Source organism: Macaca mulatta, chromosome X, assembly GCF_049350105.2.
Source record: "Macaca mulatta isolate MMU2019108-1 chromosome X, T2T-MMU8v2.0, whole genome shotgun sequence".
In the NCBI taxonomy this organism is placed as follows: Eukaryota; Metazoa; Chordata; class Mammalia; order Primates; family Cercopithecidae; genus Macaca; species Macaca mulatta.
Window position 1 is genome coordinate 12,932,817 of NC_133426.1, and position 72,089 is coordinate 13,004,905.

The 72,089-nt window shown below is 40.8% G+C and overlaps 2 protein-coding genes and 1 long non-coding RNA gene across 5 annotated transcripts; 1 reads left to right on the forward strand and 2 right to left on the reverse strand.

Annotated features, from left to right (window-relative positions):
* Positions 1–4,509: 4,509 nt before the first annotated feature.
* On the reverse strand, positions 4,510–5,580 carry LOC114674839 (ataxin-3-like protein). 3 transcript variants are annotated; one of them, XM_028842051.2, is made up of 2 exons: positions 5,341–5,580; positions 4,510–5,076 (listed from the first exon to the last, which is right to left on the reverse strand). In XM_028842051.2, the coding sequence occupies exons 1-2, from the start codon at positions 5,572–5,574 to the stop codon at positions 4,510–4,512; spliced, it is 801 nt and encodes a 266-aa protein (XP_028697884.2). In that variant the 5' UTR covers positions 5,575–5,580. The 3 variants fall into 3 exon arrangements, with proteins under 3 accessions (XP_028697884.2, XP_077844620.1, XP_077844621.1); XM_077988494.1 differs by having other exon boundaries at positions 4,510–5,187; XM_077988495.1 differs by having other exon boundaries at positions 4,510–5,387; positions 5,553–5,574.
* A 17,966-nt stretch (positions 5,581–23,546) lies between these two features.
* Positions 23,547–25,316, reverse strand: LOC711119 (ataxin-3-like protein). Its single transcript, XM_077988485.1, has one exon. The coding sequence runs from the start codon at positions 25,195–25,197 to the stop codon at positions 24,133–24,135; it is 1,065 nt and encodes a 354-aa protein (XP_077844611.1). The 5' UTR covers positions 25,198–25,316; the 3' UTR covers positions 23,547–24,132.
* Positions 25,317–31,163: 5,847 nt separating this feature from the next.
* On the forward strand, positions 31,164–51,752 carry LOC106995161 (uncharacterized). The gene is made up of 8 exons (XR_013412720.1): positions 31,164–33,907; positions 34,011–35,119; positions 35,230–36,923; positions 37,316–37,379; positions 38,210–38,291; positions 39,292–39,356; positions 39,774–39,892; positions 49,461–51,752. It is a non-coding gene; the product is annotated as an uncharacterized LOC106995161 (long non-coding RNA).
* The last annotated feature ends 20,337 nt before the right edge of the window (positions 51,753–72,089 follow it).

A 72,089-nucleotide genomic window follows, 5' to 3' on the forward strand; every position in this document is an offset into this window, starting at 1 on the left:
TCAGGGTCGACCTGGGATTACTGCAAGTATCCAAGTCAAGTGGGTGTGTCCTGTAAAGATGGAAATAATCAAGATTCTTTGCAGGAGTGCTGGCAGCAAACCCCATGTCCCTCTACACATACTTCTTCGTGCCTCTTTCAGGTTCCTACCATGACATCACAATAAATCTGACACAAGACCTTAATGGGAAGTTCGGCTGCTCTGCACGTCAGTGCTGATGAGGACCAAAAGCATCACACGGGCCACGCGAGGTTCAGTTGTCTAGATAAGTGATGATGGTGTCAGGCCTCCCTGTCGTTCCCATGATTTCACTTCAGGTGTCCCAGTTGGGATTGATAAGGGTACCTGGCACCCTAGAAACTGTGAGTTTTTTCTCTGCGTATTTCAGAGACAGTGCCTAACCATGTGAGCACGGCGGGACTGCAAATACCAGGTAATGATCCAGCATTCCCAGCCACAGCAGTGACTGTGGACATTTTACAGGTGTTCTGTAGAGAGAAATGCTATCTTCTGGAGCCACGACCCTGAGCCAGATGGGCCCCACCAGCATCCTGGTAAGAGTCATTGAATGATGGATGTGAGCATCATGATTTGCAGGTGTCCTGGTACGGCATCTTGTGTGTTTCTGAGGCATATGTCTGTATATGTTTTTCAGGTTCCCTGGAGGAAATCCTGACAAAAAGGAATCACCATCAGGGGACATGTCTGCTGTCTGGTTAGTGATGGTGTTCGCAGTAAACTCACCACAGACCAGGCGATCTCCACCTATCTAGGTAAGTGAGGTTCCTTTGCCTGAACAGTTTACCATGTGATGGGTTAATGGCCGTTATGGAAAGGAAGAGTAGTGACTCCCCGTTCTCCTCATCATGTGACCTTATTGATAACTGTCCTAGAGAGAATGTAAGATGTATGTGCTGTGTGAGTGCGGATTGATTGGCACATACCCAGGGAACCCACGTGGCACTGTGCATCACAGGAGTTTCTTCGGTGGAGTTACAGGGAAGCCAACCAGGGAAAGTGGCGTGTCCTACAATGGCCTAGACCTTGGAGGGCCTACAAGCATCCTGGTAGATTTTTGGCTCTTACAGTGATGATAGTGAGCAGGTGGCTTGCAGGGTTCTGGTATTAAAAGCAGTGTCCATAGACACATTGGTCACATACGTGATTTCAGATCAGGCAGGCAGAAGTCAGAGCATGAGGACAGCCTTAAGGTCTCTCCACGAGATTCACGGATTATTGTATTTGGTAGGAATTGAGGTATGAGATGATCATGGCTCTTATCATTGCAGTGACTGTGGTATTTTCAAGGAATCCAAGAAACAGATGATGGACGTGTTCATAACCATGATAGTGCCCATGGGATTTTGTAGCTATAGAATGAAAAGATAACAGTGGCCATATCCATGGTAATGTCTGTGGGATTTTATAAATATCCAGGTAAGAAATAAGTGTTTCTACTTAAGAAGTGAACATGGGATACTGAAGTTATAAAGGTAAGAAATGGTAAACCTGATTGTGTGGGTGACCGTGGTATTTTCTACACATCCAGATAAGGCTGGATGGTGACCCTAATTTGAGTATCAAAATTGGATTTTGTGAGGTAGGCACCTAGGAGCTGATGATATCCCTTCCCATGTGAGTGAACATGGCATTTTGTGGTATTCTGGATGTGGTGGCAAACCTAACCCCAAAATGACCATGAGGTTTGTCAGGGTCCTAGTAAAGAGAAGATGGTCCCCTTAACCATGAAAGTTATGATGTCATTTTGTCAGTCAGTAATTAAGAGATGATGGTGACCCTGCCACTCCAATGAATAAGGAATTTTGCAAGTCACCAGGTAAGAGATGATGGTGTCTCTAAAAATGTGGTGACTGTCGGATTTTGAGGATATCCAATCAAGGAATAATGTGTTACTAGAAATGATAGTACCAAGGTACTCAGCAGTTAGCCACGAAAGAAATGATGTGTCCCTAGCGATGGCATTTAATCTGAGTAATTTGTAGGTCCCCATGTATGGTAGGTTTTTCCAAATCTGGTAGAACACATGGCCTTCTGTAGGTATCCACATGAGAGATGACATGTCACAAAGTGTAAGTACTGCCACTACTGTAGCCAGGGTATTTTATAAGTATCCAGCTAAGAGGTCTGGCTTTATCTATGTGTTGCATGTTAGACTATCATGTTGTCTATTTTTTTCTTTTTTTTGAGATAGTGTCTGGCTGAGGTAAGTGCTGATGCAGGCCTAAACCACAACCCTCACCGTGGGACTGTCACAGAGACCCAGTTCAGTAGTGGTGTGTCCCTACACATCTTCCCACTGTGATTTCTTTCACAGGTACTCAGGTGACAAGTGACTGAGTCCTTACCATTCCCAGATAGGCCAGGTTTTCCCATTTTCTGTTTCAACAAAAGTGTATGCTGAAATCCGTGAGTGTTGAGGGATTGCAGGGAGCCAGGTGTTTATCACTGTATTCCCTGCCCCCGTGCTGCCCCTAGGATGTCTACAGGTGTGCAGTCGGGAAACGGTGGTTTTCTGCTATCACGGTCGACATGAGATTACTACAAGTATCCAGGTCAAGTGGGTATGTCCCGAAAAGATGGAAATCATCAAGGTTCTTTGTAGGAGTGCTGTGGAAAACCCTGTGTCCTTCTACACATGTGTCTTCTACACATCTGATTTTGCAAGCTGCCAGAGAAGATACGATGGTGTCTCTAAAAATGTGGTGACCACGAGTTTTTGCAGATAACCAATTAAGTTATTTGCAAAACTAGAAATGGTAGTCCCAAGGCATTTTACAGTTACCCAGGAAATAAATGATGTGTCCTTAGTAAAGGCATTTAATTTGGGTAATTTGTAGGTCTCCATGTCTGGTAGGTATTTCTATATCTGGTCAATCTCATAGTATTCTGTAGGTATCCACATGAGAGATGATGTGTCACAAGTTGTAACCAAGTGCCAAGGTATTTTACAAGTATCTCACTTAAAGCTCCGGTGAATATAAGTTTTTGAAGATACCCAGTGGGGAATGATGTTGGCCTAAGCCGTGGTAATGCCCACTGGTAGTGCCCATATCTTGGTAATAGGTGGTGTGTGTCTGATTATGGTTGTCCCTATGGCTTTTTTTTTTTTTTTTTCAAATTCCAGCAATATAATGAAGACAATCTTAACCACTCTTATGAACAGAAGATTTAGCAGGAATTGAGGAAAGAAATAATGTAGGCTTCAACCAAATGGACGTGATTAGATTTTAGGGATTCTAAATAAGTGATCATGGTGTCCCTAACAATGGGATTTTGCAGGTTGTAGTCAACAGGTGATGATGAATTTAACAGTAGGCGCAAACATGGGAATTATTGATACCTAGATAAGACATGATGTGGTCCTTAAACATATTACAGACCATATTATTTTTTAGATATCTACATAAACAATATGTCCTGAAATCTTGATGTAACCATTTTTTTTTTTTCACATTTAAAAAGTTGCTCATTCTCAAATATTTGTGCAGGGCTGATTTCAGGGTATAGGAATGCACCAGCAGCCGGCCCGATGGCTCACGCCTTAATCCCTGTACTTTGGGAGGCCGAGGCAGACAGATCACTTGAGGTCAGGAGTTCGAGACCAGCCTGGCCAACATAGTGAAACGCTGTCTCTATTAAAAATACACAACTTAGCCAGGCGTCCTGGCACATGCCCATAGTCCCAGCTACATGAGAGGCTGAGGCATGAGAATTGCTAGAACCCAGAAGGCAGATGTTGCAGTGAGCCAAGGTTGGGCCACTGCAGTCCAGACTGGGCGACAGAGCAGTTCTTTACCCCCCGCCCCCCATCCCCCCCACAAAAAGTAAGGCACCAGAGTCATGAAATAATGATCTTACCACAGAGGGCGTAAAAAACGAAACCTCGGAAAATATTACCATATTTGAAAAGACTTGTGGAAAATAATTAAGGACCAGGTAGCAGAAATTGTGATCAGAAGAAATAACATAAGAATATACTTAAGTGCACAGTACATAGTTGGAAGGCAAACTGTTTATCCTTCTAAAACCATTACTGTGATCAACACAGACAAGAGACACTTTCCTGAAAGGTTAAATTGGTTCATGAGAAATAAAAGCAACCAAAATGAGCCACATTATCTACAATAGAAGAGACCATATGGAAAAAGTTCTATGGCAAGAGCTAACTAGTTAGTATACAAAAAGATTCACGAAAAATGCCTCAACTTTAGACACGTTAGATATTGCACACTAAAAAAAAAAAAAAAAAAACCAAAAAAAACCAAAGGAACATTTTGAAAGCTATTTTAAATTTAATTAATTGCTGAATGTCTCCTTGGCTACTAGTTGAACAATCATTATTTAGTCCCACATATCTCTCACCATTTTGTTTGCAGACCATCTAAAAGCCTTATTTCCTCATCTATTTGACAGATGACCAAAATGGGTCCTACAATATGATCACACAGGATAATCTTGGAAAGTATGACTAAATTATTTTTAACGGCATTATTTTTCTCCTTTGATTTTCAGATTCTTTCTCATAATTTCTAAAACAGTGTCGACAGCGGCCTGTATCATGTCTTCATTGACGTCATCACTGAGATCACTCTCAATTGCTCTCGAACTTGTTGTTGGCCTTTCGTGTAGATATGAACTGTGACCTGGCGGATCTGACTGTTGTTGCTGCTGCTTCTGTTCCTGCTGATGCTTTTCAAAATAGTCTTTTATTTTCTTTGGCTCTTCCGAAGCAGGAGTTCCACATGATGTCTTTGGAAGATCTTGCGATGTGTTTCTGGAACTACCTTGCATACTTAGTTCAATAGCCCTGCGGAGATCTTCATCTTCTTTATTGGTTTCTTGGCGGCTTAGTTCCAGGGCCCTCTGAAAATCCTGCTCTTCTTGGTCTGATGTTCCAGACTCATCACTATCTTCTGACACTTTTTCAAGAATTGTTTTGTAGACTCTGTGGTCTTTTTCTTTGGCTAATTTTTTTCCATTAAGTTTTGGTCTATCCATCTCTTCAACACTGATGATTTGCAGCAGTTGGTCAGCTTCACAGTCTGGCAGATCCCCCTTAACAACAAATACAGAATATGCTTCCTGTTGCAGTTGAGTCAAGAAATTTGCAAGGCATGTATCTGATATTAATTCTGGACCCGCCAAGAGAGAATTCAAGTTAAACCAGTGTTTTCCGAATTTTCTAATAGTAAACCAGTGTTGTTTATAATTACATATAAAAGATCTTTCATTTATAGGATCAATCCCGAGCTTCTGATATTCAGGATTATTGAAATGGATGACCTCTAAACCCCAGAACTTCAAGGCATTGCATATTACCTGGATGGAGAAGAAGCCGCTATCATCCATGTTTTCTGAAGGCTGCTGTAAAAATGCGCGATAGTCTTCACTAGTGACTCCTCCTTCTGCCATTCTCATCCTCTCTTCTTCATCTAGCTGATGTGCAATTGAAGCTAATTCCACAGGACTGAAATATTCTCCTTGCAGCAGATTATTCAGGCAGTGCTGAGCACAAAGGAAGCCTTCTTGTTTTTCATGAAAGATGAAATCCATGTTGATTCTAACCGTGAGTTTTTGTATATATGCGGGAACATGTTATATGCCCAGCTATGGCAGTTATCTGGGCAGTTTGTAGATAGCCATGAAATAGGTGTTAGGTTTTCAAACCTTATGAAGACCATGGGTTTCTGTAGGTATTTAAGTAAGAGATGATATGTCACAAAGCACTATTGTGACCAAGGTGGTTTTGCCAGTATCTAGTCAAGACCTGATGGTAAACCTAAAGTGAATATGGTGTTTTGGAGTCATCCCATAGGGGATAATGGTGACTTGAACCATGGCAGTGCCCATTGATTTTCAGATGTCCTATAAAATATAATGTCTCTTTAATTATGGTTGTCAGCATGGTTTTAGTAAGTGAATAAAGGTGAAATTTACCACAGTAGTAAACAGAAGATTTGGCAGGTAACTGGGAAAGAAATAACATGGGCTTTAACCAAACGGGTATCATGGGATTTTGGAAGTCTCTGGGTAAGTTATGATGTCACTGACCACAGTAATAGCCATGGAATTTTGAAGGTTCCACTCAATAGATGACAATAAAACTCATGGTAGCAATGAAGATGGGACTTTGCTGGTATCCTAGTTAGAGATGATGTGGGCCTTAAAAACATTAGTGACCAAATGATCTTCAGACATCTAGAAAACTGATGAAGATGTCCTGAACTCTTTTCATATCCATGTGTTTTTATAGGTGTTCAGATAAGAAATGTGTGTGCCCAACAAAAGTAGTAACCATTAGATTTTACTGTTTTCTAGTTCAGAGACAATCTCTCTCAAACTTAGTAGTGACAAAGATATAGCAGGCATCCAGGTAGGATATCACAGAGTTCCTTACCACAGTAGTAACTATAGGATTTTTGCAGGTGTCCAGTGAATAGACAGTGTGTGAAACTACTGTGTTGACCTTGGACTTCTCTAAGTGTCCAAGTACACTTAGTGATGCCCTAATGATCTTAGTGAGTGTATGCATGGAATGAGCAGGGGGCCAGATGGAAGGACATGCATCCTGACCAGGGTTACCATCATATGTTTTCTCAGCAGGTAGTCAAGAGATAATGGTGTCTCTAACTACAGCATTGGCCTCAGAACCTTAGGATTCAGGTAGAGTTCATGGTTCCCCTAACAATACTAGTCACCGTGGGATTTTTTGAGGTCCATGTAGAAGATGTATCCCTAACCACCACTGCTGCCATATGGTTTTGCAGGCTCCTATCAAGAGATAATGGTGAAACTCATATTGGTCATTTTTGTAGGCTTTCATGGAATCTAGCTAAGTGATTATGTGGACCTTAAACATACTACAGACCATCTGCTCTTCAGACATCTCGGTAAGTGATGATGATATCCTCAACGTGTGTTAGTATCGTGTGTTTTGCAGGTATTCGGGTAAAAAAAAAAAAAGATACTGGCTCTACCAATAAGTATTGGAATCCATGAGACTTAGCTTAACCAGTTTTCTGGTTTAGAGATATTGTGTGTTTAACCTTAGGAGTGAATGAAGAATTTTCAGGTATCTGGCAAGTCATCATAACTTTCGTCAAAACAGTAATGACCATGAGATTTTTGTCGATGCCCAGACAATAAATGATGGTGCCTGTACCAATGTGTTGATCTTCAGGTTCTGCCATTATCCAGGTAGCATTAATGAGTTTGTAAAGATGGAAGTGACAAAAGTTAATTTGCAGATGTTCTGCTAGAAAAAGTTGCATTCTTAAACACATCTGGCGCAATGTGTTTTTTCAGGTTTCAATCTAAAGATCAAGGTAACCCTAACAATGGGATTAACATGAAGCTTTGCTGGTATCCAGGCAACTGATGATGTCGGTCTTATCACACAGAAGACATTCAGACCTTCAGAAATTTACATAAGTGATGATGATACCTCTAACATTTGTGTTACCGTGTTTTTTGTTTTTTTTGCAGATATTCAGGCAAGAAATTGTAATGTTCCCATAATTCCCATTTAAGAATACACCCTTACTGCTTACTAGTTCAGAGATAATGTTTTGAAATCTGGCTAAGACTGAGGGATTTGTAAGTTTCCAAGTCAATTTTCATAGTGTTTCTCATCTCAGTATTGACCATGGTATTTTACATGTACCTAGTCAAGTGATTATGACATATCCATGGTTTTGACCTTGATATTCTGCAAGTATCAAGGTAAAGTTGATGGTTCTCCTACTGCTAGTGATTCTCATGAGATGTTGCATGGTCTAGGTGGGAAAAGGCATATCTCTAACCATGGCTGCCTTCATGGATGATGCTGAAACTAACAATGATAGTGAACATGGACTTAGCTAAAGAGAGGGAAAGGATGGTGTGAACCTTTACACATTAGAGAGCTTCAGATTTCAGTTATCTAGGTAAGTGTTGATGGTGCCTGTAATACTGTGGTTACAAGAATGTTGTTTTTATAAACAGGCATTCAGGTAAGGGCAGTGCTAATATAAAGGTGAGAAGTGATGTGGCATTTATACACTAGAGACCCGAATTTCAGGTATCTAGGAAACTGATGGTGATCATACCTGTAATAGTTACCTGGTTTGGTACAGGTTTGCAGGGAAGAAATGAACTGGCTCCACTAGTAAGAGTAAGCATGCGATTTTTTGTATTCTCGTTTAGTGCTAATTTGTACTTAACCCTAGTAGCAGTCGAGAAACCTACAGGTATCCAGGTAAGATATCACACTATCACCCCACTAGTGACCATGGGATTTTGGCATATATTTCTTCAAAGGAGAGAGGTGTCTTTATTAGGGTTTAACTTCACACCTTTGGAACTATCCAGGTAGCATTGATGAGTCACAAAAAGAAGTGATCAAGGGTATTTGCAGGTGTCCAGGTAGTATAAGAGGTGTATTAAACACATTTTTCACAATACGCTTTTCAGGCTCCTTTCATAAGATTATAGTGAGCTTAACAATGGCCATTAATGGTGGACAGGTATAATGAGATGTATATCAAATATAACATTTTTCATAATGTGTTTTTCAGGATTCTGTCAGAAGATTATGGTGAGCCCAATAATGGTAGTTGATGTGGGACACTGCTGGAATATAGGTAACTGATGTGGTAAGTTTAAGTCCCAGCACGTCTACTTGATTTTCTTGTATCTAGGTAAGTGATTAATGATGTCCCAAATACTCATTACTGTGTTTGTTTCTTTTTTCTTTATGTATTCAGTGATGAAAAGTTCTTACTAGTAATAGAATCCTTGAGTTCTTTCTTTTCACATTTTAGGGGAAATTTGTATAACTTTGTGAGTATTGAGGGATTGTCACAGTAATTCTCATTGTGTTTCCCACTACATTCATAATCATGGAATCTTTGCAGTTATCCAATCAAGAAATTATGATCTTTTCTAAAATGGTGTTTACCTTGGTGTACTACAAATATTCAAGTAGAGTTGATGCATCCAGTAATATTGGAAGTAACTAAGGTTAGTTGACAGCATCGTCATAGAAAATAAATTGTGTCCTTTAACATGTATTTTCTAAAGTATTTTTCGGGTTCCTGTCAAGAGAGCACGGGAAACCTAAAGATGGTGGTTAACATGGGACATTGCTGGTGTCCAGGTAAGTGATGATGTGAGCCATAGTGGTGGTGTTGGCCTGAAGGGGTGGCCTACCCCTCCACACCTTTGGTCGTTTCTCTTTAGGTGGAAGGAGAGACTTGAGAAAAGAAATGAGACACAGAGACAAAGTATAGAGAAAGAAAAAAGTGGGCCCAGGGGACTGGCGCTCAGCATACAGAGGACCCACGCCAGCACAGGTCTCTTGAGTTCCTTTAGTATTTATTGATAATTATCTTTACCGTCTTAAAGATAAGGGAGTGGCAGGACAATAGGATCATTGAAGGGAGAAAATTAGCAGTAAGACATATGGATAAAGATCTCTGTGACATGAATAATTTCAAAGGAAAACGCTGTGCCTTGATATGCATATGCAAACATCTCCATAAACCTCTTAGCAGCATTATGCCAGCAAGTCCCGCCAGCAAGTCCCACCAGCAAGTCCCACCTTATGCCGTAAGGCAGTTTTTTCCTATCTCAGTGAACAGAGCATACAATCGGGTTTTTACACCGAGATGTTCCATTGCCCAGGGACTGGCAGGATTTTTAACCAGCAAGCTGCCTTCAGGCACTTGTTTAACAAAGACACATCCTGCACAGCCCAAAATCCATTAAACCTTGAGTCACCACAGCACCTGTCTCTTGCAAGGATTAGGTTGGGGGTAGGGTCACAGATTAACAGCATCTCAAATACAGAACCAAATGGAGTCTCTTATGTCTACTTCTTTCTATATAGACACAGTAACAGGCTAATCTCTCTTTCTTTTCCCCACATTGGCCTCTACTCACTGTTGTCAGTTTTTGGATTTTTTAAAGTATTCAGGTACGAAATAATCTCCTTACTATTACTATTAACTATGTTAAGTTTGTTTTATATATTAATGTAAACTTATGTTTAGCCTAGTGAGTGTTGGATTTGCAGGTATCTACGTAATTCTTATGTCTTGCTTCTCAGATGTAACCCCGGAACTTCTGGAAGTGTGCAGCGAACAGAATGTGTTTTCACTAACAGTAGTGCAGACCATAGAATGCTACAAGTAATCAGAGTTGTTGGGTCCTGCCATGGAGGAAGCCACCAACTTTACCATAGACGTTTAGGTGCAAAAAATTGTGTGCATAGGAACATTTGTAACAATTTGTTCTTCAGGTTTCAGTCCAAAGAACATGATGAATCTCAAAATGGTCATTCACAGGGATTCACCTGGTGCCCAGATAAGTGCTAATGTGAGCCTAAACCACAGCACAGGCCATCTGATCTTAGGCCATCTGATCTTCATGTATATAGGTAATGATGGTGTCACATTTTTTTGACTATGTGTTTATTGCAACTATTCAGCTAAGCACGAGATAGCCCTTAACAATTTGAGGAATCATGAATTTTCACTTTTTTCTTCTGTAGAGAATGTACAGTGACGAAGAACTGCACATATCTAGATAACTATCGTGGTGTTCCTCCTCCAGTAGTATCCATGGGAATTTTGAGAGTGTGGTCGGGAAACGATGTTCTTATCTGACAACGGCACTTCCTTGGAGTACTTCAGATATTCAGGTAGTTAATGGTTTCTGCATGATGGCAGTGATCAAGGTTATTTTCAGGCATCCTGATAAAAAGGTTGTGTTCTTTGACACATATCTCAAATTATGCTCTTAGGTGCCTATCCAGAGATCACAATGGACCTAAAAATGTTTATTAACAGGAGAGATTGCTGGTGTCCAGGTAAGTGATGATATGACATTGACTCGTGAGAGACCTTTTGGTTTTCAGATACCTGAGTAAATGATATCCTTAAGATACATATACTAACATTTATTTGGCATGTGTGCAGTTAGAGAATTAGTCTCTATCAATACTAGTAAATATGAGATTGTCCGGCATTCTTATTTAGACATAATGCATATTTATCACTCAGAGCAATAGATGAATATGCAAGTATCCAGGTAATTTATGGTCTTATCTGTCACCAGGTTATTGGTCCTTTTGCAGGTATGCCTTCAAGAAAGGAAGGATTTTCTTACCATAGTTTGAACTTGGAATTGAGCAGGCATCCAGGTAGCATGGATGGGTCCTGAAATGATACAAGTGACCAAAGGACTTTGCAGGTGTCCAAGTATCTGAAGATATTTACCAAACGCATTTTCCACAATATCAAATGCATTTTCCACAATGTGTTTTTCTGATCCAAGTCAAGGCATCGTAGTGAGTCTGTGAAAGGTAATCAGGGAGTCTGTAAAAGGTGGGACATTGCTGGCATCAAGACAAGAGCTGGTGTGGGACAAAAGCACAGCACAGCACATCTGATCATCATGTGCATAAGTAAGTGATGACAGTGCCCCAAGCACCTCTTTATCGCCCTTTCCATGATTTTTTTGCAGGGGTTCAGGAAAGAAATCATAGAACCTGTATCAATTCTAGAAACCATGAGTCTTCGCTTTTCATGTATTAGGGAAAATGTATGGCAAACCCTCTGAGTTTGAGGGATTGCATGTATCCAGGCAATGATCATGGTGATTTTCACTACAGTGGAAACCACGTGATTTTATAGGTTTCCTCTCAAGAAATGATGGTTTGATATGACAACAGTGTTGTCCTTGCAATACTGCAAATGTCCAGGTAGAGTTGATTTGTCTCATACGGATGGAACTCTGCAAGGTTATTTGCAAGTGTCCTTCTGGAAAGCATTACATCCTTCAACACATATTCACATTGTGTTTCAGGTTCCTGTGAAGTAAATGTTACGAAACTAAAAGTGGATGTCAGTAAAGACATTTCTGGTCTACGTAAGTGATGATGCACACCCTAACCCATCATGAGTCATCTGATTTTTTTATATCTAGGTAAGTTTTACCATTTGATTTTTGGTACGTATTCAGGCAAAACATGATAGTATTTTGTTAATTCTAGCAGGCATGTTATCACAGAGTTTGTATTTCACAGAAAATTTACATTTAACCAGGTGAGTGGTCAATGATTTCCATGTGTCCTTGAAAATATCTTGTAGCTCCCCATCAGAGTAGCAACCATGGGATATTATCAGCTGTGCAGTTATCACCACCCATGATGGTGTCTCTAACAAAGATGTGTTGACCTTGAATTAAAGCAAGTGTCTAGGTAGAGTTGATGTGTATTCCAAAATAATGGAAGCATTACAAGGTTGTAGGCAAGTACCCGGGGAGAACAAGTTGTGACCTGAAGCACATTTGTCTTATATGATTTTTCAGGTTCTTGTCAAAACTATGAGGTGAGTCACATAATGCTCAGTAATGAAACATTGCTTGTAAACAGGTAGTGATAACTGTTTGCTTCCTGTAATGGGGGTAATTACACAATGCAGAGCATTGGATTTTCTAGGTACGTAAAAAGGGATCCCTGATGCTTAAGCTACTGTGTATTTTGTAGGTAATCCATTCAGGTTTTTGGGATAGTTTATAGAGACCAGGTAAGGTTGTATTAACATGTAAAACAGCTTGATATTTTCAGATATCAACTTTTATTAATGTTTTTCACAATATTAACTTAAACTTGTGTTTCACATTTATGCAGTTAAAAATAAATACGCCTCTAGTAATAACGAATAATCAAGAGAATTTATTGCATGTCTTGACAGATAATGAGTATTGAACACTTACAGGGCTACACAAATCCACAGGCATCTAGGTAATTGATTGTGTTGTACAACACCATGATATTAACAACTGGAATTATGCAGGGATCTAATCAAGAAAGTACAAGGATTCTTAAAAGGAGTTTTCTTCAAATTTCTACAAGTATCGAGGTACATTTGATGAATACAAAAATAAAAATGACCAGAAAAGATTGGAGGTATATAGGTAGAATGATATGTGTACCAGTCACACTATTCACAATATATATTTCAGATTTACATTAACATATCACATAAGCCTATCAAAACTAGGTAACATGGGACATTATTGGCGGAGGTAAGGGCTGATGCAGGCCTAAACTATAGCCCGCAGCGTGGGACTGTCACAGAGACTAATTCACTGATGACGTGTCCCTACACGGCATCCCACCATGACTTTTTCCCAGGTATTCAGGTGAGAAATGATTGAGTCCTAACCAATCTCAGATACACCGGCTTTTCCCATTTTCTCTTTCATCCAAAGTGTGTTCTGACCCTCAGAGTGTTGAGGGATTGCAGGTAACCAGACGTTTATCACTGTATTTCCCACCCCGTGCTGCCCCTAGGATTTGTAGAGGTATCTAGTCGAGAAATGGTGGTTTTCTGCTATCAGGGTTGACCTAGGATTACTGCAAGTATCCAGGTCGAGGGAGTGTGTTCCATAAAGCTGGAAGTAATCAAGGTTCTTTGCAGGAGTCTGGCGGAAACCCTGTGTCCTTCTACACATATGTCTTGGAGCCTACTTCAGACTCCTACTGTGACATCTCAAAATCTGACACCAGTCTGCAGGACAGTGCAGATGAAGAACGAAAGCGTCGTACTAGCCCCATGACATTCAGCTGTCTAGGAAAGTGGTGATGGGTGTCCATCCTTCCTGTTGTTCCCGTGATTTCACTTCATTTGTCCTAGAAAGAAATGGTATGACTCCCTGGCATACTAGAAACTGTGAGTTTTCCTTCTGCATATTTCAGAAACAATGCCTAACCCCGTGTTCGCAGTGGAACCGTAAATACCTGGTAATTATCCGGTGTTCCTTCCCACAGCAGTGACCGTGGACATTTTGTAGGTGTCCTGTAGAGAGAACTGTTGTCTTCTGGAACCACGGCCCTGAGCTTGGGGTTCCTCACTAGCATTCGGATAAGAGTCCTTCAGTGATGGATATGAGCATCATGATTTGCAGGTGTTCTGGTAGAACACCTTGTGTGTTTCTGAGGCATATATCTCAGTATATGTTTTCCAGGTTCCCAGAAGAAAATCCTGAAGAACGGGACTCATGAACAGGGGACGTGTCTGCTGTCTGGGTAAGTGATTGTGTGCACCGTAAACTCATCACAGACAACCTGATCTTCACATTGGTAGGTCAGTGAGGTTCCTTTCTCTGAACGGTTTACCACATGATGAGTTTAGGGGTATTCCGGTAAGAAAGGGTGGTGGCTCCTTGTTCTCATTGCCATGTGATCCCATTGTTTTCTGTCCTGGAGAGAACGTATGAGGTATGTACCCTGTGAGTGCTGATTGATTGGCACGTACCCAGGGAACTCCAGTGGCACTGTGCATCACAGGAGTAACTAAGGTGGATTTGCAGAGAAGACAACCAGAGAAAATGAAGTGTCCTACGATGGCCTACCCCTTGGAGGGACCACGAGCATCCAGGTAGATTTTTGGCCCCCACAATGATGTTAGTGAGCGGGTGGTTTTCTGGGTTCTGCTGGAAAAGCTGTCTGTAGGCAGATTTCACATTCCCTTCCAGAGGTCAAGGGAACCCTCATTATGCCTGAGCAGGGGAACTCTGCCTGTATCCAGAGGGGAGATAGTATGGGCATAAGCAGGCCATGGACGATCCAATCTTCTGATACACAGGTAATCACCAATGGCATTCCTGCTATTTTTCCTGTCCTGCCGTGGGTTTTCTTGCTCATTTTCTGTTCTTTATTTTCTGCAGTAATTCAGTTAAGAAACAATGCTTTGCCAACCAAGGCTAATAAGCATTAGTCCTTGCTATGTTCGACTTGAGGATAATGTGCCTTGAACCTGAGTCCGTGTTGACTGCGGTAGATGCGGGTGTCCAGGTGAATTATCCTACTCTACCAGACCACAGGATGGAATGATAGTTCTGACACATCATCAGTCCAGAGCTGATAGTGGTGCCAACAGTGGGGTGGAAGTTGGAGTTCTGCCAGGATCTAGGTAAGGTTCCTAGATGACGGCAGTGACCAGCCTGTGTGGTGCGTGTCTTTTTCGTCTTTCAGGTATGCCAAGTGGCATCCTGGAAAACACCTGTCAGATGCGTTTCTTCTGCTGCTGCTAGTCATGAGATCAAGGTGGGTCTGAGAATGGCCATTCGGAGGCCCTGGATAGTAACCGGGTAATGGATGACACGAGTGCTATGCCAATACAGACCACGTGAACTTCAGATTTCCTGGACAAAGAGGGCACTGTCCTTGACACGGTGTTTTCCCATGGTTTCCTGCAGGTGTCCCATAAAGTCCTCTTCCTGTAGAGAGGTAGGAGATGTTGTGGCATTACCTCATGAAAGGCACTCTGAATTTCCCGCATGTAGATAATTAATGATGGTTTGAGTCTGGTAGAGTAACCTTGTGTTTGGCATATGTGTCATTGGGAAAAGATAATTAGTGATTCCCAATGCCAGTAAGCATGAGATTTTACTGTTTGCTTATTCAAAGGTAAGGGTTTGTGTGTGTGTGTGTGTGTGCAAATTTGACCCTCCATGTGATAAACGGATATGCCAGTGCTCAGGTAGTTGATCATATTGTCTGTCACCCCGATGTGGACCGTGCTGTTTCTCCAGGTATGCCTCGTAGGCTCTGGCTTAGATATCTTCAGTTATCTGGGTAACCTGGATGAGTTGTGAAATGATACCAATGAAGAAGCATATTTGTGGGTATCCTTGTAGCATAGGTTGTGGACCAAGCAGAGTTTCCCCAATATGTCTTTTAGATGAATGTCAGGGCATCACAGCAGGCCTTTCAAAGCTGGGTAACGTGGGGCATTGCTGGCTGAGGTAAGTGCTGACACAGGCCTAAACTGCAGCCCACAGTGTCGTACTGTCACAGAGGCTTAGTTCAGTGATGATGTGTCCCTGCACATCTTCCTGCCGTGATTTCTTACGGTAAATGATGGTGTGTGCGGTAAACTCACCACAGACCAGGTGATCTCCATGTATCTAGGTTAGTGAGGTTCCTTTGCCTGAATGGTTTACCATGTGATGGGTAACAGCTGTTATTATAAGAAAGGGAAGCGGCTTCCCGTTCTCCTCGCCATGTGATCCTTTTCATTTCTGTCCCGGTGAGAATGTATAATGTATGTGCTTTGTAAGTGCTGATTGATTGGCAGGAGCCCAGGGAACTCACGTGGCATTGTGCATCACAAAAGTGACTGCAGTGGATTTGCAGGGAAGCCGGCCAGGGAAAATGGCATGTCCTATGATGGCCTAGACCTTGGAGGGCCCACAAGCATGCAGGTACATTTCTGGTTCCCATAATTATGTTAGCATGCAGGCAGTTTGTAGGGTATTGGTGGAGGAGCTGTGTCCATAGACCCGTTGGTCACCTGTTGGTTTCAGATTCAGGCAGGCAGAAGTCAGAGTGTGAGGACAGCCTTGAGGTCTCTCCAGGAGATTCAGGGTCCATAGGATTTGGTACGGATTCAGGTATGAGATGATGATGGCCCTCATCACCATGGTATTTTGAAGGAATCCAAGAAACAGATGATGGGCCTCTCTCATACTAACCATGGTAGTACCCATGGGATTTTGTAACTACAGAGTGAAAAGATGACAGTGGCCATATACCTGAGAATGTCCATGTGATTTTTGTAAATATCCAGATAAGATATGAGTGTTCCTACTTAGGAAGTGAACATGGGTTACTGAAGTTATAAAGGTAAGAAATGATAAACCTAATCGTGTGGGTGAGCATGGTATTTTCTAGATATCCAGATAACAGAGGATGATGGCCCTAACTCGAGTATCAAAGTTGGGTTTCCTCAGGTAGGCACATAGGAGCTGATGATGTTTTATACCATGTTAGTGAACATGGCATTTTGTGGTATTCCGGATATGATGGCAAATCTAACCACAAACATGACCATGAGATTTGTCAGAGATCCAGTAAAGAGAAGATGGTCCCCTTAACCATGAAGTTTATGATGAAATTTTGTAGGTCAGTAATTAAGAGATGACAGAGATCCTAACCGTGATACTGAACAAGGGATTTGCAAGTCACCAGGTAAGAGATGATTGTGTCTCTAAAAATGTGGTGACCGTGGGATTTTGCAGATTTCAATCAAGGAATAATGTGTTACTAGAAATGGTAGTACCAAGGTATTCAACAGTTAGCCACGAAAGAAATGATGTGTTCCTAGCAGTGGTATTTAATCTGGGTTATTTGTCGATCTCCATGTATGGTAGGTTTTTCCAAATCTGGTAGATCTTCTGGCCTTCTGTAGGTATCCACATGAGAGATGATGTGTCACAAATTGTAAGTAACTGCCGCTACTGTAACCAAAGTATTTTATAAGTATCCAGCTAAGAGCTCTAGCTTTATATATTTGTTGGATGTAAGACTATCAGGTTATCTATTTTTTTTCTTTTTTTGAGACAGCGTCTGGGTGAGGTAAGTGCTGCTGCAGGTCTAAACCACAGCCCACACCATGGGACAGTCAGAGAGACCCAGTTCAGTGAAGATATGTGTCCCTACATGCCTTCCCGCCATGATTTCTTTCACATGTACTCAGGTGAGAAATAATGGACTCCTTACCAATCCCAGATTGGCCAGGTTTTCCATTTTCTGCTTCACAGAAAGTGTATGCTAAACCCTGTGTGTGTTGAGGGACTGCAAGGAGCCAGGTATTTATCACTGTATTTCCCGCCCGCATGCTGCTCCTAGGATGACTACAGATGTCCAGTCTAGAAACAGTGGCTTTCTGCTATCAGCGTCGACCTGGGATTACTGCAAGTATCCAGGTCGAGTGGGTGTGTCCCATAACAATGGAAATAAGGTTCTTTGCAGGAGTGCTGGCAGCAAACCCCGTGCCCTTCTACACATACGTCTTCCTGCTTCTTTCAGATTCCTACCGTGACATCACAATGAATCCAACACGGGACCTTAATGGGAAGCTTGGCTGCTCTGCAGGTCAGCACTGATGAGGACCAAAACCATCGCACGGGCCACGTGAGGCCCAGCTGTCTAGGTAAGTGATGATAGTGTCAAGTCTCCCTGTTGTTCGCTTCAGGTATCCCGTAGGAAATGATAAGAGTACCTGGCTTTCTAGAAACCGTGAGTGGTCCCTCTGCATATTTCAGAGACAACACCTAACCCTGTGAGCATGGTGGGACTGCAAATACCAGGTAATGATCCGGCGTTCTCAGCCACAGCAGTGACCATGGACATTTTGCAGGTGTCCTGTAGAGAGAAACGCAGTCTGCTGTGATCATGGACCTGAGCTTGGGTGTCCCACCAGCATCTAGATAAGAGTCATTGAATTATGGATGTGAGCATCGTGATTTGCAGGTGTGCTGCTGGAACACCTGAACTTGTGTGTTTCTCTTTTTTTTTTTGATAGAGTTTTGCTGTTGTCGCCCAGGCTGGAGGGCAATAGCGTGACCTCGGTTCACTGCAACCCCTGCCTCCTGTGTTCTAGAGATTCGCCTGCCTCAGTCTTCCGAGTTGTTGGGATTACAGATGTGCACCGCCATCCCCCGCTAAGTTTTGTATTACTAGTAGAGACAGTTTCACCATGTTGGGCAGGCTGGTCTCGAACTTCAGACCTCTGGTGATCCACCTTCCTCGGCCTCCTACACGGCTGGGATTGCAAGTATGAGCCACCATGCCTGGTCCCTGGTGTATTTCTGAGGCATTTATCTCAGTGTATGTTTTCCAGATTCCCACGATGAAATCTCGACAAACAGGAGTCACGATCAGGGGACATGTCTGCTATCTGGGTAAGTGATGGTGTGCATGGTAAACTCACCACAGACCAGGTGATCTCAACATATCTAGTTAAGTGAGTTCCTTTGCCTGAACACTTTACCATGTGGTGGGTTAACAGCTATTATGGAAAGAAAGGGAGGTGGCTCCCAGTTCTCCTTGCCATGTGATCCTTTTCATTTCTGTCCTGGAGAGAAAGTATGATCTATGTGCTTTGTGAGTGCTGATTGATTGGTATGTACCCAGGGAACTCATGTGGCATTATGTATCACAGGAGTGACTGTGGTGGATTTGCAGGGAAGCTGGCCAGGGAAAATGGCGTGTCCTACAGTGGCCTAGACCTTGGAGGGCCCGCAAGTATCCAGGTACATTATTGGCTCCCGTAATGATGATAGCAAGCAGGCAGTTTGTAGGGTCCTAGTGGAAAAGCTGTGTCCATAGACACATTGGTCACACATTTGGTTTCAGGTTCAGGCAGGCAGTAGTGAGAGTGTGTGTAGGCAGCCTTGAGATCTCTCCAGGAGATTCAGGGTCCATAGCATTTTCTAGGGATTCGGGTATGAGATGATCATGGCTCTCATCATTGTGGTGACCATGGTATTTTGAAGGAATCCAAGAAACAGTTGATGGGCCTGTCCCTAACCATGGTAGGGCCCATGGGATTTTATAGCTAAAGAGTGAAAAGATGAAAGTGGCCATTGCTCTGGTAATGTCCATGGGATTTTGTAAATATCCAGGTAAGAAATGAGTGTTTCTACTTAGGAAGGGAACATGGGATACTGAAATTATAATGGTAAGAAATGATAATAAACCTAATGGTGTGGGTGACCATGCTATTTTTTAGACATCCAGATAAGTGTGAATGGTGGTCCTAACTTGAGTATCAAAGTTGGATTTCCTCAGGTAGGCACTAAGAAGCTGATGGTGTTTCTTCCCATATTAGTGTACATTGCATTTTGTGGTATTCCAGATATGATGTCGAACCAAACCACAAAAGTGACCATGAGATTGTCAGGAGTCTTGTAAAGGGATTATGGTCCCCTTAACTGTGACAGTTATGATGTAATTTTTTCGTCAGTAGTTCAGAGATGACGGTATCCTAAGCACAGTGTTTCTTTTTTTTTGAGAGAGTCTGCCTGAGGTAAGTGCTGATGCACGCATAAACCACAGCATGCACCGTGGGACTGTCCCAGAGACCTGGTTCAGTGATGAGGTGTCCCCACACGTCTTCCTGCCGTGATTTCTTTCACAGGTACTCAGCTGAGAAATGATTGAGTCCTTACCAATCCCAGATCGGCCAGGTTTTCCCGTTTTCCGTTTCAACGAAAGTGTATGCTGAACCCTGTGAGTGTTGAGGGGCTGCAGGATGCCAGGTATTTATCTCTGCATTCCCCGCCCCCATGCTGCCCCTAGGATGGCTACAGGTGTCGAGAAATGGTGTTTTTGTGCTATCAGGGTCGACCTGGGATTACTGCAAGTATCCAAGTCAAGTGGGTGTGTCCTGTAAAGATGGAAATAATCAAGATTCTTTGCAGGAGTGCTGGCAGCAAACCCCATGTCCCTCTACACATACTTCTTCGTGCCTCTTTCAGGTTCCTACCATGACATCACAATAAATCTGACACAAGACCTTAATGGGAAGTTCGGCTGCTCTGCACGTCAGTGCTGATGAGGACCAAAAGCATCACACGGGCCACGCGAGGTTCAGTTGTCTAGATAAATGATGATGGTGTCAGGCCTCCCTGTTGTTCCCATGATTTCACTTCAGGTGTCCCAGTTGGGATTGATAAGGGTACCTGGCACCCTAGAAACTGTGAGTTTTTCCTCTGCGTATTTCAGAGACAGTGCCTAACCATGTGAACACGGCGGGACTGCAAATACCAGGTAATGATCCAGCGTTCCCAGCCACAGCAGTGACTGTGGACATTTTACAGGTGTTCTGTAGAGAGAAATGCTATATTCTGGAGCCACGGCCCTGAGCCGGATGGCCCCACCAGCATCCTGGTAAGAGTCATTGAATGATGGATGTGAGCATCATGATTTGCAGGTGTCCTGGTACGGCATCTTGTGTGTTTCTGAGGCATATGTCTGTATATGTTTTTCAGGTTCCCTGGAGGAAATCCTGACAAAAAGGAATCACCATCAGGGGACATGTCTGCTGTCTGGTTAGTGATGGTGTTCGCAGTAAACTCAGCACAGACCAGTCGATCTCCACCTATCTTGGTACGTGAGGTTCCTTTGCCTGAACAGTTTACCATGTGATGGGCTAACGGCTATTATGGAAAGGAAGAGTAGTGACTCCCTGTTCTCCTCGCCATATGATCCTGTCAATTTCTGTCCTAGAGAGAATATAAGATGTATGTACTCTGTGAGTGTGGATTGATTGGCACGTACCCAGGGAACCCACATGGCACTGTGCATCACAGAAGTAACTTCGGTGGAGTTACAGGGAAGCCGGCCAGGGAAAGTGGCGTGTCCTACAATGGCCTAGAACTTGGAGGGCCCACAAGCATCCTGGTAGATTTTTGGCTCTTACAGTGATGATAGTGAGCAGGTGGCTTGCAGGGTTCTGGTATTAAAAGCAGTGTCCATAGACACATTGGTCACATATGTAGTTTCAGGCTCAGGCAGGCAGAGGACAGCCTTGAGATCTGTCCACAAGATTCACTGATTATCATATTTGGTAGGGATTCAGGTGTGAGATGATCATGACTCTCAACATTGTGACCATAGTATTTTGAAGGAATACGAGAAACAGATGATGGACATGTCCCTAACCGTGGTAATGCCCATGGGATTTTGTAGCTATAGGGTGAAAAGATGACAGTGGCCATATCTATGGTAATGTCTGTGGAACTTTGTATATATCCAGGTAAGAAATGAGAGTTTCTACTTAGGAAGTGAACATAGGATACTGAAGGTATAAAAGTAAGAAATAATGATAAACCTAATCCTGTGGGAGACCATGGTATTTTCTACATATCCATATAAGAGTGGATGGTGACCCTAACTCGAGTATCAAAATTGGGTTTCCTCAGGTAGGCACGTAGGAGCTGATGATGTCCCTTCCCATATGAGTGAACATGACATTTTGTATTCCGGATATGGTGGCAAACCTAACCCCAAAATGACTATGAGGTTTGTCAGGGGCCTAGTAAAGAAAAAATGGTCCCCTTAACCGTGAAGGTTATATGCAAATTATTCGATCAGTAATTAAGAGGTGACGGTGACCCTACCCCTCCAATGAACAATGAATTTTGCAAATCACCAGGTAAGAGATAATGGTGTCTCTAAAAATGTGGTGACCATGGGATTTTGAGGATATCCAATCAAGGAGTAATATGTTACTAGAAATGGTAGTCCCAAGGTATTTTACAGTTACCCAGGAAATAAATGATGTGTCCTTAGCAATGGCATTTTATTTGAGTAATTTGTAGGTATCCATGTCTGGTAGGTATTTCTATATCTGGTCGATCTCATGATCTTCTGTAGGTATCCACATGAGAGATGATGTGTCACAAATTGTAACCAAGTGCCAAGGTATTTTACAAGTATCTCACTTAAAGCTCTGGTGAATATAAGTTTTTGAAGATACCCAGTAGGGAATGATGTTGGCCTAAGCCGTGGTAATGCCCACAAGTAGTGCCCATATCTTGGTAACAGGTGGTGTGTGTCTAATTATGGTTGTCACCATGGCTTTTTTTGCAAATTCCAGCAATATAATGAAGACAATCTTAACCACTCTTATGAACAGAGGATTTAGCAGGAATTGAGGAAAGAAATAGGCCGGGCGTGGTGGCTCAAGCCTGTAATCCCAGCACTTTGGGAGGCCGAGACGGGCGGATCACGAGGTCAGGAGATCAAGACCATTCTGGCTAACACGGTGAAACCCCGTCTCTACTAAAAAATACAAAAAACTAGCCGGGCAAAGTGGCGGGCGCCTGTAGTCCCAACTACTTGGGAAGCTGAGGCAGGAGAATGGCGTGTACCCAGGAGGCGGAGCTTGCAGTGAGCTGAGATCCGGCCACTGCACTCCAGCCAGGGCGACAGAGCATGACTCCGTCTCAAAAAAAAAAAAAAAAAAAAAAAGAAATAATGTGGTCTTTAACCAAGTGGACATGATTAGATTTTAGAGATTTCTAAATAAGTGATCATGGTGTCCCTAACCACGGGATTTTGCAGGTTGTAGTCAACAGGCGATGATGAATTTAACAATAGGCGCAAACATGGGATTTCTTGATACCCAGGTAAGACATGATGTGGTCCTTAAACGTATTACAGACCATTTGATTTTTTAGATATCTAGATAGCAATAATATGTCCTGAAATCTTGATGTTACCTTTTGTTCAGACTTAAAAAGTTGCTCATTCTCAAATATTTGTGCAAGGCTGATTTCAGAGTATAGGAATGCACCAGCAGCCAGCCCAGTGGCTCACGCCTTAATCTCTACACTTTGGGAGGCCAAGGCGGGCAGATCACTTGAGGGCAGGAGTTCGAGACCAGCCTTGCCATCATAGTGAAACCCCGTCTCTACTAAAAGTACAAAATTTAGCTGGGCGTCCTCGCATATGCCTGTAGTCCCAGCTACTCAGGGGGCTGAGGCACGAGAATCATTTGAATCCAGAAGGCAGATGTTGCAGTGAGCCGAGGTTGGGCCACTGCAGTCCAGACTGGGCAACAGAGCAAGTCTTTGCCCCCCTCACCACGCTCCCCAAAGAAAGAAAGAGTAATGCACCAGAGTCATGAAATAACGATCTTAGCACATAGGGCGTAAAAAGCAAAACCTCAGAAAGTATTACCATATTTCAAAAGACTTGTGGAAAATAATTAAGGACCAGGTAGCAGAAATTGTGATCAGAAGAAATAACATAAGAATATACTTAAGTGCACAGTACATAGTTGGAAGGCAAACTGTTTATCCTTCTAAAACCATTACTGTGATCAACACAGACAAGAGACACTTTCCTGAAAGGTTAAATTGGTTCATGAGAAATAAAAGCAACCAAAATGAGCCACATTATCTACAATAGAAGAGACCATATGGAAAAAGTTCTATGGCAAGAGCTAACTAGTTAGTATACAAAAAGATTCACGAAAAATGCCTCAACTTTAGACACGTTAGATATTGCACACTAAAAAAAAAAAAAAAAAACCAAAAAAAACCAAAGGAACATTTTGAAAGCTATTTTAAATTTAATTAATTGCTGAATGTCTCCTTGGCTACTAGTTGAACAATCATTATTTAGTCCCACATATCTCTCACCATTTTGTTTGCAGACCATCTAAAAGCCTTATTTCCTCATCTATTTGACAGATGACCAAAATGGGTCCTACAATATGATCACACAGGATAATCTTGGAAAGTATGACTAAATTATTTTTAACGGCATTATTTTTCTCCTTTGATTTTCAGATTCTTTCTCATAATTTCTAAAACAGTGTCGACAGCGGCCTGTACCATGTCTTCATTGACGTCATCACTGAGATCACTCTCAATTGCTCTCGAACTTGTTGTTGGCCTTTCGTGTAGATATGAACTGTGACCTGGCGGATCTGACTGTTGTTGCTGCTGCTTCTGTTCCTGCTGATGCTTTTCAAAATAGTCTTTTATTTTCTTTGGCTCTTCCGAAGCAGGAGTTCCACATGATGTCTTTGGAAGATCTTGCGATGTGTTTCTGGAACTACCTTGCATACTTAGTTCAATAGCCCTGCGGAGATCTTCATCTTCTTTATTGGTTTCTTGGCGGCTTAGTTCCAGGGCCCTCTGAAAATCCTGCTCTTCTTGGTCTGATGTTCCAGACTCATCACTTTCTTCTGACACTTTTTCAAGAATTGTTTTGTAGACTCTGTGGTCTTTTTCTTTGGCTAATTTTTTTCCATTAAGTTTTGGTCTATCCATCTCTTCAACACTGATGATTTGCAGCAGTTGGTCAGCTTCACAGTCTGGCAGATCCCCCTTAACAACAAATACAGAATATGCTTCCTGTTGCAGTTGAGTCAAGAAATTTGCAAGGCATGTATCTGATATTAATTCTGGACCCGCCAAGAGAGAATTCAAGTTAAACCAGTGTTTTCCGAATTTTCTAATAGTAAACCAGTGTTGTTTATAATTACATATAAAAGATCTTTCATTTATAGGATCAATCCCGAGCTTCTGATATTCAGGATTATTGAAATGGATGACCTCTAAACCCCAGAACTTCAAGGCATTGCATATTACCTGGATGGAGAAGAAGCCGCTATCATCCATGTTTTCTGAAGGCTGCTGTAAAAATGCGCGATAGTCTTCACTAGTGACTCCTCCTTCTGCCATTCTCATCCTCTCTTCTTCATCTAGCTGATGTGCAATTGAAGCTAATTCCACAGGACTGAAATATTCTCCTTGCAGCAGATTATTCAGGCAGTGCTGAGCACAAAGGAAGCCTTCTTGTTTTTCATGAAAGATGAAATCCATGTTGATTCTAACCGTGAGTTTTTGTATATATGCGGGAACATGTTATATGCCCAGCTATGGCAGTTATCTGGGCAGTTTGTAGATAGCCATGAAATAGGTGTTAGGTTTTCAAACCTTATGAAGACCATGGGTTTCTGTAGGTATTTAAGTAAGAGATGATATGTCACAAAGCACTATTGTGACCAAGGTGGTTTTGCCAGTATCTAGTCAAGACCTGATGGTAAACCTAAAGTGAATATGGTGTTTTGGAGTCATCCCATAGGGGATAATGGTGACTTGAACCATGGCAGTGCCCATTGATTTTCAGATGTCCTATAAAATATAATGTCTCTTTAATTATGGTTGTCAGCATGGTTTTAGTAAGTGAATAAAGGTGAAATTTACCACAGTAGTAAACAGAAGATTTGGCAGGTAACTGGGAAAGAAATAACATGGGCTTTAACCAAACGGGTATCATGGGATTTTGGAAGTCTCTGGGTAAGTTATGATGTCACTGACCACAGTAATAGCCATGGAATTTTGAAGGTTCCACTCAATAGATGACAATAAAACTCATGGTAGCAATGAAGATGGGACTTTGCTGGTATCCTAGTTAGAGATGATGTGGGCCTTAAAAACATTAGTGACCAAATGATCTTCAGACATCTAGAAAACTGATGAAGATGTCCTGAACTCTTTTCATATCCATGTGTTTTTATAGGTGTTCAGATAAGAAATGTGTGTGCCCAACAAAAGTAGTAACCATTAGATTTTACTGTTTTCTAGTTCAGAGACAATCTCTCTCAAACTTAGTAGTGACAAAGATATAGCAGGCATCCAGGTAGGATATCACAGAGTTCCTTACCACAGTAGTAACTATAGGATTTTTGCAGGTGTCCAGTGAATAGACAGTGTGTGAAACTACTGTGTTGACCTTGGACTTCTCTAAGTGTCCAAGTACACTTAGTGATGCCCTAATGATCTTAGTGAGTGTATGCATGGAATGAGCAGGGGGCCAGATGGAAGGACATGCATCCTGACCAGGGTTACCATCATATGTTTTCTCAGCAGGTAGTCAAGAGATAATGGTGTCTCTAACTACAGCATTGGCCTCAGAACCTTAGGATTCAGGTAGAGTTCATGGTTCCCCTAACAATACTAGTCACCGTGGGATTTTTTGAGGTCCATGTAGAAGATGTATCCCTAACCACCACTGCTGCCATATGGTTTTGCAGGCTCCTATCAAGAGATAATGGTGAAACTCATATTGGTCATTTTTGTAGGCTTTCATGGAGTCTAGCTAAGTGATTATGTGGACCTTAAACATACTACAGACCATCTGCTCTTCAGACATCTCGGTAAGTGATGATGATATCCTCAACGTGTGTTAGTATCGTGTGTTTTGCAGGTATTCGGGTAAAAAAAAAAAAAGATACTGGCTCTACCAATAAGTATTGGAATCCATGAGACTTAGCTTAACCAGTTTTCTGGTTTAGAGATATTGTGTGTTTAACCTTAGGAGTGAATGAGAAATTTTCAATTCTCATTGCCATGATCTGGCAAGTGATCATAACTTTCGTCAAAACAGTAATGACCATGAGATTTTTATCGATGCCCAGACAATAAATGATGGTGCCTGTACCAATGTGTTGATCTTCAGGTTCTGCCATTATCCAGGTAGCATTAATGAGTTTGTAAAGATAGAAGTGACAAAAGTTAATTTGCAGATGTTCTGCTAGAAAAAGTTGCATTCTTAAACACATCTGGCGCAATGTGTTTTTTCAGGTTTCAATCTAAAGATCAAGGTAACCCTAACAATGGGATTAACATGAAGCTTTGCTGGTATCCAGGCAACTGATGATGTCAGTCTTATCACACAGAAGACATTCTGACCTTCAGAAATTTACATAAGTGATGATGATACCTCTAACATTTGTGTTACTGTGTTTTTTGGGGTTTTGCAGATATTCAGGTAAGAAATTATAATGTTCCCATAATTCCCATTTAAGAATACACCCTTACTGCTTACTAGTTCAGAGGTAATGTTTTGAAATCTGGCTAAGACTGAGGGATTTGTAAGTTTCCAAGTCAATTTTCATAGTGTTTCTCATCTCAGTATTGACCATGGTATTTTTACAGGTACCGAGTCAAGTGATTATGATATATCCATGGTTTTGACCTTGATATTCTGCAAGTATCAAGGTAAAGTTGATGGTTCTCCTACTGCTAGTGATTCTCATGAGATGTTGCATGGTCTAGGTAGAAAAAGACGTATCTCTAACCATGGCTGCCTTCATGGGGTTTTTTTTAGGTGCTGTCAGTGGATGATGCTGCAACTAACAGTGATAGTGAACATGGACTTAGCTAAAAGAGAGGGAAAAGATGGTGTGAGCCTTTACACTTTAGAGAGCTTCAGATTTCAGTTATCTAGGTAAGCGTTGATGGTGCCTGTAATACTGTGGTTACAAGAATGTTGTTTTTATAAACAGGCATTCAGGTAAGCACAGTACTAATATAAAGGTGAGAAATGATGTGGCATTTATACACTAGAGACCCAAATTTCAGATATCTAGGAAATTGATGATGGTGATCATACCTGTAATAGTTACCTGGTTTCGTATAGTTTTGCAGGGAAGAAATGAACTTGCTCCACTAATAAGAATAAGCGTGCGACTTTCTGTATTCTTGTTTAGTGCTAATTTGTACTTAACCCTAGTAGCAGTCGAGAAACCTGCAGGTATCCAGGTAAGATATCACACTGTCTATCACCTCACTAGTGACCACTGGATTTTGGCAGGTATTTCTTCAAAGGAGAGAGGTGTCTTTATTAGGGTTTAACTTCACATCTTTGAAACTATCCAGGTAGCATTGATGAGTCACAAAAAGAAGTGATCAAGGGTATTTGCAGGTGTCCAGGTAGTATAAGAGATGTGTTAAACACGTTTTTCACAATATGCTTTTCAGGCTCCTTTCATGAGATTATAGTGAGCTTAACAATGGCCATTAATGGTGGACATTATGAGTGTCTGGTAAGTGATGAGGTGTGCTTAATGCACAGTGAAAACATTTGACCTTCATATAAGAAGGTAAGTGATCAAAGTGCCCCTAACACTTTTGCTTGCTTGTTTATTTTGAAGATACTGAGATAAGAAACCATAGTCCTTACCAATGTTAGGAACCATGAGTTCTTAGTTTTACATATTTTGGAAAATTTATCTTTAATCCTGTGGATACTGAGTCATTGCCGTATCCAGATAATTTTCATGGTGTTCCTCACCACAGTAGTAACCATCGGATTTTTGCAGATATCCAGTCAAGAAAGAATGGTTTCATCTGGCAACATTGTTGACCTGGAGTACTACAAATGTCCAGCTAGAGTGTATATGTCCCATAATGATGGAAGTGACAAAAGTTATTGGCAAGCATCATGCTGTAAAAAGTGTCTTTTCACACATATTTCGAAATGTGTTTTTCAAATTCCTGTCAAGAGATGGTGGTGAACCTAACAATGGCTATTAACATGGTAGGTGTTGATGTGGGTCTTTCACACTACAGAACATCTAATCTTCACATACCTAGGTCAGTGATGATGCTGTCCCTAGTACTAGTATTACCATGTTTTTATTTTCAGCTATCAGGCAATGGCTTTACTAGTATAGAAGTAAGAACTAATGCGACTTTTATATGGTAGAGACCTTCCTATTTTCAGATATACAGGTAATTAATGATGGTGTTGACAACTCTGATACTAATCTTATTTTTTGGCTGGTTTGCATAGAAGAAATTAATTTTGTCTAACAGTACAAATAAGCATGAGTGATTTTACTGTATTCTTATGTAGAGCTAATGTGTATTTAATAATCATAGTGTTAGATGGACCTGTAGGTATCCAGCTAATTTATCATATTTTTCATCACCACAGAATGACCATGGGATTTCTGCAGGTATCCATTTAAGAGAGGGAAGTGTCTCTTACTAGATTTTGACACTGGAGTTCTGCAAGTGTTCAAGTAATGTTGATGGATCCCAAAATGACAGAAATGACCAGGGGAATGTGCAGGTGACCAGGTATAATCGGATGTATATCAAATATAACATTTTTCATAATGTGTGTTTCAGGATTCTGTCAGGAGATTATGGTGAGCCCAATAATGGTAGTTGATGTGGGACTGCTGGAATATAGGTAACTGATGTGGTAAGTTTAAATCCCAGCACATCTACTTGATTTTCTGTATCTAGGTAAGTGATTAATGATGTCCCAAATACTCGTTACTGTGTTTGTTTCTTTTTTCTTTATGTATTCAGTGATGAAAAGTTCTTACTAGTAATAGAATCCATGAGTTCTTTCTTTTCACATTTTAGGGGAAATTTGTATAACTTTGTGAGTATTGAGGGATTGTCACAGTAATTCTCATTGTGCTTCCCACCACATTCGTAACCATGGAATCTTTGCAGTTATCCAATCAAGAAATTATGGTCTTTTCTAAAATGGTGTTTACCTTGGTGTACTACAAATATTCAAGTAGAGTTGATGCATCCAGTAATACTGGAAGTAACTAAGGTTAGTTGACAGCATCCTCATAGGAAATAAATTGTGTCCTTTAACATGTATTTTCTAAAGTTTTTTTCAGGTTCCTGTCAAGAGAGCACGGGGAACCTAAGATGGTGGTTAACATGGGACATTGCTGGTGTCCAGGTAAGTGATGATGTGAGCCATAGTGGTGGTGTTGGCCTCTACTTGTTGTTGTCAGTTTTTGGATTTTTTAAAGTATTCAGGTACGAAATGATAATCTCCTTACTATTACTATTAACTATGTTAAGTTTGTTTTATATATTAACGTAAACTTATGTTCAGCCTAGTGAGTGTTGGATTTGCAGGTATCTACGTAATTCTTATGATGTCCTGCTTCTCAGATGTAACCCCGGGACTTCTGGAAGTGTGCAGCGAACAGAATGTGTTTTCACTAACAGCAGTGCAGACCGTAGAATGCTACAAGTAATCAGGTAGAGTTGATGGGTCCTGCCATGGAGGAAGCCGCCAACGTTGTCCTTAGCTGTTCAGGAGGAAAAAATTGTGTGCATAGGAACATTGGTAGCAATTTGTTCTTCAGGTTTCAGTCCAGAGAACATGATGAACTTCAAAATGGTCATTCACAGGAATTCACCTGGTGCCCAGGTAAGTGCTGATATGAGCCTAAACCACAGCACAGGCCATCTGATCTTAGGCCATCTGATCTTCATGTATATAGGTGATGATGGTGTCACATTTTTTTGACTATGTGTTTATCACAACTATTCTGCTAAGCACGAGATAACCCTTAACAATTGGAGGAACCATGAATTTTCACTTTTTTCTTCTGTAGAGAATGTATGCTCAACCCTTTTAGTGATGAAGAACTGCACATATCTAGATAACTATCGTGGTAGTCCTCCTCCAGTAGAATTCATGGGAATTTTAAGAGTGTAGTCAGGAAACGATGTTCTTATCTGACAATGGCACTTCCTTGGAGTACTTCAGATATTCAGATAGAGTTGATGGTTTCTGCATGATGGCAGTGATCAAGGTTATTTTCAGGCATCCTGATAAAAAGGTTGTGTTTTTCGACATGTATCTCAAATTATGCTTTTCAGATGCCTGTCCAGAGATCGCAAAGGACCTAAATATGTTTGTTAACCGGAGACGTTGCTGGTATCCAGGTAAGTGATGATAGGACATTGACTCATGAGAGACCTTCTGAATTTCAGATATCTGAGCAGTTAATGATATCCTTAAGACACATATATTAACATTGTTTTTGGCATGTGTGTAGTTAGAGAATTAGTTCTTAACAATACTAGTAAACATAAGATTCTCCTGTATTCTTATTTAGAGATAACGCATATTCATCACTCAGAGCAACAGATGAATATGCAGGTATCCAGGTAATTTATAGTCTTATCTATCACCAGGTTATTGGTCATTTTGCAGGTATGCCTTCAAGAGATGAAGGAGTTTCTTACCTTGGTTTCAAGTTGGAATTGAGCAGGCATCCAGGTAGCATCGATGGGTCCTGAAATGATACAAGTGACCAAAGGACTTTGCAGGTGTCCAAGTATCTGAAGATATTTACCAAACGCATTTTCCACAATATCAAATGCATTTTCCACAATGTGTTTTTCTGATCCAAGTCAAGGCATCATAGTGAGTCTGTGAAAGGTAATCAAGGAGTTTGTAAAAGGTGGGACATTGCTGGCATCAAGGCAAAGCTGGTGTGGGACAAAAGCACAGCACAGCACATCTGATCATCATGTGCATAGGTAAGTGATGACAGTGCCCCAAGCACCTCTTTATCGCCCTTTCCATGATTTTTTTGCAGGGGTTCAGGAAAGAAATCATAGAACCTGTATCAATTCTAGAAACCATGAGTCTTTGCTTTTCATGTATTAGGGAAAATGTATGGCAAACCCTCTGAGTTTGAGGGATTGCATGTATCCAGGCAATGATCATGGTGATTTTCACTACAGTGGAAACCACGTGATTTTATAGGTTTCCTCTCAAGAAATGATGGTTTGATATGACAACAGTGTTGTCCTTGCAATACTGCAAATGTCCAGGTAGAGTTGATTTGTCTCATACGGATGGAACTCTGCAAGGTTATTTGCAAGTGTCCTTCTGGAAAGCATTACATCCTTCAACACATATTCACATTGTGTTTCAGGTTCCTGTGAAGTAATTGTTACGAAACTAAAAGTGGATGTCAGTAAAGACATTTCTGGTCTAAGTAAGTGATGATGCACACCCTAACCCATCATGAATCATCTGATTTTTTTATATCTAGGTAAGTTTTACCATTTGATTTTTGGTACGTATTCAGGCAAAACATGATAGTATTTTGTTAATTCTAGCAGGCATGTTATCACAGAGTTTGTATTTCACAGAAAATTTACATTTAACCAGGTGAGTGGTCAATGATTTCCATGTGTCCTTGAAAATATCTTGTAGCTCCCCATCAGAGTAGCAACCATGGGATATTATCAGCTGTGCAGTTATCACCACCCATGATGGTGTCTCTAACAAAGATGTGTTGACCTTGAATTAAAGCAAGTGTCTAGGTAGAGTTGATGTGTATTCCAAAATAATGGAAGCATTACAAGGTTGTAGGCAAGTGCCGGGGGAGAACAAGTTGTGACCTGAAGCACATTTGTCTTATATGATTTTTCAGGTTCTTGTCAAAACTATGAGGTGAGTCACATAATGCTCAGTAATGAAACATTGCTTGTAAACAGGTAGTGATAACTGTTTGCTTCCTGTAATGGGGGTAATTACACAATGCAGAGCATTGGATTTTCTAGGTATGTAAAAGGGATCCCTGATGCTTAAGCTACTGTGTATTTTGTAGGTAATCCATTCAGGTTTTTGGGCTAGTTTATAGAGACCAGGTAAGGTTGTATTAACATGTAAAACACCTTGGTATTTTCGGATATCAACTTTATTAATGTTTTACACAATATTAACTTAAACTTGTTTTTCACATTTATGCAGTTAAAAATAAATACGCCTCTAGTAATACAAATAATCAAGAGAATTTATTGCATGTCTTGACAGATAATGAGTAATGAACACTTACAGGGCTACACAAATCCACAGACATCTAGATTAACCGTATTGTGCAACATCATGAAATTAACAACAGGAATTATGCAGGGATCTAATCAAGAAAGTACAAGGATTCTTAAAAGGAGTTTTCCTCTAATTTCTACAAGTATCGAGGTACATTTGATGAATACAAAAATAATAAAAGTGACCAGAAAAGATTGGAGGTATATAGGTAGAATGATATGTGTACCAGTCACACTATTCACAATATATATTTCAGATTTACATTAACATATCATAATAAGCCTATCAAAACTAGGTAACATGGGACATTATTGGCGGAGGTAAGTGCTGATGCGGGCCTAAACTACAGCGTCACAGAGACTAGTTCACTGATGACGTGTCCCTACACGTCTTCCTGCCGTGACTTTTTCCCAGGTATCAGGTGAGAAGTGATTGAGTCCTAACCAGTCTCAGATAGGCTGGGTTTTCTAATTTTCTCTTTCACTGAAAGTGTATGCTGACCCTGTGAGTGTTGAGGGATTGCAGGTAACCAGGTATTTATCACTGTATTTCCCACCCCCACTGCTGCCCCTAGGATTTGTGGAGGTGTCCAGTTGTGAAATGGTGGTTTTCAGCTGTCAGGGTCAACGTAGGATTACTGCAAGTATCCAGGTCTAGTGGTGTGTCCCATAAAGCTGGAAGAACTCAAGGTTCTTTGCTGGAGTCCTGGTGGAAAACCCCGTGTCCTTCTACATATATATCTTCGTGCCTATTTCAGCCCCCTACCATGACATCACAATGAATATGGTAACAGGTCTGGAGGTCAGCACTGATGAGGGCTAAAAGCAACGCATGGGCCACGTGAGGTTCAGCTGTCTAGGAAAGTGATGATGGGTCCATCCTTCCTGTTGTTCCCAAGATTTCGCTTCAGTTGTCCTAGGAAAAAATGGTAAGACTCCCTGGCGTACTAAACCGTGAGTTTTCCCTCTGCATGTGACTAACCTGTGAGTGCAGTGGGACAACAAATACCAGGTAATGATCCGGCTTTCCCAGCCACAGCAGTGACCATGGACATTTTGCAGGTGTCCTGTAGAGAGAAATGCTGTCTTCTGGGATCATGGCCCTGAGCTTGGGGACACTGTCAGCATACAGGTAAGAGTCTTTCAGTGATGGATGTAAGCAGCGTGATTTGTAGGTGTCCTGGTAGAACAGTTTATGTGTTTCTGAGGCATATATCTCAGTGTATGCTTTCCAGGTTCCTGGGAGGAAATCCTGACTAACCAGAGACATGATCAGGGGACATGTCTGCTATCTGGGTAAGTGATGGTGTGTGCTGTAAACTCACCACAGACCATTTGATCTTAACGTATTAGGTCAGTGAGGTTCCTTTCCCTGAACGGTTTACCATGTGATGGGTTTATGGGTATTCCGGTAAGAAAGGGTAGTAGCTCCCCATTCTCCTTGCCATGTGATCCTGTTGTTTTCAGTCCAGGAGAGAACGTATGAGGTATGTACCCTGTGAGTGCTGATTGATTGACACGTGCCAGGGAATTCACATGGCACTGTGCATCACAGGAGTAACCGCGGTGGATTTGCAGAGAAGCGGGCCAGAGAAAATGGCATGTCCTACAATGGCCTAGACCTTGGAGGGCTTGCAAACATCCAGGTACAATTTTGGCTTCCACAATGATGACTGTGTCCATAGACACATTGGTCACATATGTGGTTTTAGGTTCCCTTGGAAAGGTCACAGGAAACCTCTTTGTGCTTGAGCAGAGGACTGTGCCTGTATTTAGGTGGGTGACGGCATGGGCCTAAGCAGGCCATGGACTATCCAATCTTCCCATACACTGATAAATACAGATGACTTTCCGGCTCTTGTCCCTGTCCTGCCATGGTTTCCTCAGCTCATTTTCTATTCTTTATTTTCTGCAGTTATTCAGTTAAGAAATGATGCTTTGCCAACCAAGACTGGTAAGCATTAGTCCTTGCTGTGTTCAACTTTAGGAAATGTGCCTTGAACCTGAGTCCATGTTGACTGAGGGAGATGTGGGTGTCCAGGTAAATTATCCTACTCTACCAGATCACAGGATGGAATGATAGTTCTGACACATCCTCAGTCTGGAGTCAGTAATGGTGCCAGCAGTGGGGTGGAAGTTGGAGTTCTGCCGGGATCTAGGTAAGGTCGACGGTTCCCAGATGACGGCAGTGACCAGGCTGTGTAGTGCGTGTCTTTTTCATCTTTCAGGTACACCAAGTGGCATCCCGGAAAATACCTGTCAGATGCATTTCTTCTGCTGCTGCTAGACATGAAATCAAGGCCGGCCTGAGAATGACCATTCAGGGGCCCTGGATTGTAACCAGGTAATTGATCACATGAGTCCTGTGCCAATATAGACCACCTGAAACTTCAGATTTCCTGGACAAAGAGGACGCTCTCCTTGACACAGTGTTTTTCCCATGGTTTCCTGCAGGGGTCCCGTAAAGTTCTCTTCCTGTAGAGAGGTAAGAGATGTTGTGACATTATCTCATGAAAGACATTCTGTGTTTCCTGCATGTAGGTAAAATTAATGGTGGTTTTGAGTCTGGTAGAGTAACCTTGTGTTTGGCATATGTGTCATTGGGAAAAAATAAGTAGTGATTCCCAATGCCAGTAAGCATGAGATTTTACTGTTTGCTTATTCAGAGGTAAGGCTTTTGTTTGTTTGTTTGTTTGTTTTTTGCAAATTTCACACTCCACACAATAGACAGATATGCCAATGCCCAGGTAGTTGATCATATTGTCTGTCACGCCGATGTGGACTGTGGTGTTTCTGCAGGTATCCCTTGTAGGCTGTAGCCTCAGAGTTCTTGTGTTATCCAGGTAACTTTGATGAGTCGTGAAATGATGCCAGTGAACAAGAGTATTTGTGATTGTCCTTGTAGCACAGGTTGTGGATCAACCACAATATGTCTTTCAGATGTGTGTCAGGGCATCACAGCAGGCCTTTCAATCCTAGGTAATGTGGGCATTGCTGGGTGAGGTAAGTGCCACAGCCTGCAGCGTGGAACTGTCATAGAGACCTAGTTCAGTAATGATGTATCCCTACATGTCTTCCCATCGTGATTTCTTTCCCAGGTATTCGGGAGAGAAATGATTGAGTCCTTACCAATCCCAGATAGGCCGAGTTTTCCCATTTTCTGTTTCACCAAAAGTATATGCGGAACCCTGAGAGTGTTGAGGGATTGCAGGTAACCAACCAGGTATCTATCACTGTGTTCCCCACCCCTGTTCTGCCAATAGGATTTCTCCCAGTGTCCAGTCAAGAAATAATGGATTTCTGCATAGATTTTGACCCTGTATCACTGAAATTGTGCAGATAGATTTGATATGTCCCATAATTGTGGAAGTGGCTAAGTTTATCTGCTGTTTTTCTGCATACCTGCATATCCCTCCCTCACTATAAGACTAAACACATTATAACTAAACTCTAAAAATAATGACTAATGCTTACCAGCATTGGTTGGGAAAATATAATTCCTTAACTAAATACCTGAACAAAATATGGCAACACAAAAATTGGGAAAACCTACATATCTGTAGATCACAGTGGTATTGATCTTGCATTATTACAAGTATCCAGGTAGAGTTATGTGTTCCGTAATGATGGAGTGACCAAGGTTATTTTCAGATGTCGTCTTGGTGGAAATGTTTGTGTCCTTTAGCACATATTTCACAATGTGTATTTCAGGTTTCTGTAGTGAGACCCTGATAAACCTAACAATGGTTGGTACGGCAGACATTTCTGTTATGCAGGCAAGTGATGATGTGTTCTTTAACCACATCATAGACCATCAGATCTTCATATATCTTTTTTTTTTTTTTTTTTTTTTGACAGAGTCTTGCTTTGTCGCCCAGGCTGGAATGCAGTGGGGTAATCTCGGCTCACTGCAGCCTCCACCTCCCATGTTCAAGCGATTCTCGTGCCTCTGCATCCTGAATAGCTGGGATTACAGGTGTGCACCACCACGTCCTGCTAATTTTTGTATTTTTAGAGATGGGATTTTGGCACGTTGGCCAAGCTGGTCTCGAACTCCTGGCCTCAAGCAATCCACCCACCTTGGTCTCCCAAAGTACTGTAATTACAGGTGTGCACCACTGCGCCCGGCCAGATCTTCATATATCTAAGTAAGTGGTATACATTTACCTAAACTTTTTTAGCATGTGATTTTTTCCGTAGGTACTCAGGTAAGAAATGATAGTCTTTACCAACTGTAGCAACCATGTTATCCTGCTGTTTTATATTTTAGAGAAAATGTATGTTTAACTTTGTGATTGTTAAGCTATTTGCTATCCAAGGAATTAACCATGGAGTTGCATGTCATAGTAGCAATTGTGGGTTTGTTTGCAGGTAAGTAGTAAAGAGAAAATGGTATCTCTAACAGTGCTATAGACCTTGGAGTACTGCAAGATTTCAGGTATACTTGATGGTTCTTGCAATGGTGGTAGTGAGTAAGCTTAATTGCAGGGTTCTAGAAAAAAAGCTGTGTCTACACATATTTGTCATAATGTGTTTTTAGGATCCTGTCAAGAAGTCATGGTAAATCTCATCATGATCAAGAACGAGACTTTGCTTGCATCCAGGTAAGTAATGATGTAGGCCTTAAGCAAGCACTCAGAAAACAATCTAATCATCAGATGTATAATTAAGTGTGGATGGTGCCTCTACCTTTTGTGTTACCATGGTTTTTTTGCAGGCATTCAGTTAAGAAATGTTTTCCCCACCAAGGCTAGTAAGCATTAGCCCTTATTATTTTAGAATCTAGATATAATGTGTAGTACCTAACCAAGCTGGGCATAGTTGCATGTGCCTATAGTATGAGCTACTCTGGAGGCTGACGCAGGAAGATCACTTGAGCCCAGGAGGTCGAGGCTGCAGTGAGCTGTGATCACACCACTGCACTCCAACTTGGGTGACAGGACAAAACCCTGTCTCTTAAAAAAATAAAAAATATATAATGTGTGTTTAACATTAGTCTCTAAGGAGGGCTATGCCGGTATCCAGGTGAGTTATCCTACTTTTCCACATTATAATATGACCAATGAGATTTCTAAGTCAAGCGATAATGGTTTCTCTAACATTGGTGTTGATCTCAAAGTTCTACTAAGATCAAGGTAGTGTTGGTGGTTCCTCTAATGAGGAAAATGACTGATACAAGTTGCAGGTGCCCCCTCCTTTTTTGCAGGTAAAACAGCGTGTTTCATTAAACATATTCCTTGTTGAATATGTTTCTTCAGGTACCAGTAGTCATGAAATCATAGTGAACCTAACAATGGTCATTTATGGGTTCTTGGTAGTAACCAGGTCAGTGATAAATTGGGTCTTACCACACTACAGACCACCTGTTGTTCAGATTTTTAGGTAAGTGAGTATGGTCCCTCTAACACAGTGTTACTGTGTTTGTCTTTTTCAGGCTTCCCAAAAGTTGTTTGGTAGTATACAGGCATGAGGTGGTGTGACTCTAGTTCATTAGATGCCTTCGTCTTTTCAGTTATGTAAGTAATGAATGGTGTTTTCAGGACCGTTATATAAACCTTGTTTATGGCGTGTATGCAGTTTAAAAATCAAAGTATCCCTAATAGTAACAGGAACCATGAGTTTTTAATGTATTTTTCTTTTGAGATAATGTGTATATAACACTTGTACTGATAGACATATATACAGGTATCTTGGTATTTTATCATATTGCTCATCACCACATTATTGGCCATGGGATTTTTGGAGGTATCTGTCAAAGAGTGGACGGTGCCTCTTTCTATAGTTTGACTTTGTAGTTCTGCCCTTATCTAGTGTTTATGGGCCCCAAAAGATTCAAGAGACCAAGGGAATTTGTAGTTCTACAAGTAGAATTAGACTAGTACCAAACCCATTTCCCACAACGTGTTTTCCAGGGTATGTCCAGAGATCATGGTGAGCCTATCTATGGTAATTAATATGTGATATTGCTGGTTTTGAGGTAAATGATGATGGAGAGACCTAAACCAGAGCACAGGTTATCTGATCTTCATATAGGTATAATTGATGGTTGTGTCCCTAACACTTGATGTTACCATGATTTCTTTTTAAATATTCAGATAGGAAATTATAGAGTCTTTACCAATTCTCAAAACCATGAATTTGCCCTTTTTATATTTTAAGAAAACATTTGTTTAACTCTTTGAGTGATAAGGAATTGGACATACCAGGTAATTATAATTACTAGTCACAATAGTAACCATGGGATTTTTACAGGTGGCCTAAAACAAATGTTGTCTTATCCAACAATGGTCTTGACCTTGTATTACTACAAGTATCCAGGTAGAGTTGATGTTTTCATAGTGATGGAAGTGACCAAAGTTATTTGTAAGCATCCCTATAGATAGAACACATTGTATCCCTTTATATGTGTGTGTGTGTGTGTGTATACATATAAAGTTATTTGCAAGCATCGCTATAGATAGAACACATTATATCCCTTTATACGTGTGTGTATATATATCATAATGTGTTTTTCAGGTTCCTGTCAAGAGATTATAACAAACCTAACAATGGTCATTATCAGGAGCTGTTTTGGTATCCAGGTTAGTGATGATGTGCACTTTAACATCACAGATCATCTGGTCTTTACATATCTAGATAAGTGATGTTTGTTTGCCTAAACTTGTTTACCATGTTATTTTTTAAAAAACAATTCTAGTAACCATGTTACCCTATTGTTCTGTGTTTTAGAGAAAATTTATTTTTTACACTGTGGGTGTTTTATGAGTTGCAGGCATCCAGGTAATTTTCATATGTTCTGCATCACAGTATTTCCATGGTATTTTTAAAGGTGTGCAGTCAGAAAACGATGGTGTCTTTAACCATGGTATAGACCTCGTATTACAGCAAGTTTCCAGGTAGAGATGTATCCTGCAATGATGGAAGTGAATAAGATTATTTGCAATTGTCCAAGTTGAAAAGGTGTGTCTGTATCACATTTGTCACAATGCGTTTTTCAGGTTCCAGCCAGAAGATCATGTTGAACTTCATAATGACCGTTAATGGGGGCTTTGCTTGTAGACAAGTGATTATGTGGGCCTTAAGCATCCTACAGATCATGGGATCTTCAGATATCTTGGTGAGTATACATGGTATCCCTAACATTTGTGTTATCAGAGGTTTTTTGCAGGTATTCAAGTAAGAAATGATAGCGTCCCCATAAACACTCTGAAGCAATAAGCCTTTCTGTTTGAGTTTAGGTATGTGTTTAACCTTAGTAGTGACTACAATATATTCAGGTATCCAAGTAAGTTACAATTTTGTCCAACACCTATATATTGACCATGACTTTTTTTTGCAGTTATCTTGTCAAGACGAGAATATGCCTCTAACTAGGTTGTCGACCTGGAACACCTGAATGTTTCCAGGTAGATTTGAAGGGCCCCATAATTATCAAGTAACCATAGAATTTTGCAGGTGTTCGTATAGTACATGCATTCTTAACACAATTTTTATCATGATTTTTTTAAAGATTCGATTAAGAGATGATGGTGCTTTCTCTACTGTGGTTAAGGCCCATATCATCTCTTAACTGATTCCAGCAAAATCACAAATGAAATATTATTGTTAGTTGATCCATCATCTCTTGATTGCTGTTTTTGCAGATGTCCACTCAAGAGTTACTGGTGTCTCTAACTACAGTGTTGATCCTAGATACTTGCTAGTATCTAGGTAGATTTTATGTTTTTTTTTTAAGTTTATAGTGCCCATAGAATTTTCAGGTGTCCAGGTTATAGGTTTGTCCTTAAGCACTGTTGTCTCTTTGGGTTTTTGTAAATTCCAATTAAAAGATTATTGAAAGCCTCCCTATGGTACTGAAGGCAAGATTTTGCTTGCATCCAAATACAAGATGATGTTAGTACCAAAGCTGATATCCAGGTAAGCAATACACGTGTTCTTAAGCCAACATAGTGACCAAATTTGTTTGCTAGTATTCTTGTAAGTTATGTTGACTAACCACCATAGCGACCAGGGAAATTTTGCAGATATCCTGTTAAGCTATGAAGATGCCTGTAACTAAGGTGTTTTCCTCGGAAATGCGCAGGCATCCAGATAAGAGTTGATGGTGTCCCTAATCAAGATCATGACCACGGGATTTTGCAGTTAGGCAAGGAATGATGTGCCCCTACTGTGATGTTTATTTTGGCCCTTTTAGGTGATCAAGTTAGAGATGGTGTTTATCTAATACATTAGCAACCATGAGGTTTTTGCAAGTATCTAATTAGAAGATGATGGTGTCTGTATATACAGTGCTGACCTCTGAATTTTGCATGTATCCAGATAAAAGTTGTTCTGTCCCTTACCATGTTAGTGGTCTTAGGATATTTTAGTTGTCCAGGTAAAGAGCGACGTGTCCTTAACAACATTAGTTACCATGCGATATTGCATGTGTCCAGTTAAGAGATGATAGTGGCCCTAACCATGGTACTGACCATGAATTTTTGCAATTTTCCGGGATATAGATAGTGTTTCACTAGCTTCAGTATTGACCATGTGGTTTTGCAGCCATCCTAACAAGAAATTATGTATCCACAATTCTGTTTTTTATCCTCAGATTTATTTAGGTATTCTGGAAAGGGATAATGGTGTTCCTAACATTTATTGACCGTAGGCTTTGCAGATACCCAGCCAAGAGATGATGGTGTCTCTATCAATGTTGGTGTCCATGGGAATGAAAGAAAAATGGAATTTTTTGTCAACTCTATATTTTATTAAATTAATTCTAACATTAATATTACATACTATTCAGTCCTTTTTTTTTTTTTTTTGAGACAGGGTCTCGCTCTGTCACCCAGGCTGGAGTGCAGTGACTCAATCATGGCTCACTGCAGCCTCGACCCCCTAGGCTCAAGCAATCATCTCACCTCAGCTTCCTGAGTGGCTGGGACCACAAGTGTACACCACTATACCCAGCTAATTGTTGTATTTTTTGTAGAGACAGAGTTTCATCACATTGCTCAGGCTGGCCTTGAACTCCTAGGCTCAAGCAATTCATCCTCATCAGCCTCCCAGAGTTCTGGGATTACAGGCATGAGCCACTGTGCCCGGCCCACAGTCATGTTTGATTATATCCATTTCTTTCTGTTTGATTTCTATGCAATGACATTTGTACTCGGAGTCTTAAGCTCATGTTTATTAAATATTTTAACATCTAAGAGTTACCAATATAGACATACATTACGTAAAATGTGGTTTTTCCTAAAGAAAACTAGGCTGTAGATACAGTCATCAGTTAGAGGGTTAAAGGAGCCAAGGAAGAGGAATACTGGTGTGCATACTATGGATAAAAACATTTGTACTGTCACCCTTCTGATATAAATAGATACTAGGTGATATGTTAGAAAAAATATGTGAAACTCAGTGTAGATTAATGAGGGACTCGAATAGCTCTTATTCAGTTATTAATTTGGTTATTAACTTATTTAAATTACACCATTGAACATAGCAAATAAGAGCTGGATAAGAACTTGATGATCAGCTAGTGCAACACCAGCGTGAATGAGAGCCTGCATGCAGAGAGGTTAATCACGGTCACAAGTTGCAGTGACGAGTACTCTTTCCACTATCCTACTTTCTTTTTTTTTTTTTTTTTTTTTTGAGATGGAGTCTTGTTCTGTTGCCATGCTGGAGTGCAGTGTCGCCATCTCGGCTCACTGCAACCTCCACCTCCTGGGTTCAAGCAATTCCCCTGCCTCAGCCTCCTGAGTAGCTGGGACTACAGGCACGTGCCACCATGCCCAATTAAGTTTTTGTATTTTAGTAGAGAAGGGTTTTCACCATGTTGACCAGGATGGTCTCAATCTCCTGACCTCATGATCCACCCGCCTCAGCCTCCCAAAGTGCTGGGATTACAGGCGTGAGCCACCACGCCCGGCCTCTATTTTCTTTATTGAAAACCTGAGACCAATTGAAAAGCAATAAAACAAGTGTTCAAGAGCTTCTTTAAATCAATACATTTCAGGAAATATATATCCAATTGGTCAGACTCCCCATCATGCACTTTGCTTTTTTGTTGAAATTCAAAGTAAAACTTTCTTTAAGGAAGCCTGGGTCTCAGTCTTAAACCCCCAGCTATAAATGTCTCCAACAAAGGGGAAGGGAAGCAGCCTAGTCTGAATTTTAATTCAGCCAAGTGGGAAACCCATGACCTTCCATTCTCCTCTGATTTTACCATTCTTCTAGGATCCATTTCACAACTATTATTCATCTGGGTGTGGAATCACTGCTTTGTATTTCAACACCATTGAAAATATGTCAGACCAAGACCCATATAGTATAATTCTGCTGGAAAAGAGAAGTTAAAGGGGTTGACCTGTAATAATAGATTAAGATAATTATGGAAAAAGAAGGTTAAAGAAATGAGGGTTTAAAAAACTTTCAACAAGTTGCTCTCACCTCTGGGCCATCCACATAGTAGGCACTCAATATGTGTCGAAGTAAATGAATGCTTCTTTATGGATTGGCTCATTCAACGACCATTCTTTCTTTCAGTGTGCGATGGAAAGAAAGCTATCAGCTTCATTCCTTAGACTTCCTGTGTGAGCATGATTTAGGTTCCACCATCAGATGTTCACATGTAACCTCTATTGGAACTAAGCCATGGGTAGAAAGGCAGGGGAGTGGACATATATTTTACTGGCATGGATTATGGCAGGGGTACCATGGTTCTGGCTAGATATGTTTGAGGAGCTTGGAATTCATAAAACAGAGGCAAGTCAGAGCTAGAGATGTAGCTTAGGGTCAGATATGTTAAAGAAAACATTCTTTGATTTTTCCATTTTTGCCTTTTAATTTTTGAAAATTTTACATATAATGTCACAGGGATAAAACAAATTGAAAAAGAAAAAACCAACCATTATACCATCTCTAAAATATATAAACACTTTATTTTTCCCTGTTATCAGTCATTACCCACATTTATACATATCATCTAGGGAACATAAGGTTCATATAATTTTCTGATTTCTTTCCCTTAAAATGACATTGTAAATATATACACTCATATTAAATATATGGAAAAATGCAAAAATGACAAGGAAAATTTAAACGTGTAAATCTATGCATATAGAAGTCATTTGTTCATTTAACAGTAAGTACCTATAGGTAGTAGGTACAGTTCCCTGCTTTGATGATCAACAGTGAAGAAGCCACACAAAGTTCATGCCCTGAGGAAGATTACATTCTCTAATGGGTTCAGCTCCAATGATCCATACATTCTTGTGTCCCTGGGAGAGTCTCACCTTATTTCGTTGTCTCATTATAATTATTAATAGCTCTCACTCTCAAGGGTGTCTCAGTTTGGATAATACATTACATAGTCACCCTGGACATAATAGAGAATATAGAGGTGAAGACATATATTAACTACAGAGTAATAAGTGCTATAAAAATATCCTTTCCAGCTGGACACTGAAGATGAAAAAATAGAAATTTGAATTTATTTAAATTAAAAATAAATACCCGAAAGTAAGGTGACAGTAATTTGGGAAAAGGACTTCTTTCATTTGGGTGGTCAGGGCAGTTCTCTCTGAGGGGAGGAAGGAATGAATGAAAAGAAGGAGCCAGTCGGATGAAGAGTGAAGGGGTAAGCATTGTAAGAACAGCAAGGGGAAGCAACATGTCCAGAGGACAGAGAGAGGCAGTGTGGGTGAAGGGCAGTGTGCAGGGATGAAAGTGGCCCAAGGGGAGGCAAAAGCTAGGTTTTTAAGGCCCTGCCTGTTGTGAGGAGGAGCTTGGGTTTCCTTTGAAATGCAATGGACAGTCTTTAAAAGACAGCAAAGTGACCTCACTCACTTGTCTGTGCCAAATGTATTCAAACCCATAGGCCAGCAAATCACTCTCTGATGAAGCTCTCATATTTAAAAATACTGTGGCTCCTCTAATAAAGCCACAGACACCAGGACTCTATGGAAAAGTATGTTTTTTACCAACACTGGAATGAATGATAAATTATTACATGACTTCAAGCTTAACATGAAGCTTAAAGTTCTCAGAAGCAGACGTATTTATAACTTTTTCCCCTAAAGTATTGAAAGATAAAGTGCTGAATTTTAGAACTTTATAACAGACTCATAAATAAATGCAAGGCTTTATGAGTTTTATCAAGCTCTCCTCTTGTCATCAGTGACGTTAGTGAAGGACTATACAGTTTAAAGGTAGTTGGGACAAGTCTCCAGACAAGGGAGTAGCGATTTGGGACTAACTAACTGAAGAGGGAGGGAAGGGCAAGACGCCAGAAATCTGGTGGAGGACCTTGGTAGTAGGTATTCCAGCAGCTTCCAGATTCTTTCTGTGGCAATTTAAAGAGATGCAGCTCAGAAGTGCAACTCTATCCTGCTAGGCTTGGTCTTCTAAGGCCCCAGCACTTGGCCGCACAGGTTATGCACCACACCAGGATGCCAGGCTGTAGAAGCTAGATCAAGGGCCGAATTCCAGGTCACACCCTGCTCACCAAACCATGCCAGCTCAAAGGAAGGGACACCTCCTCAATTCAGCTCTGCTTTACCTCTCTGCTTATGAATTCTAAGCTCCTGATACACATCTGGTCAGAACCATGGTACCCCTCCACAATCCACGCCAGGAACATGGATGTCTACTCCCTGCCTTTCTTCCCATTGTTTGGGGACTTTTCCTTAGTTCAGCTGAAGACAGGGTCCTTGTCATACTGCCACAAAAATTTAGGCTTGCAGATGATTTGAAGGGTGAGTAGGGCAGGGTTTTATTGGGTGAAAAGGAAGAAAAGGAGAGACACCTAGCGAAGCAGGAGAGTGTGCTTCCTGCCCGTGGGCTTCCCAGGTACCACCAAGGAAGAGGAGGGGCAAGGCTCCTCTCCCCTGCAAAAGCTGGAACTTCTGTGGCTCCACCCCACACTCCTTCCAGTGTGCAGGTAGGTCAGAGGCTCTGCCAGGGAGCCCTTCCCACCTGGCTGTCTCACCATGGCTCTGGGAAAGGTCTGTGCCCAGAGGGGATTCTTTTCTATACGACACAAAGGCTTTGTGCTCAGCAGTCCTGTGTTTAGGACATTTCCTGGGCTTTATGGCCTCTGACCAGTCATCCTTTACTGTCTAAATCTCTTAGCAGATGCACACTCACCAGCTAGCCAATTCTGTCTCCTGGTTCTCACCCTGGATATGAGCCTGTGTTGATTTCTTGTTTCAGCAACATCCGGGGCATAAAACAACATTTTTCATTATTTACCCACGTAAATAATCAGTTGCTGGAGGCTGCTCTGGAAAGCAGGACACATACAGCACACATAGGAATGAATCCATCCAGCACTGCTCCTCCTTGGAGCCAGGAGTCCCACTGGGGCCTCCATCATCTCTGTCACCATTTGGTACTTTTGGTTCTTTCTGTCTCCCTCAGGACTAGTTAAGACAGCTAATGTGTGGATGCAGTTTCGAAAACAATACTTTTCATAGCAGTGGTTTGAGCTAATGGTGTTTTTCATCTCAAAAATGTTTTACAAACATTAATTAAGCTTATGTAGCTCCCTGATGGGCTTAGGCAGAGAGAATGCCCAGAGAGAGAGAGTTTCCGCTTTTCCTCCAAGCCACAGAAAGTCCTCACGGAACCAGAAGGCCTGGGACTTCAGCCCAACAGTCCTTTGCTTGAAGAGGACTTAACATACCTTTAAAACTTTCCTGATGCTCAGAAAATGAAGTCTTCGTGATGCTTCATAAAATGAAATCCCTTGGAATGCTTTGGGTTTTTTTGGGGGGAGGGGGTTTGTTTTGTTTTGTTTTTTTTGACGGAGTCTCGCTCTGTCATACCCAGGCTGAAGTGCAGTAGTGCGATCTCGGCTCACTGCAACCTCTGCCTCCTGGGTTCAAGCGATTCTCCTGCCTCAGCCTCCCAAGTAGCTGGGATTACAGGCACCCATCACCACACCCAGCTGATTTTTTGTGTTTTTGGTTGAGACGGGGTTTCATCATGTTGGACAGGCTGGTCTTGAACTCCTGACCTCAGGTAATCTGCCCACCTCAGCCTCCCAAAGTGCTGGGATTACACGCGTGAGCCACCGCACCCAGCCCCCTTGGAATGCTTTGTAAAATGAAGTCCAGCCTAGTATAAATCACCTGTCAGAAAGTATTTTTTGTTTATTGTTGTGGCAAAGTGTGTATCTATTGATAAATACTTAGTGAAGCAGGAAAATAGAAACTGCAAACCTAAACCAATTCAATAAAACATTACTTATTTCTCAGTAGGAAGAGGGAAAAAAAACTAGTAAGCATGAGTAAGAAGAAGGAAGGATGTGAGAGAATAGGAGATTCTTAAAGGCATTCTTTTCATTTCCTTTTTCTGATGCAGAAATCCAAACAAAATCTTTAGAAGAAACACCTGGAAAAATAGTATCTCCACTTTTAAAATGCAGAAATACAGGCATAATACAATGGCGAAATTTATTCATGGTCATTCTCATCTAAATCAATGGTTCTCAACCAGGTGCTATTTTGCCCCCCCCCCCCCGCCCCGCCCCCAGGACATCGTTTTACAATGCCTAGACATTTTCGGTTGTCACCACTTGGGGAGGCGGCGTAAGGGTGGGCAAGTGGAGTGATACCGGCATCTAGTGGGTAGAGGATAAGGATGCTGCTATAAACATTGTACAATGCACAGGATAGCTCCCATCACAAAGAATGCTCTGGCAATGGTGCCAAGGTTGAGGAACCCTATTCTAAATCATTACCTTGTCAGAGATGTGTCTCCAAATCAAGCCGGAGTTTGTGGTATGTCATCCACACAGTTGACTCCAACCCACCCAACTCCAAGCAGGCTCAACATGGGGATGTTTCCCACTACTTGCTCTAGGATACCTTCATTAGGCCTGGAGACCCAACCTGTGCACAGACTCTAAACTCAAACATGTACCTAGCTGCATTATTGATTTTCTCACACAATCATGGCCATGCTTATATTTTGAAGTGATCCAGGATCCTTTTACTTTTTCTTCTAGTTCATTGAGGTGTAATTGACAAACAAAAATCTTATATATTCAAGCTTTACAATGTGATGATTTGATATAGGCATACACGGTCAAGTGTTTATCACAAATTAACACGTCCGTCGCCATATCTAGTTATCATTTGTGTGTGTGTGTGTGTGTGTGTGGTGAGGACACTTAAGATCTACTTTTAGCAGATTTCAAGTAAACAAGAATGTGTTATTAACTATGATCACCATGCTGTATGTTAGATCACCAGAACTTACTCATTTTATAACCGAAAGTTTGTACCCTTTGACCAACATCTCCCCATTTTCCTCACCTCCCAGCCCCTGGCATACTACCCTGCTTCTATGAGCTTGACTTTTTTTAGATTCCACATATAAGTGAGAATGTAGGAAAGTTTAAATTTTTCCCCTGAAGTTTCAATCATTTGAGTTTATAAAACAAACTGATAATAGATTATCAGGAAAAACAGGCATACAGATTTTATTGTGTGCACATGTGTATGGAAGTCATACAAATTATAAAAACTCAAAGAAATGGCCAGAGGGTTGACACTTTTATACCATCTTGAGGTTACAGCAAGAATGAGGGCTTGGATTATAGCAAAATGGGTTATGGTGGCAAGACAGGTTATGGAACTGAGAGAAGAGGAGGCCTGGCTAGTAAAGGTGGTCTTGTTATGCAGATGAAATCTTACAGGAATAGGCCCTCAGAGAGAAGAGATGGGAGCCTGTGATAAATGTTTCTACAGGGCCTTTAAAGTGTCAGACTCCCAGGTGATCCTTCCTAGATCTAGGGGCAGAAAGTGGGGTGGTGTTTCAAAGAATACCTGATAGCCATCTGTTGTTTACTTCACTTTACTCCCTCTACAGTTGCAAATCGCCTTCACACAAGATAGTTTTGCAGGCCACCTCTGTCGGCAGGCCCTCTGAACAGCCACCTCAAAATATGTCAAAGTACATATATTAATTTTTTTTAAATTTCAGTACCTTTAGGGGTACAAGTGGTTTTCAGCTAAATGGATGAATTGCATGGTGGTAGTCTGGGATTTTAGTGCATTCATCACTTGAGTAGTGTACATTGTATCCAATTTGTAGTTTTTCATTCCTCATCCTCCTCCTACCTCCCTTCTGAGTCTCCAATGTCCTTTATACCTGTATGCCTTTGCATACCCGTAGCTTAGCTTCTACATATAATTGAGAATTTTGTTTTCCATTCCTTAGTTAACCTCTCTTAGAATAATGGTCTCCGCTTCCACTCAAGTATATATACATATATATATCACATATTCTTTTTCCACTCATTGGTTGATGGGCACTTAGGCTGATTTCATTCCTTTGCAATTGTGAATTGTGCTGCAAAAAACATATGTGTGCAGGTGTCTTTTTTATATAGTGACTTTTTTCCCTTTGGAAAGATACTCAGTAGTGGGATTGCTGGATTGAATGGTAGATCTTTTAGTTCTTTGAGAACTCTCCATACCTTTTTCCATTAGAGGTTGTGCTAATTTACATTCCCACCAGCAGTGCATAAGCATTCCCTTTCTACCACATCCATGCCAACATCTATAGTTTTTTTGAGTTTTTAATAATGTCCATTCTGGCTGGGGTAAGGTGGTATCTCACTGTGGTTTCGATTTGTGTTTCCTTGATGATTACTGATGTTGAGCAGTTTTTCTTTTCTTTTTTTGAAACAGAGTCTCGCTCAGCCGCCCAGGCTGGAGTACAGAGGCACTATCTCGGCTCACTGCAACCACCGTCTCCCGGGTTCAAGAGATTCTCCTGTCTCAGCCTCCCAAGTAGCTGGGATTACAGGCACCCGCCATCATGCCCAGCTAATTTTTGTATTTTAGTAGAGTCAGGGTTTCACCATGTTGACCAGGCTGGTCTTGAACTCCTGACCTCAGGTGATCCACCCACCACGGCCTCCCGAAGTGCTAGGATTACAGGTGGGAGCCACTGTACCTGGCCGAGCATTTTTTGATGTTTGTTTGTCATTTGTATATCGTCTTTTGATAAATATCTATTTGTGTCATTTGCCCACTTTTTAATGGATTATTTGCTTTTTCTTGCTGATTTCTTTGAGTTCCTTGTAGATTCTGGATATCGTTCCTTTGCAGGATGCATGATTTGCAAATATTTTCTCCCATTCTGTAGCTTCTCTGTTTAATCTGATAATTTTTTCTTTTGCTGTGCAGAAGCTTTTTTGTTTAATTAGGTCCTATTTGTTTTTGTTGCATTTGCTTTTGGGGTCTTAGTCATAAATTCTTTGCCTAGGCCAGTGTCCAGAATAATTTTGCCTAGGTTTTCTTCTAGAATTTGTATGGTTTCAGGCCTTAGATTTAAGCTTTTAATCCATCTTTGTTTGTTATTTTTGAGACAGGGTCTCACTCTGTTGCCCAGGCTGGAGTGCAATGGCACAATCACATTCACTGTAGCCTCGACCTTCCCAAGCTCAGGTGATCCTCCCACCTCAGCTTTTGTATTTTTAGTAGAGACAGGATTTTGCCATGTTTCCCAGGCTGGCCTTGAACTCATGGGCTCAAGCGATCCGGCTACCTTGGCCTCCCAAAGTGCTAAGATTACAGGCATGAGCCACTGCACCGGGTCAAGCTATTAATCCATCTTGAGTTAATTTTCTTATATGGTGAGCAATAGAGATGCATAATATTTTGTTGTGAGATATTTTGGTTTCTTTCAGATCATACAGTAACTGTTTGTGTCTAGTTTATTTCACTTATAATGTTTCCCATATGAATGGCAGGATTTTCTTCTTTTTTATGATCAAATAGTATTTCATTGTTTTTATTTTATTTATTTGTTTATTGACACAAAGTCTCACTCTGTCACCCAGGCTGGACTGCAGTGGTGCAATCTCGGCTGACTGCAACCTCTGCCTCTCAGGTTCAAGCAATTCTTGTGCCTTAGCCTCCCGAGTAGCTGGGATTACAGGTGCCCGCCACCATGCCTGGCTAATTTTTGCATTTTTAGTAGAGACAGGGTTTCGCCATGTTGGCCAGGCTGGTCTCGAACTCCTGGCCTCATATGATCTGCCTGCCTCGACCTCCCAAAGTGTTGGGATTACATGAGTGAGCCACCACACCTGGCCTCATTGTATTTACATACCACGTTTTCTTTATTCATTCATCCATTGACAGATACTTAGGTTGTGTCCATATTTTGGCTATTATGAATAATGTTGCAATGAACATGGAGGCTCAAGTATCTCTTGGAGATACTGATTTCATTGTAATAGCAGACACATAGATCAGTGGAACAGAATAAAAAGCCCAGAAACCCACACATGTACAGTCAACTAGTCTTTGATAAGGGTGCCAAGAATACATGATGGGAACAGAACAATCTCTTTAATAAATGGTTTTGGGAAAACTAGATACCCTCATGCAAAGAATGAAACTGGGCTTTTATCTCACATTATATGCAAAAAATAACTCAAAATGGATTAAAGACCTAAAACCGTAATACTCCTAGAAGAAAACACAGCGAAAGCCTTCCTTGACATTGGCAGCGATATTTTTAGATAAGACCCCCAAAACACAAGCAACATAAGCAATGAACACGTGAGACCACATCAAACTAAAAAGCTTCTGCACAGCAAACGAAACAGTCAACAAGGTGAAACGGCAACCTCCAGGCTCCTTTTATTCAGAAAGGCATATACATTTCTGCTCAAATACTTTGCCAGTTCATTTTATTTGAGTAGAAACAAAGTCAAATGCCGCATAAAGGAAAGCCCCCTCTAATGAACCCTCTGAAGCACATCATGTTAACTTTCCCATGCTAACTAATGTTGAGAAAGGGGAAGCTTTGCATTTTTTCCTTTGCCCCTTGTTACAAAATCATCTGTTGACCTACAACCTGCGTTCTGCTTAAATGATCATGTGTGGTGATCTTTAGAAAATGCAGTAGAGGAGAGAAAGGGGTCACAAGGGAAAAAAGATAGATATAACTTAAACTGCATGCATAGAAACCCCCTTTTTTCTTTACAAGTTTTACTATGAAGCAAAAATATTGAGAGATAGTAACTTCAATAAAAATTACAATCAAGTTAAACGATCTGGTGCATTCATCACTTGAGTAGTGTACATCCCTGTTTGTATTTTTCATTTCATTTCCATTAAGATTTAGTACACAACCTAAAATACAAAGACAACTAGGACAAAAGTGCTGCCTTTGAGTTCAGTTAACCATGGGAAATAAGTAATAAAACAACTCAGACAGGAAGTATAATGAAGGTTACCAGGGACTGGAAGAGGGGGGAAGAGTTATTGCTTAGTAATAGAGTATTTGGGGTGATGAAAAAGCTTTGGAAACAGATCATGGTGATGGTTTTACAACTTTGTGAATGTAACTAATGCCACTGAGTTGTACACTTAAAAATGGTTAAAATCACAAATTTTATGTTGCACATATTTTATCACAATTTCTAAAATCAGAAAACCTTCAACTATCTGTGAAGTGTGACAACAGCTATAGATGAGATACACGTTAAAGATCTTGAGTAAATAAGAGAAATAATCTTTTAAAAACAAAATGTATTGAGTTTCTACTTTTTCTTAGGCACTCTACTAGGCACTTAATATTCAGTGTCTCAGTCTGGCTCCAAGAAGCAGACACCAAGATGAAACTAGAAATTGAACGTGCAGCTGGGCTCAGTGGCTCACACCTGTAATCCCAGCACAATGGGAGGCCGAGGTGGGAGGAACACATGAGCCTAGGATTTGAAGACTAACCTGGGCGACATAGCAAAACCCTGTCTCTATAAAAACAAAACACACACACAGTTAGCTGGGTGTGGTGGTGCATGCCTGTCATTCCAGCTACTCAAGAGGCTAAGATGGGAGAATCACTTCAGCCCAGGAGATCAAGGCTGCAGTGAGCCATGATTGTACCACTGCACTCCAGCCTGGGCAACAGACTGAGACCCTGTCTCAAAAAAATTTAAAAAAAGAGAAGAGAGAGAAATTGGGTGTGCTAGAGATGTATTGGGAGAAACACCTGTGCAGGATAAAGGGGACTACAGGCATGGGACACCACACCTGGATAGTATTTGTATTTTTTTGCAGAGACGGGGTTTCACCATGTTGCCTAGGCTGGTCTTGAACTCCTGGGCTCAAACAGTCCTCCCGCCTTGACCTCCCAAATTGCTGGCATTACAGGCATTATAGGCATCAGCCACTGGACCCAGCCAGATTGTTCTTAAAAATATAATTGTATTTTTGAAAAAAAAAAAAGTTTAATCTTTCATTGTCAAAAATGTGGAAACTATGGGAAGTAGTAAAAATAAAGTCAAAGAGATTACTTATGTTTATTTTATATATATATATAATAGACTGCTCCATGCATTCTAGGCCTTTATATGCTCTGGGGCTTTGTCTTTTTCACCTGACCTATTATCAGCAACAATTTGTGTTCTTACGTATGATACAGTATTCTTTGAAGGCATGGTTTGTAATGGCTGCATATTGTTCATAGCAACAATAATTGTTTTAAGGACAAGGTGAAGCACACCAGAAGGAATTCTTTAATTCACTTATTTTAAAGTACTATTTATTGAGTACTTACTACATGTCAGGCACTGTTTGAGGCACTAGGAAAACAACTGTAACAAAATAGATAAAGTCCCAATATCTATCAACAGGTAATTGAATAAGCAAATTGTAGTGTATCCATAGAATGGAATATTATTCAGCAATAAAAAAGAACTAATTACTGATACATACAACATGGATGAAACTCAAAAAGTTTATGCTAAGTGAAAAGAGTGACACCAAAGACTACATATTGTATGATTGCATTTATATAAAAATCCAGATAATTCAAAGAAGTCTACAGTGACAGAAAGCAGATCAGTGATTGCCAAGTGGGAGGACACAGAGGGAGAAAAGAAGTATAAGGGACATGAGAAACCTTTTGTGAGTGATGTGTTCATGAATGTGTACATATGTCAAAACTTTAAATATGTGCAGTTTACTGTGTGTCAATGATACCTCCGTAGAGCTGTTTAAAAAGTGTTGGGAGTACAGTGAGGGCTAAAGAAGTGGTAGATAAGCATTCTGAGCAGAAGGAAAAGCACATGCAAAGAAATAGAGGCATTTTGTTTAATATGCCCACAGGACTTACCATCTATGAGGCAATGTTCCAAGAGTTGTATAAATATTACTTCATTTTATCCTAACAACATCCCTGTGAGATAAATACTATTAATGCCATCTTTATTTTGCAGATAAATTGAGGCACAGAAATAGTAACTTGCCCAAAGGAACAGTAATTGTCAAAGCTGGGCTTTGAATCCAAGAGCCTAGGTCCAGAGTTCGTAGTCTTAATTACTACAACATGCTGCCTCTACATGTCTGGGAACATATTTGGTAATATCTTTGTGTATATTTGAAAAGTCACATGACTATAGCCAAAAGTGAAGAGGGAAGAGAGGGAGAGGAAGACCTTAGAAATGCAGGTTGAGGTAGATTAATTTAAGTATGTGAAGTTCAGGCCATATGTTGGAACCCTTCTGAGTGATATCTTTATTTTGAATGGATTTTTCCATTCATTATCAAAGGCTAATTATATCCTCAATGGAATACATCTGAAAGCAAATTTACCACCACCCTTATAAAGGACTTAGTCCTGAATGCACAAATTGATCAGATAATCCCCAAGTAGCTTAAGAATTAGGTGACATTATTCATAAAAAGATACATGTTCCCTTTCAAAGCACACATTCACACCTTTTTTTTTTTTTTTTTTTTTGAGACAGAGTGTTGCTCTATCGCCCAGGCTGAAATGCAGTGGTGCGATCTTGGCTCACTGCAATCTCCGCCTCCCGGGTTCAAGCAATTCTGCTTCAACCTCCCGAGTAGCTGGGACTGCAGGGGCATGCCACCAGGCTAGGCTAATTTTTTGTGTTTTTAGTTGAGACGGTTTCACCGTGTTAACCGGGATAGTCTCGATCTCCTGACCTTGTGATCCGCCCTCCTTGGCCTCCCAAAGTGCTGGGATTACAGGCATGAGCCACCTTGCCCAGCCAGGCTTCCTTTTATATCCACTTGGGGAGATGCAGATAGAAGGAGAAAGACCGAAGCACAAAGCCTCCCTATCAACAGTTACAGAACTGCTGTTGCTTTTCTCTCTGGCTTTAACAGAGATCACCTACAAAATCTTATTTGGGAAAGCTGAATCTGGCTGCCAAAAAATCCAGGGCTTGAAGCTAAATCTCTAAGGTCATGGATTGTCTTACTATGCACTCCATGCCAGTCAGAACTCACTGATGTGTAGAGACAGCTCACATCTTACCATTTCACAAACTTCATCAACAGCACATCTATCTCCCCAGGGCTCTGCACATTGCCAGAGAATCCCATCACCCTGAATTATTTCCCTTCTCTCGCCTTCCTCCTTCCTTCATTCTAGACCCTCTAACTGCTCCGTAGACTCCCGTAGACTCTTAACCAAGCCCCACTCCCAAAGAACTGGTTTCCACAGATGCCTTGGAGACAGTATTCCCAATTCCACAGTAGATTACAGTTTTTTTGTTTCATTTTGTGTTTATCGGCAAAATGACATATAGGTCATTTCAACTTGTGGAAAATTCCTGATCCACTACAAGTATATTCAAATAAATCTTTCAGAAGTAGGAAATCTTGTTACAAGCTATCCTCATGCACAGTGAACAGGGAAAGGAAGTGGCTAGAACAAGAAGTCTGCTGCAAGGGAGAAATCCAGACTGCTAGTTCTACCACGTCACCAACTTTCTGTGGACTCACAGCAAGGGAATTCTTCCAAGAGCTCAATTTCCGCATGTGTAGAATAAGCTGAGGAGGGTGGGCGAGGGTCTTGGGACCTCCCCTAATCTTCATTGCATGGCCCTGGTGCATTTACTATGGGAAATGAGAATTCAGGCTCTGTCTCTGCCCCACCTATGGTAGATGTATGGTCCCTCAAGTCTCCCTTCACCTCAGTAGTCCCATTCATCCAGGCACATCTAGAAGACCAAAATACTATTACTGCTGCACCAACAGCCTGCAGTGATTAGTTTTACTTTTTCAAGCCAGAGCCCAGCTGGCTGTGAAACATCAAAGAGAGGAGGGTTCCATGTTTACCGCTCAGCCATGAAGATGAGTTCAGGTCAAGCATATTTGTCAGTTCATCCTATTCTGACACAGGCCCAAAAACCCGGGCTTGTGGGAAGTGCAAGGAGAAGAGTCAGGACTCTGATAAAAAGGTGGGTCTTTTTGAAATATTTGTCCAAGGCTGATTCTTTGCATATATAAAGCACTATATTATTTAAGTCGTCTTCACATTAATGATCTCATTAGGAGCTCAGAGGATAACACTAATTCTGTTTAAGAAATGTAGAAATTAAAACAGAATTATGAATGATATACCAAGTTCACACTATTTGGTGAAAGAGGTGAAGCTAAAACCCTAGGGACCTGACCGCAAGCCCAGTCTTACTGCAGCAAATTGGCCCAAACTGTGATCAGGGAACAGTGGTACTGTGGGATGCCAATAAGTGTTATGCAAAGCAAATAATAAATAAAATTATGGAAGACATTAAAGGCTTCAGGATCAAAAAAATTTGGAAAGTTTCCAATTAAACAAAGTCCAGTATTTTACAGGACTTCTTGGAGACATGAATGTATTATTATCACTGCAAAGTTTCAAGAGTTTGGGATATAGCACTTTCGCAAATCAAAAGACCACATAACCCATTTTTAGGGATGTTTGACACAGCTAGTATTCTTGAGGACATGCTTTGAGAAACTTTCCTAGGTCAACTGTGGGTTACATTCAATCGTAAGTGATACCACAGCCCCTTAACCTGGTCATTCTCAAGGCTGAGTGGTATTGCATCTAGGGACACAGAATTAGAATAGAAGCTCATTTGAAATATGGAACGTATCTCGTGCTCATAAATAGTCACTAGTGTTCTCTTTTTTGGTTTTGTTGTTGTCATTATTATTGTTGGTTTTTGTTGCTTTTTGAGACAGTGTCTTGCTCTGTCTCCCAGGCTGGAGTCCAGTGCCACGATCATAGCTCACTGCAGCCTTGAACTCCTGGGCTCAAACAATCTTCCCTAGTAGCTGGGACTACAGATGTGTGCCACCATGCCTAGCTAATTTTTTTTTTTTTGTAGAGATGGAGATCTCATTATGTTGCCCAGGCTGGTCTCGAGTTCCTAGGCTCAAGCAATCCTTCCTCCTTGGCCTTCTAAGGTGCTGGGATTACAGGTATAAGCCCGTGTACCCAGCTTGTCACTAGTACTCTCTAGGGGAGGATCATTCTTCCCCACTCTATTGATGTTTGATTTGGCTACATGACTTGCTTTGGCCAAAATATGAGAGTGGACACGACGTGTGGGACTTCTAGGCAGAAGATTTTGAGCCAGCACATGGTTCACCATGAGCATTTCCCTCTGCTATCATGACCAACCATGGTTCAAATAGAAATAGCTTCATCAGCCTGGGGCCTGGAGTGAGGAAAATATGGAGGAGAGCTGTTGCCACCCCATGATTGGAAATAGCCCTTTGCTGTTTTAAAAGCACTAAGATTTGGGGGCATTTTTTACCAGAGGATAACCTGTGCCAGCCTGACCATTACAATTTCCAAAACATTTATCATCTCATAATTAAGTATTGATACGGTATTTCTACAGAAAACATCTATTCATAATACAGAGTATTTGAAAAGTAATCAGAACTCAGCAGAAAATTCAGTGGTCCTAAATTTAGGAGACCTGTTTCTAACCTGCTTGCCTTTGATAATGTCTCTGAACTTCCAGTTTTTTAAAAAACGCCAAAACAGCTCACCTCACGTGGTTGATGAGACAATTAAATGGGAAATATATAAATATATATATATACACACACACATACATACTCTTACATATATGTGTATATTTTTTTAAACTGTAAAGTGTTAAACAAATGTAAGATATGTAATCAGTGTGCTTTCCTGGCTGAACTGGATTTCAGAGCTCCTGCCTTGTCAAACATGAATAGCGTTACCTCCAAGTGGGGAAACAGGAAGTCAAATGCTCTTGATTGCTGTCTGTGGTTCCTTTTCATCATATTCCATAAACTTTATAGAAGGAGACTTTCACATTAACAAATATTGAAGTTTCTCCTTCTGTCAAGATACTTTGGTCTCTAAGTAAAAGAAACCCTGGCTCAGCTGGGCACAGTGGCTCTTGCCTGTAATCCCAACACTGGGAGGCCAAGGAGGGTGGATCACCTGAGGTCGGGAGTTCGAGACCAGCCTGGCCAACATGGCGAAACCCCATCTATGCTAAAAATGCAAAAATTAGACTGGTGTGGTCGCAGGCGCCTGTAATCCCAGCTACTTAGGAGGCTGACAGGAGAATTGCTTGAAACTGGGAGACAGAGGTTGCAGTGAGCCAAGATCACACCACTGCACTCCAGCCTGGGCAACAGAGCAAGACTCCATCTCAACAAAAAAGAAAAGAAGAAAAAAGAAACCCTTTCTCACACAGACTTGAGCAATAAGGATGTATTTCATCTACTAAAACGCCATGTCCAGTGGTCAAGTAGTCTATAGACCATCAACAGCTCATTAATGGCAAAAACTCAGACTTTCTCAGACCCTCCTTTCTACCTTCCTCAGCATCAGCTTCCCCCTAAAGCAGTTTTCCTCACGGTCACTAAATGGCTGCTGGAAGAAATCACATCTAGAAGCTACACACAAGAGAGAGGAGATACAAACATTTCACCCACACGCAAGTTGTAAGTCCTTCCTCAGTTTGCAAAAAACATGGGCCAAGGACTTGATGGACTAACGGTGGGGAAGTCACCTCAGGAGCTCTGATGAGGATATCAGAACAAAATCAAGGTTTGTTAGTAATGAGGAAAAGAGAAACAGGCAAGAAAGTAATACTCTGAAAAGCAGCTCAACAGAAGAAAATCTAGCACTGCAATGCATTTCCACAGACCCATGAACTGTTTCAGGTTCAGATTTGCAAACCTGATAACTGGGCATAAGTAATATCTCCTAACACTTAGCTTTGCCATCTGTTGCTGACATAACAATTTTACATAATACCGAAAATGCCAGATGGAAGCTACACATTAGCCATGTCCAAGATGTTTCATGCTCACAACATATATGGAATAGCTTTGTTCCGTGCACTGTTGAGTTCATAGTTCTCCACTCATAATTCTGGCCATTGATGGAGAAGGGCAACTCCAGAACTTCCCAATCACATGCCTCCTTGATGTTTGGAAAGCTGTGCACACTGCTGGCCTCAGAATTTCTATCCAGGATAGACTTAGAAGCTACAATATATTTGGAGCTAGGGGGTGGGGAAGGGATGGCACACATATTTGAAACTGTGTTTGCACAGCAAATACACAGTTTTTAGTTTAGAATTTATATAATGGTAAAAAAGAATAGCAAAATTTTCTAAAGATTTTTTAAAATTTTTACTGTATGTAAGATTGAAAAAATGCCAGTCATCCTTATCATAGACTAAGAAGTCAGGGAATAGCTATTGCTATGGAGCAAAGGTAATGGAAGAGGTACTAAGAGAAATAAGATTCCTACATAAACCTCCCACCAGCTTATAGAGACTGGGCATGGTGGCTCATGCCTGTAATCCTAGCACTTTGGGAAGCCAGGTGGGTGGATCGCTTGAGCTCAGGAGTTCGAGACCAGCCTGGGTAACATGATGAAACTTCATCTCTATAAAAAATAGAAAATACTACCCAGGTGTGGTGACACGCTACTGTGGTCCCAGCTACTCGGGAGGCAGTGGCGGGAGGATCACCTGGGCCCAGGGAGGTCTGAGCTGCAGTGAGCTGTGTTCATGCCACTACACTCCAACCCGGGTGACAGAACAAAACCCCTGTCTCTAAAAAAAATAAAATGTATAAAGTACAATCAACAATTTCCCCATTTTTATTGTAAGATGTTTTAAATGTATTAACATACAGAGTGATATAACAGATAACCATGTGCTCAACACTCAGATGTATCAGATGTTAACATTTTGACATTCCCCAGTCCCTCTTCCTGGTTTATATGCTTCCTCTTGCTGTAGAGATGACCCCCATCTGGATCAATCTTCTCCATATTTTGCACTATTACCATAAAAGCATGTATCCACAGTAAGACTCTAGTTTTGAAAATGGCATCCTATCAGGCATTATGAGGAGCTTGCCTTTTCACTGGTTTTGATGAATCTTACCTATGTTGCTCTAGTTCCCTCGTTTGATTTGCTCTGTAATATTCCATCACTGAATATAGTACAATCTACATATCTATTGTTCGGTTGATGAACATTTAAGTTACTTCCATTTTTCACCATTACAAACATGCTGCAAAAACCAATCTGGTGTGTGATTCCCTGTGCACATGTCAGATAACCTCTGTAGGTTACAGATTCACAAAGGTGGAGTGAGAAATTTCATTCCAGCATGATTTATCAACTTATACCACCAGTGTATGAAAGTTTCTTTTCCTTCATTTTGCAAATCTGTTGTCTGTGAAATGGCATATTCTTGTTTAGTTTGCATTTCCTAAAAACTAGAGAAATAGAGCAACATTCCATTTATTTGGCATTCAAGTTTCCTTCTGTGAATTTGCTTTTTCATGTATTTTGCCCATTTGGGGTATTTGTCTTTTTCTTGCTGAATTGTAAACATTTTTTTACATATTTTGGATACTAACATTTGTTGATTATATGCATTGCAAATATCTTCTTCCTGTCTATAATTCCTTTTAATTTTAAGGTCCTTTTTTCTTGTATTTAAGTTTATAATTTTAGTGTAGTTATATTTGTCTATCTTTTCCTTAATTAAGGGTTTTGTTTTCTTGTGCTTGTCTGTGGAAGAGTTAAGATTGTAAAGATATTCTCCTTTATTTTATTCCAGAAGTTTACATGGTTTCTTTTGACATTTAAATCTTTGTCTGGAATTTATCTTTGTGTGGTATAAGCTAGTGACTTAATTTTCTTTTCAGAACAATAACTAATTTCCCAGACTTGTTTGTTGAATGGTTTATACTTTCCCCACTGATTTGTAAGATCTTCTCTGTCACGCATCAAATCTCTATATATGCCTGGATCTGTTTTGTCCAACTCTGCACAAATAGCATGCTATCTAAATTACTATATTTAAAAAAATAAGTCTTGATATTTGGTCGGGCAAGTTTCATGTGTCTTAGCTATTATGGTCTCTTTTTCATCTATATGAATGTTAAGGTCAGCTCATCAGTTTCCACAGAAAATCCTGTCTAGATTTTGATTTGAATTACATTGCAATTGTAGATTAGTTTGAAAAGCATCATCTTCCCGATCTTCTCTTTCCTTTCATGAACTTGCTGTATTTCTGCATATATTTAGGCCATCTTACATATCTTTCAGTACTCTTTTGTATTTTTCTCCATAAAAGATTTTGCATACCTTGTATAAATGTATTCTTAGGCATATTACAGATCATATAACGATGGTAAATGAGAACTTTATTCTAAAATATTTCCTATGCCTATCAACATTTTCTCCACTATTTTATGCCTATCAACATTTTCTCCACTATTTTTGCTTTTATGTTTTATACCTAATTCTTTTTTTTTTTTTTTTTTTTTTTTTTTTTTTTTTTTGAGATGCAGCTTCGCTCTTGTTGCCCAGGCTGGAGTGCAATGGCACGATCTTGACTCACCACAACCTCCACCTCCCGGGTTCAAGCGATTCCCCTGCCTCAGCCTCCAGAATAGCTGGGATTACAGGCATGCGCCACCACACCCAGCTAATTTTGTATTTTTAGTAGAGACGGGGTTTCTCCATGTTGGTCAGGCTGGTCTCGAACTCCCGACCTCAGGTGATCCGCTTGCCTCAGCCTCCCAAAGTGCTGGGATAACAGGTGTGAGCCACCATGCCCAGCCTGCTTTTATGTTTTATACCTAATTCTTAAAAGTTGCATTTTATTCTTTGCATGATGTGAGATCTGAATGTAACACTTTCCCCCAGAGTCAATTATTTTCAACTCTTTGACAACAATCTCTTGACCCATTGGTTTGTGAGTCTTCCTTTATTATCTGTTATCTTCTCACATATCAGGACTCTTTTTCTACAATCACTTTCTTTTCGTTGATGATATATATTCATTTCCATGCCAGTATATGATCTCATTTCTGTAGTTTTTAATGTGTCTGTGTGTGTTTGTGTGTGTATACGTAAACACAAAATGTAGAACAATGAAATAATGTGTCTCTTTCTAAAAGAAGTATTAAGAGGCAGGAAGCTTGAGAGCCCAGGAGTTTGAGACTGCAGTGTGCTACTATGATTGCACCTGTGAATAGCCACTATACTCCAAACTGAGAAACACATTCAGCACATTCACGTCCCATCTCATGCTTTCTTTTTTTTTCTTTTTCTTTTCTTTTTTTTTTTTTTTTTGATCCTGAGTCTCATTCTGTTGCCCAGGCTGGAGTGCAGTGGTGTGATCTCTGCTCACTGCAACTTCCGCCTCCCAGGTTCAAGCGATTCTCCTGTCTCAGCCTTCTGAGTAGCTGGGATTACAGGTGCACCACCATGCCTGGCTAATTTTTATATTTTTAGTAGAAACGGGGTTTCACCATGTTGGCCAGGCTGGTCTCGGACTCCTGACCTCAAACAATCCGCCTGCCTCAGCCTCCCAAAATGCTGGGATTACAGGCGTGAGCCACCACACCTCGCCTGAGGTCGCATCTCTAAAAAAAATAAAAAGTATTGAACCAGGGTCCTCTCACATAATTTTTCAAAATTTATATTATGCTTTAATCAGAGCAGCTCAATTAATTACTCTTGGAGTGTGTTAAACCAATATGCTAATTTGGGAAAAATTTACCTCGATAATATTCAGTCTTCTTATTCTGTATTCATTCAATCATCTTATTCTATATTCATTTATTCATGTTTTCTTTTAACTCAGTAGCAGTTTGTAATTTTCCTCACACAGATTCAGTTTTAAAATTAACATTATGTCTAGACATTTTAGGGTGGAGTGTTGTTTCCCCCCAACACCTCATGTATCTTGGTTAGTTACTTCAGGGAGAGCAGGAGAGCTGGTTACTTTTGTTCACTTACCTTTAACCAGCCATTTTACTAAACTCCCATAAAGATAGCCACTTTTTAATTATCTTGGGGCTTCTCAGTAGGCAATTATATCATCTCTAATAATACTTTTTGTTTTCTCATTTCCAATAGCCATGTCCCTATATCTGTTTTAGAATTGTATTAACTAATACAATGGCAGTAAGGATCTTTGTTTTCTTTCTGATTTTATGGGATCCTGTTTCTATTTTGGTTCTTTGTCCTGTAGTGTGGGTGCTCATTAAAGGACTTCCTTTGTGTTTTGTCTGGATTATTCTCCAGGCAGCTGGTAAGCTCCTTGTGAAGACAGCCCATCCTGTTCTAACATGTTTGATACTCTGTGTCTGGTCTCTGCAGCTCCTGGCACCCAGCAGGGAACTTGACTAGGGCCTGAAAGAATGTGTCTTATGCTAGATTCTTGGGAGGCCCTAAAAGATCTGCACTGCTGCTTTCTGGATGTGGCCTTGTGTTTAGAAACATCTGCTCTCCTAGAAGTCTGGGGTTCCTATTCCAGCTTTGAGCAGACACTTGGGTTTCCCTCACAGGCTACTGTCTGTTGTTGACCACATACTCAGGAATAAATGGAAATTGCAGCAATTATGTCAGTAGGGTTCCAGTATTGACAAACTGAGAGATTCTAAACAGAAAATAAAGAGATTCTAAACAGAAATACTTACTCGTTATAAAATAGCACATGCAAATTTCCCACCAATCCCATCGCCAGAGGTAAACACCACTAACAATTTAGGGTTTGTGTTTATGCGCCCTTGTACACATAAATACATGCATTTCTAGATGTGTGTTCTATGCTTTTCAAACATATGCATGTTTGAATAATGTGAGCCCATTTGTGTAACTTCTTTCCAATTTTATGTAAATATTGTTTATTCGTTTTAACAGTTATATATGCCACCATATGGCTAGACTATAATCATCCTTTCTCCTATTAATATATATTTCTAGTTTGTTTCCTTGTGTCTTAAACCAACATTTATTTAGGATAGATTTCTAGAAGTAGGTTGTCGAAGTATAAGGTAAACTTTTTTTTTTAATTTAGCTTAATTTTAGCATACTTTCAATTCATTCTCTGACCATAAAAATTTAGAGTCTGGTCCATGAACCATGACTTACTGGTCTATGATAAGTACAGACATTAAGATTAAGTGTTTAGAAGTATTTATCATAATTTGATATTTCTATGATATCCAAACGTGATTTTTATATTTTACAAAAGCATCGGACTAAAAAAAAAAAAACCTGATTATTTTAAAATAACAACAATCAACAATAGTAATGCTAAAACAAATTGTGGAAAAGGCCTATTTGGACAATATGGGTTAAGTGATGCCAAAAGCTTTTCACTGCGAAAATCAATATATTTTAGGAGTAGTGTCTTAGAAGACATATGAGGAATAAATGAAAAAAAAAAGTTATTTTTAAAATATGATGCTGAAAACAATATGGTGCATTTGGAGCTGGATATGGGGTATGACCAGTTATATAATAATTTCTTATCAGAAGAAAAAATAAAAGGACCTGATTCTGCACCATGAATAATTGGGAAGCACTGCTTCCATGAGCAGTCAAAGGGAGTTTCCATTTTCTTTTCTAAATCCTCACCTCTAGCTCATATTGTCAAAAACTAAAATGTTTGTTTTATAATCTGTTGGTGATAAACACTCTCACTGTTGTTTTGATGTGAATTTCTGTGATTAGTAATGATGTCCGTATCTTTACTGGTTATTTGGGTTTCTTCTTCTTACTTATATCCTTTGTACTATTTTTTATTGGCTTGGAGATTTTTCTTTTTTTTCTGGTATCTGTGGATGTCACATTCTTATATTTGAACTCCTCTATTATTTCAGAAGTAATTTTGTTATACTTTACCCAATAAATTCTTAGTGTTGAGAGCGTGAAGAATTGGCCTCTCCTCTAGGCTTCATAATATTTTCTTATTGGGCACTGCTGGTTTAATGATACAGCTATAGTTTTTTATATTGTTGTCTTTCTTTTGCACTCTCTTATTGCTAATAGTAGTTTTTTAGGGTATACAATTTTCTCTTTCTCCATACCTCTTTCTCTTCTATTATTTCCTCACAGCAATACCATATTTACTGGACATGCCTTTATAAACAATTTCAATTCTGTCAGTAATGCACATCATGGTCCATAGGCGGTTGACCTGTCATCATAGTCTGTATGGTGGTCAAAAAAACAAAATGAAACAAAGCAAAAACAAAATAAAACAAAGCAAAACACAGTTTAAAACTGAAAAATTGCTGTTCATTAAGTCGAGGTTATTTAGAAAAGGAAATTGTTCGGATTCCCGTAGGGTCAGTCTCTGATATCGGGACTGTTGATTCTCTCAAACAATAATGCTGTCCGGTCTCTTCAGAGGCTTTCTGATTTGGCGCTGTTCCAATCCTTTGTCCGGGACTTTTCTCCACACCCTTTCTCTTAAGCCAAATGGCAGGTCAAATGAAGCCCTGAAATACAGCCATCTGTGGGTGTTGAAGTGGGGGATGATTGTGGTCAGCCCTAGGAAGTTGGACATGCATGTCACAGATTTAAAAAGTACTGCTGGCTGGCAAGCTGACGGAGAGCAAAATGTGCACATGGAAGCAAAGGAACAGCTTCAAGTGATCAAATGTCAGTGCAGACAGCAGGTGATGAGGGTGGCTCACACCACCTGCTGGAGCACAGCTGTCAGAAAGGAGCCACGTGTGGGGCCACAGGCAGTGCCAACCCAACAGGCGAAAGCCCAAAACAGAGAAGAGCCCAGAAGCTCTGAGGCAGACATTTGGGTCACAGCCTGGGATGCACAGTCATGCCTTGTGCCCAAAATGAAATGCCAGCAAGTGTTTCTCTCTCTCTAGTCTCAAAAGATCTCTTCCTCATGTATCTTAATTAGTTAAGATTTGGGGTCTTGGGGCAGCCTCTTGAGTCCCATCAGACATAATAAGGTCTACAGCCAGGGTCGTTGGCCTGACTTCCAGTATTATGAAAGGTCAAAAAGTCCCACATGTCCTAACTACAAGGCAGGCTCCAGTGAAGACAAGCTGTTAGGTGAGACACAGTATTTTTGCAGAGACATAAAGGACAGAGGTCAGTTGTGAGGGCAAGCATGCACCCAGCATCAAACCAGCAAGGCACAGGTTAAGTGAGACACTGAGCAGGGCCCAGTTCTGTTCAGCAGCAGAGCAGAAATCACCTGACAAATCCAGAAGTCACATCAGAAGGGGTTAACTGGGAAAGACAGCTCAGGAACTAGGGTGTTACACAGTCTGTCCATAGGCTACTTTTTACAGGCACAAAGTCCCATCACCATGGACAAATTTTGATGGTTGCTTTAAATATGCTCATTTGTGAATCCAGTGTCTGATGAATAAGGTGTGGTCTCTTGATATGTGGGGGCCTGTAATTAAGTGGAATATAAAATAGTAAATCATTTTGACCATTAGCAAGGTTTCTCTTTGTTCATTTAATGAAAATGCTCAGTATTGGCAAAACAACAGAGAAACAGGTGTCGTTGTATACAACATATGAGAGGTAAACTGAGGCCTTTCCAAGGAGTAATGTGGTGACTAGAATTAAAACCCTTTCAACGCACATATCTGTTAATGTAGCAACTCCATTTCTATAAACATAACATATATATAATAGTTTAAGTGCAGGCTGGATGCGGTGGCTCACGGCTGTAATCCCAACACTTTCGGAGGCTGAGGAGGAGGATTGCTTAAGCTCAGGAGATCGAGACCAGCCTGGCCAACAAAGTGAGACTGCCTCTCTACAAAACAAATGGAAAAAAAAAATTTAGCCAGGCATGGTAGCGTACACCTATAGTCCCAGCTACTCAGCAGGCTGAGGCAGAAGGAGTGCTTGAGCCCGGAAGGTCAAGGCTGCAGTGAGTTGTGATTGCACCACTGCATTTCAGCCTGGGAGACACAGAGTGAGATCTTGTCTCAAAAAAAAAAAAAAAAGAAAAGAAAAAGAAAAGTCTCAGTGCAAATACGACACCACTGAAGCAAGATAGATTCTTCATGCCACTGCCCTCAGTCCCTTGCTCTTAGTACACCTATGGTGGACAGTTTCATGCATGGTCCCAGCCTTTCACTGTGGGCTTACCTTGCTGTCTCAAGGCTTTTCTGCTTCAGAGTTTTCTTGGATGCCACGGAAGGCCATTTTGCCTGTGTTGGATGTGGCACAGAAAAGTGGGGTAGTTAATATTCCCAGGGGACCACAGTCCACCAATGAGAGAAAAAAATGGAGGATGAATGCTCCAACCTCTCCATCCAGAGACCATTTTGAGGACTATTCTACATGATTCCTCCGAGGGACCCCATGGGATTGAGCTTCAGTTGCCCACAGTGATCAGTAGCTCACTAACACAGCTTTGTGGCTTTGCTCCTTTCCTTGACTTACTCTCCCCACCCCTCTCTTCTACTGCTCTCATATAAATTACGTGCAAATCCTTGTCTTAGATCTCAGACGTTACTTTCAAGGGAACCCAAATCATGAGTCAATCTAAACATCAGAAATAGGGGTTAGATTAACAAGGGTACATTCATACAATGGAATATAATGCAGCCATTAAAATTACCTCAGATCCAAGGAAAAAGAAAGCATATGGCCTCACAAACATGTGTACATAAATGTTAAAAGAAGATGTATTTCGAATAGCCCCCAAAACTGGAAACAATACAAATGTCCCTATTTGCATGTGAGTGGATAAATAAATTGTGGTATATCCATACAATGGAATATTCTTCAGTGATAAAAGGGATTGAACTATTGATACAGGCAACAATATGAACCTCAAAATAAGTATGCTGAGTGAAAGAATACAGACACAAAGAATGCCTAGTATAATATTCCATTTATATAAAATTCTTTGTTGTTGTTGTTGTTGTTGTTGTTGTTGTTGTTGTTGTTTAAGATGGAGTCTTGCTGTGTCACCCAGACTGAAGTGCAGTGGCATAATCTCGACTCACTGCAACCCCCACTTCCTGGGTTCAAGTGGTTCTCCTGCCTCAGCCTCCTGAGTAGCTGGGATTACAGGCACCTGCCACCACGCCCAGTTAATTTTTGTATTTATAGTAGAGACAGGGTGTCACCATGTTGGCCAGGTTGGTCTCAAACTGCTGATCTCAGGTGATCCACCTGCCTCGGCCTCCCATAGTGCTGGGATTACAGACGTGAGCCATTGTGCCTGGCCCATTTATATAAAATTCTAATGAAAACTAATCTATACTGACAGAAAGCATTTCAGTGGTTACCTGGGGTAGGGGTTGGGGTGGGTGCAGACAGAAAGAAGAAAGTGGGATTACAAAGAGGCACAAGAAAACTTTTAGGGGAGATGGACATGTTCATTATCTTGATTGCAGTGTTGGTTTCATGGGTATATGCATAGGTTAAAACTTACCAAAATATACCCTTTAACTATGTGTGGCTTACTTTTTGCCAATTATACCTCAGTAAGTTTGTTAAAGATGAAAAATGACCTTGGATAAAAATAATTAATGACATTAAAATTATTCATGTTAAAGTATTAGGTTGAAATAAAACGCTAGCTTTAAATCAATATTTATGAGCATAGATACCCATACAAATTCATAGATTAATGATCAAAATGGAAAAGTCCAAAATGTTGCTAGTGTTCATCTCAGAGTCTGGGATGACAACCATTTTCATTTTTTTCTTTTCATATACCTGTATCTTCCAAATACTGGTAAATATATACTACTTCTGTAAAATAGAAAATCAATAGATAAAACACAACACAAGGTATCTTATGCTACATACTAGGAAAATGGTAGGGGTCAAAGATTTTTCAAATTTGTTGTTTTAGAGCCCTGGGAGTTTCATGAAAGTGCTTCAGGGATTATCCCAGGAGGAAAATCAGAATACATAGGCCAGTGTCTTCATGGCACCTCTAAATAGAGCAGCTGTTTTCATTTAAGGAACAAATATGAAGGTCTGAAGAAGGCTAATTACTGGGGCCTGGGGCAGTTATGGAATGCTTTGAGGTTAAGACACAAGTGAGTAGGAAAGATGGGCCTTGACTAAGCAAAGAACAAAAAGTGAGTCTTCTGGAAAAGTCTGAGCAAAATTACTAATGGCACCTGTTACCCTCTGTAGCATATTTTTTTTCTACTTCCATCACTATTCAAGTCTTCACTCAAATGAGAACTTACCACTGCAAAACATCTGGGCAAATTCTAGGCCTACTCAAAATCACTTGGGTTAGGAATCCAAGGGACTCAATAGCACTGCCACGGGTGCCGGTGGGAACACTAAAAAGGAGTGAACTTTATCTCCCTTCCCAATCTCCATCAGATCCCCTTCCCCAGTTTTGATGTGTACCACTAATATTTTCTCAAGGTAATATGAGTTTCTTTGCTAACATAATTAAAAAGCCCTGCCAGCCTTTCAATAGGTCTCTGTTCTCCTAGAGCTGCCATGGAAAGAACTGAAAATCTGGAAAGGACCACATTGAGTCATTGTCCTCATGTGAAATTCTCCAAGAGCCTTTTGAGATGCCAGAAAGACCTTCTACTGGTGTTCTTTTCTCCCTTTAGCAGCCCTTGAGCCTGTTGCAATAAACTCTTACCTTTTTTGGAATCAACCAAGTGGGGCATAGGGAGGGCATGTGGCATGAACTACTGCCAAGGCATGCATGAGGCAATGAGCTGGCTTTGCAAAGACTCATCCCAAAGTCCATGAGGCAGCATGTGCTCCTTGGACCAAGAGGAGGGAGAAAGGGATGTGCACTGGGGCTTACTGTCTCCTCCATCCTCACAATCCTAGCTCAAAGTGTCTTTGCTAGTGTTGAAATCTGACTGTCTTGTTAGGTCGATATTTCGAAGACAATCAAAAGTATGTGACAGGCCAAGGCTTGCCAAGGAATAGAAAAGCAGTGGATTTGTTTCCTGGCTGATGGCCAGCTGCAAGTCCTTCTTAAATGACAGCCGAGAAGCAGTAAATCAGGTACAGTGGAGTCCTATCCATGGAGAGATTGTCTCTACAAAGTGTTATACTTCAGGTTAAATAGTCACAGACAATTCGGCTTCAGAATAACTTATAAAAGCATTTCCATCTGCTTGAACCCAGTTTCCAATTAAAACAGAGAAGTATTAGTCTAACCCAGTCCTCCACTGTCACCAGCTAAGACATGCTCTGGAAGATTTAAAAAGCAACACAGCCGTGAACTGAGGAATGGGTTTCTGATTTACTTACAGAAAATACGGTTTATTTTCATCTTCCTAGAGAGAGACAATCCTGTTAAAATCAGTTTTATATGTAGCCTGTAGGACCAAGAAAAAGTAGCAGTTGAATGTATTAATATTTCTCAGTTTAGATGAGAGTGAATAGTTAAAATAAATTTAGCTTTATCAAAGAAACAACTATTCCATGTATCACTATCCAAGGAATTTCAATAACTTTATTTATTTATTTATTTATTTATTTATTTATTTATTTATTGAGACAGGGTCTTTCTCTGTCACCCAGGCTGGAGTGTAGTGGCACAATCATGGCTCACTGTGCAGCCTTGAACTCTTGGGCTCAAGCAATCCACTCCCCTCAGCCTCCCGAGTAGCTGGGACTACAGGCGCATGACACTACGCCTGGCTAACTGGTGGCACTTGCCTGTAGTATGCTGAAGTGCCAGTAACTTTAACATAGTGTTTGCATTTGTGGCTGCGTATTTCCTAAGTGGATGCTTCTTAGCCTTTCATGTACATGTGGAAAATGACCACATTTTTAGGACACACTAGGATAAAGGAATAGGGCTGCTCACAGGAGGCCCCATCTGGCCACTCCAGGGATTGGGAGATCAGTATCTCTCCAGGCTGAGATCCCCATCAGTTTCCAGGTGGCTGGTTCCTGAGTTTTAGAGCAGGCATTGTCAACCTTGGCCACACATTGGACTCACCTGAGGAACTTTAAAATATGCATGACCTGGTCCCACCGCAGAGGTCCTAATTAATTGGTCTGGGATATGGCCTAGGCCTCAGGATTTGAAAAAGCTCTTCTGGTAATACTGATGGCCAGCCATGATTGAGAAGCACTGTTTTAGAGCAGGGGTCGCCGGCCTGTTTTTGCAAATAAACTTGTATTGGAACACAGCCACCATTTGGTTACGTACTGCCTATGGTGGCTCTCAGGCTACCACGGAAGAGTTCAGTAGTTACAACGGAGATATATAACCTGAAAAACAAAAAATATTTACTATCTGCTTCTTTACAGAAAGTGTTTGCTGAGCCTGTTTTAAAGGGAAGCTTCAGGAGGACTTTCAGTGTCATGTGAAAAATAGTTTTACAAGGATTTTTGCTCAAGGTAGTGGCAGATTTCTCATAAGGGACTCTCACAGGGACAAAATATTCAAAGTGCACAAACATTCAGGTACCGCGAAGGTAAATGAGCATTCACAGCCTTTCTTGTTTTCCCCTTGCCTTACAAGGCACATGCTGTTTTCAAGTTTTTGTTGAACCAGACGAGGGGTAGCAATAGGGAAGTCAGGAGAAAGGAAAGACTACGCTGGTTTGTGTTAGGAAAAGCAGGGAGCTGTTCTTAGGAAGAAACGACCCGAAAAGAAAAAGCTACAAGTCAGAAGACAGGCAGGGATAAGTGAGCTTCAGGGAAGAGTTTGGGGAAGTTTCTAGAGATGGGGAACTAGAGAGCTGTCACCCTGTGTTGAGTGGCACTGCAGAGGTTAATGGTTCTGGTGATTTTTAGAAATGGGGCTGTGTGATATGAATCATACCCCCCCTTAATCTAAAAGATTTCCGTGAAGTTATATACATTTTCCATACTTTTTAAAATGTCAGATGAGTCTTTTTGCAGTGAAACTATACTATGATTGGCCACAATGGAAGCTGGAAATATTGGGCTACAGGATGAACATGCCTTAAAACTACCAATTCTTGACAGCATCATAATAGTTGGAATAGCACATCTAAGAGTTAGCAGCAGGAAAATAAAAAAGGAATGAGATGGGAGTCTGAAAGCTTACAAATGGCAGCCTGATATTGCTGGGTCAATTTTCCCAACTCTAAGCTCTAAGTATCTCTGATAGGAACCTGTGGAGAGGAGCGTCTGCTCTCCTCTTGGCCACTGGAGCCCAAGATCACAATGTTCACACTTCCATTTATTGTGAAGAATAGAACACCAGCACTTAAGTGGTTGTCCAAACCAACATCACCAAAGCAATAGCCTTGCA

Excerpts from the sequence above, each read along its gene's own strand:
- LOC114674839 (XM_077988494.1), bottom strand. The coding sequence starts at position 5,574 with ATGGATTTCATCTTTCATGAAAAACAAGAAGGCTTCCTTTGTGCTCAG. Across the intron at positions 5,188-5,340 it reads GCGGCTTCTTCTCCATCCAG|TGGTTTAACTTGAATTCTCT; the intron begins GTAATATGCAAT and ends TTCGGAAAACAC.
- LOC711119 (XM_077988485.1), bottom strand. The coding sequence starts at position 25,197 with ATGGATTTCATCTTTCATGAAAAACAAGAAGGCTTCCTTTGTGCTCAG.